Here is a 72089-nt window from a genome sequence, read left to right as displayed (position 1 = left end):
AAACAAAATATTATTACTTGCAACCTAAAATATCCTAACTGAAAGAAGCACCCTTCTCATAAGATTGTTTTGAAGATTACATGACATTTTTCCAATACAAACTCTCTGAGCAATGTCCAACATAGAGAAAAGCTTGATAAAAAGCAGTTATTACATTTTTAAAAATATTAATTTATTTACTTGGCTATGCCAGGTCTTAGTTGCCATGATCTTCATTACAGCATGTGGGTTCTTTAGCTGCTTCACATGAACTGTTGGTGGTGGCATGTGGGATCTAGTCCTCTAACCAGGGATTGAACCTGCGCCCTCTGCGTTGGGAGCCCAGAGTCTTAGTCCCTGGACCACCAGGGAAGTCTCCAAAGCAGCTATTACTTTTATGGTTTAATTGTTTGCCTTTCCCCACATGCTTCTGCTCACTCTGGGTTCAGCCCAGTGAAGCCTGTGAAAGGAGTATTTTATTGGGTCGTGTCTGCCCTTGATCATATGGATATTCTTCTTCTGTCAAACACACAGGTTTTCTTTCTCTCTCTTCCACTCTCTTTAATAAGATCTTTTATGTTTCCTCTTTTAGAAATGAAATTTCCTCCAACTTTTAAACGATAGCTTGGAAAAATCACTTGACTAAGAGTCCCAAGTCATTAGTTTAAGTCCCACTCACACCGTTACTGACAGGACCTTGGGAAAATCTCTCATCTCTAAGCCCCAGTTCCCTCACAGCCAAATGGGGTGATGACTGTTAGTGCAAGTTTTTCCTGAGATAATGGAGGTGAAGCTCTTGGCAAACTTTGAAATCTGTGCAAATTTGAGGAAAAATAATTATATTCACCTTTATTAAATATTACATCGTACTGTTTAACTTTCACAACAATGCTCTCCAGAAGAACTCTTTTTATTCTTATTTTCACAAGAGGCTTAGAAAAGAAAAGTGACTTGATGAGGAAACTATATAGTAATATATATATACAAATACATTATAAATTATATAGTAATATATATATAATATATTATTATTATATTATATTATTATAATATAATACATTACAAATCTTGGGCTTCCTGGTAAAGAATCCACCTGCAATGCGGGAGACCTGGGTTTGATCCCTGGGTTGGGAAGACTCCCTGGAGGAGGACATGGCAACCCACTCCAGTGTTCTTGCCTGGAGAATCCCCATGGACAGAGGAGCCTGGCGGGTTATAGTCCTTGGGGTCGCAAAGAGTTGGACATGAAAGAGTGACTAAGCATAACACACAAATACATTGCAAATTATATAGTAATATATATATATATATATAATGTATATATATATATATGGGCTTCCCTGGTGGCTCAGTGGTAATGAACCCACCTGCCAATGTAGGAGACCTGGGTTCTATCCCTGGGTTGGGAAGATCCCCTAGAGAAGGAAATGGCTACACACTCCAGTGTTCTTGCCTGGGAAATCCCATGGACAGAGGAGTATGATGGGCTGCAGTCCCCTGGGTTGCAAAAAGGGTTGGACACGGCTTAGCAACTAAACAACAACAAACTATATATAAAATGTAGTGTCTGAACAAGATTTTAGGGTGGTTCCTCTCCCAAATCATCACAGACCCTGGAGAGAGGGTGTGAGGGATTTCGAGTGGGATGTCTGTCTGCTTGGATCCAGGGTCTGAGGACTGGTGGCTTTGGAGAGGGAGCTGGCTCCCCAAGTGCTGGGGGCTGACAGCCCATAGGGGATTGAGGTGGTTGCCGTCTGCCATCTCTGAATTCTGCCCGCAAACACTCCTCCTGCTTCTCCCGGGATTGCTATGGAAACCTGGATAGAGCCTTTCTCTCCGTGCTCAGCCTTTGCTGGGTGTTTTCCCTCCTGGCCTCAAAGCTTACAAATCATTCTTTCCTGTGTGCAGATCAGGTGATTCTCCTGGGCCCTGTCTGGGCAGGGTGACTGACAAGTTAATTTGGTCAGACAGTTGCTTGTGCAGTTTTCCCATTGAACTGAGCTCCTTATTTGGGCTCCTGGTGAACTGGGTTTGAGCTGGGACTGGGACCAGGAAGGCTAGGGAGGGGATCCCCAGAGGGCCTTCTTTTTTTCCAGGAGACACTGAGAGAAAGGTGGGAATATAAACCCCCAGGTCTGAAACAGGGAGCTGGAGGTATGCTGAGATGGGGCCGGTGACATCATTCCCATTTTACAGATGACTCCTTGGCATCAGGGAGCTGAGTTGTTTTACCCAAAACCACAAGACTTGAGCGGTAGAACCAGGACTCCACTTGAAGGCTTGGCCACTCTTTCTGCTGCTTAAGTCAAAGGAGAAATGAAAGTGGCCTTTGTCCGATTTGGGTATTTCCCTCCTATGTTGCTAAGGCTAACGTTGCACTTCTGAGGCTGATGTTACCTGAAGAACCAAGTGGGATCTCTTCTCACGAGAACTCGTGACAAATCTGCAAATGACTTGACCCAGGACTCTGGGCTGTCTCCAAATGCAACCTGGGCTTCCCAGGTGGCTCAGTTGTAAAGAATCTGCCAATCAGTGCAGAAGACAGAGGGGATGTAGGTTTGAACCCTGGGTTGGGAAGATCCCTAGAGTAGGATCTTCCTACTCTAGAGTGTAGAGTGGCAACTCACGCCAGTATTCTTGCCTGGAGGATCCCATGGACAGAGGCTGACCACAGTACATCGGGTCACAAAGAGTCGGATACCGCTGAGAACGAATGCTCGAATGCACGAATGAACAAATGCAACCTCGCTAGAAGGCCCTTCCACAACTTCAACTTGCCCATCCAGCTGATGGTGAGCTCACTCCTCAAAAGGTGCTACTGAAGCAGAGAAAAGAGAGCATGTGATTTCTATCTCACTTCTGGCACTTCCTGGCTGTGTGGCCTTGTGCAAGTCACCAAGCCTCTCTGAGCTTCAGCTGCCCTGTTTGTGCAATGCAGAGGACCATTATTGCTCTGCCTTCTTATCAGGGTCATTATGAGGATTTAAAGGGATTGGAAAAGGGAACGAATTTTGTAAGCCCATAGGGCTGTCCAAGCTTCTGTATAGGAGCCACGAAACTCTGAAGTTCCCAGAGTCCCAGGCCCAGAGGCAAGGCTGCTGTTTCAAGGCCAGGTTCTTGGGGTAGGAGAGTGCAGCCTCAGGGTTTGCCATCAATGGCTGTATTAGTGCTTCTTCCTTTAAGGAGGCCTCTGGTCCAAGGGGCCAGCCAGGAATCAGGGATGTGTGTTTGGTGGTGTCTCAGCCGTCAGGCCTGCCGTCTGCTAATGAGCAGGAGAGACTGGTCGCTGTGACACCGAAGAGCCAGCAGACTGTGGTCGCCAAAGGAGGGGGTGGTGATGTACACTGGGGCTGAAACTAAAAGACAACTTGACTTCCTTCTCTGGCCACAGCCAAGCTCGTGTGCTTTTAGTCAGGTAGGACCACAGGTAATAGCAACTTAATGAGCAGGACTAGGTGGTAATGAAGGTGGCTAAGTTTGCAAAGTCAGGTCCCCATCTACTGTGGGCAGAAATGGGAACAGGGATGTGGGACACAGCGCTTACCCACTTCCCCGCCCTGCAAAGCCCTCCTCTTACTTCATACAGGCCTTCAGATCCTGTAGCAAGCTTGGCTAGAGGCCAGGTGCCAGGATCAAGCCTGACTTGAGGCTGGAGATGTCCTGTAGTTCCACTCCTGCTGTGAGCTCTGCATTGATCTTGCCATCAGCTTATCAGACCCTGAAGCTCGGACCAAGTTATGCAAACACACCTCAGCCTCCACCCAGAGACTTAGACCTTCCCCCTTTTCCACCTCTCACCCCAGATGTCCTTGTTTTCCTTTGCAACTCCTGGGGCCATTCCCAGCTCCTTAGGCCCTAAGGAGGCTGGGCGTCCTCTGGGTTGAAACCAGATGTTTCCCTCTGCAGACATAACCATTCTTATCCTTGCTGGCTGCTCTCATCCTTGGACTCCAGTCCCGTGTTGGTACCTGTGGGCTCAGGAGCAGGAAACAAAGTTGCATACACTGAGGGCCTGTTTAGCTCCTGGCCCTTTAAACTTCACAATACACAGATGAAATGAGTTCTAATTATTCCCATTTTACAGAGGAGGAAACTGAGGCTCAGGAAGTCTAAGTATCATGAATGGTGGAGATAAGATCCCAGCCTATATCCATGGAGTTCCAAAGGCTGTGATGGGTTCTGGTAGATTCATCAAACTGCCCGTATTCCCAGGGAGTGGTCTGGTCCCTGTGTGGTGCATTTATTGTCCTGGACGTCTCCCCTTAATGCCTTCTCCTTGAGATGCTGACGTTCAGTGTGTGGCAGCATCAGCCATGGGGATCCATCTCAGGCCAGTTCTGTGACCAAGTTTTAGATGTTCTTTATGGAAGCTTAACCTTGAATCTGTTTTTCTACCCCTCTTAGTCATTCTGTGCAGTCTTAAAGTGAAAGGAAGACTCAGAGACAAAGCATCTAGGAAAGAAAAAGCTGCCTTGTAAAGAAGTTCACCAGAGTCAGAATTCATAAGGAAAAAAACACAACAGGAATTTAAATAAAAAACCCAGGGCAAAGCTACCAAGGTTGCTGAGTTAGAGTGAGTCCTTTCATGGTGGACTAAAGGAGGGCATGGCAACCCACTCCAGTATTCTTGCCTGGAGAATCCCCATGGATAGAAGTGCCTGGTGGGCTATAGTCCATGGGGTCACAAAGAGTCAGACACAACTGAGCAACAAAGCTCACATTCATGGTGGAAGCAGTCATTTGCACCTAAAAGCTCATGATAAATTTTTAGGTATCAACGCTGCAAAAATCAGGGATAAAGTTTTTTTTTTTGTTGTTGTTGTTTGTTTTTGGTTATGTGCTTAGCCTGTTATGGTAAAGGCCTGTGATTTATTTTGTTTGGGGGACCAGAAGTAGATAGTCTCTACTCTTATTTTTGGTTCAATCCAGGCCTGGTCCTCTGAGCCCCCAGACACAGGCAAGAAGGGTTAAGGCCATTCTGGTGTCACCCTGAAGAATTCATGGCAGTTCTTCCAGGTTGCTTGTCTGGTTCTACCCTCATGTGCTAAATGTTACAAATATTAATAATAGTAATCATTAGAGGCCAAGCATGGTGCTAATTGCTTTGGCCTAACCACTCACATTAATTTCCTAACCACTCTAAGAGGTGGGTTTCATCTTAAGGATGAGTAAACCGAGGAACAGGGAGGCTAAATGACTTGCCCGAGATCCCAAACTAATGAGTGTTCATGGAGCCAAGAGTTAAGGTTCTTTTTCTTTTTAAATGATTTATTTATTTATTTCTGGCTGTGCTGGGTCTTTGTGGCTGTGCAGGGCTTTCTCTAGTTGCAGTGAGTGGGGGCTACTTTACTTGGCAGTGCATGGGCTTCTCTTGTTGCTGAGTATGGGCTCTAGGCACAAGGGCCTCAGTTGTGGCTCGTGGCCTCAGTAGCTGCAATTCATGGACTCTAGAGCACAGTCTCAATAGCTGTGGTGCATGGGCTTATTTGCTCCTTGGCATGTGGGATCTTTCTGGACCATGGATAGAACCTGAGTCTCCTGTGGCTCCTGCATTGGAAGGTGGATTCCTTACCACTGAGCTACCAGGGAAGTCCCTGAGGTTCGTTTTGTCTGAAATCAGAATTTGTTCTCTGAACCAGACATGTGCTGCCTCATTCACTGAGTTCAGCTCACTTACTTGGCTGCTGCAGTTCTGCTGCAGTTCCTTGGCCAAAAAGGGGCCCCCTGGTGGCGCGGGGGATGGGATGGAGCAGCACCTAAGGGCCCATCAGCTGTTGATGTCAACTCTCCTGCTCCTGATGGTCTCAGCTTCCAAGCATCCTCTGACTCTTGGTTCCCTGCAGTTAGGATCCAGGCTTTCGATGCCCATGTGCCTCTGGACGGATGGTGCTGCCTGTTTGAATCCTTGGTCCTCTCTGGGCTGCCTTCACCCCTGGCCCCTTCTCAGCACTGAGGTTCTGATTTTGAGATTCTGAGCAGCAGAGTCTCCTGGCTCAACTAGATGGGTTACATGGAAAGATTGCAGGTGGGGAGTCTCTGCATGTTAGCATGTGAAGAATGATACCTTCCCAGAAAGGAAAACATCTCCTGTTTTCTTCCAGTAAATCAAGGCTGGGAGGTGCATTTGTTTAATGGGCTCTCTCCACAGCTAATCCAATTTGGTAAGTGACTTGGGGGTGGGGAAAGATGCTGACCCGACACTTTAGAGAGTGAACTCAGAGTAGGGGGCTTGGGCAACAATCCTGTAGAACTGAAAGCAGGAGAAGGGGCAGAGAATCTACCTGTGGGGCCCCGGGCTCCTGCGCCTCCTGCTGTGATACACATAAACACACACATACACACAGGCACACACACATTTAATATGCTGGTGCTGCGTTGTCTTTACCTTCTGACTCTTCATCTGAATCTCTGCTGCATGTCTTTCTGCCTGTCCATCCTTCCCAGCTGGAACCACAGCTGGAGAGGATCTGGAGGCCAGACCCACATATCATGGTGGACAAGTAATGAGCTTGTTGGGAAGGGTGGGTGTTCAGACCAAAGGAAGAGGAGTATGGTGGAGAGAATAATGGCTTCTCTCACAAATGCTTACATCCAATCCCCGGAACCTGTGTACACAGCAAGACAGACTTTTTAAACGTGATTAAGTTAAGAATCTTGAAATGAGATTACCCTGGATTATCTGGATGGGCCCGATGTAATCACATGAGTCACTGTAAGAGGGAGGCAGGAGGGTGAGACTCAGAAAGAAGATGCAATGAGGGAGCACGTGGCCGAGTGATGTACTTTGAAGACAGAGGAAGGAGGCTGTGAGACACACTCAGAAATAACATTTAGTCTGGGTGCCCGTGGCCAGTCAAGGTACCATGTGACATCAACCATCACAGAGGTCTTGCTTAGATAACAGTCACAGAGTGGGGCTGCAGGGTTGATCCAGACCACAGACACCTTTGACTTGTACTGAGTTTATAAGAACATTTGGACCAACATTTAAAAATCATTAGATTTCACATGTAAATCTTCTTAAAAGCTTAAACCTGATTAAAAAAAAAACTTTTGTTGTGATAGCTTCAAGTGAACAATGGAGGGAGTCAGCCATGCAAATACACGTATCCATTCTCCCCTGTGCCCCCCACCCATCCCGGCTGCCACATAACCCTGAGCAGAGTCCCCTTTGTTCTACAATATGTCCTTCTTGGCTTTCCATTTTAAATAGAGCAGCACATACATCACTTGCAAAGCTCACATTCTGAGTTCTCTGAACATCTGAGATGATCTGGCAGCACTGGACCTGTCCTCTTGCCACTGCAGAGTCTCTGGGCCAATTCTGGCTGGAGGTGGGACATTCCCAGGGGAGGTGGGGCCTAGAGCCATGGACGTGGGGCCACTGTCTTCCCAAATGGGCAGCATGGGCTTTTCAGACCCAGCTTGAGGGAAGTGTCTGAGTCAGCTCCTCACAGCTCCTGGGCTCCAGATATAGTCTGACAAGTGCCGACTGCAGTGGGACTCTTAGCCACATTGATCCGGACGCTAAACTCCTATTAATATAGTCAGAAGAGGCAATTGCTTTCTTGGCAGCCGTGCGGCTGACGGCTGCACAGAACTTACAGTCAGACGGAGGCCCTGGGGCCGCCTGCAGGAGAGGCTGTGGGCCTGAGACTTCTGTGTCTGGCTGTTAAACCTTCTAGCAGGCTCTGCACTGTGACCCTGTCAGCAAGGGCTGAAATGTCAGCTGTCCTGCTGTCGCCCCTGCCCTGGACCTAACCCCCACACCAAAGGGTGCAGGACCCCAGGCGGTGGGCTGAGAGTCTGTCACCTGCCCTCACCTTGGTCCAGACTCCATCCTCATCCCCTGCCACCGTGAGACTCACTTCCTTGGTTTCCTTACTTTTCCAGGGGTCAGCACATTCTGGGCCCCCAGAGTGACCTGGTTTGGATTACTTCCTGACTCTCTCTGCTCAGGCTCTCTCAAATGGACATGATTTTAGGTCTGCTCTCTGGATCTATGCATCTTGACTGGGGCTAAAATCCACCCCTAAAGGAAAACATCCCTGAATATTCATTGGAAGGACTGGTGCTGAAGCTGAAGCTCCATTTCTTTGGCCACCTGATGCGAAGAGCCGACTTACTGGAAAAGACCCTGATGGATGGCATCACTGATTAAATGGACATGAGTCTGAGCAAACTCTGGGAGGTAGTGAAGGACAGGGAAGCCTGCTGTGGTATAGTCCACGGGGTCGCAAAGAGTCAGACATGACTGAGCGACTGAAGAAATGTCATCCCTTTGCTCTGGCTATATGGGCTCTGATACTGGCCGGCACCCATCTCCAGCTCCAGCCGTACCCTCTCCCATCACTGAGGCCTGTCTATTCCACCTTCCTGATATCTCTTGAGTTTGTTCATTTCTCTCATTCTAGTACCACTCCTCCAGTCCAAACTATCACCTTCTCTCACCAGGATGATTACCTGGGCCCCTACCTGGGCTCTCTGCCTAAAGGTTTTGCTCTTTCAACCCATTTTCTAGCAGCAACCAGAGAATTACAGGTGTAAAGAGAACCTGACCATGGTAACTCTGTTCAGAATTCTTCAGTGGATCACCCTAATTTCTGGAGAAAACTGGGATGCTGGGCATGATTGGGTCTCTGTTCCCGCCTCCAGTCTCATGGCTCAATAGCACCAGCCCCACGGTTAAAAATTTGACTTGGGGCAAATTTCTTACCCTCTCTGGGCTTTTGTTTCATGGTACCTAATCCTCAGGGCTGTTGTAAGGATTCCTCTCTCGTTCCTTTGAGGCTTGTGAGGGGCAGGGGCCCAGCTTCTCCATGGGGGATTGCTGGCTGCTCAGCACTGCCCTGGTTTGTCCACACAAGCCCTGAAAGTGGGATCTTTGAATCGAAAAGACCTCCGAGATTCCAGACTTTCTAAAATCCGTCATGAGTCAGGCGCTTGAGCAGGGCAGTGAAACCCATTCTATCCTTGTTAACTAGACAATTGCCTCATGTCACTGATGTGTATTATTATTTCCTCTGCTATAATGCATGTCTTTTAAAAAGAAAATTAGGATCTGTCAAGCATCATTACAGCATGAACCCGGCAAAGGGGCAGCCAATGGTTGCGCATCAAGCATCCATCCCCAAGGAGGCAGTCCCCCAAGGGGAGCAATTGTCTAGGGCCAGGTCATCATAGATGATCTGGAGGACAACTCCTAGCCGAGGTGTCCCTTCTGGGGTGTCTCCCCTCCTCCTCGGTCCCTGGCAGGTGTCCCATTTGTGGAGTGGGAAGGATTTGATACAGTTCTCTGGCTTGAGGAGCAAAATCCACTTCTGAAAGTGCTTGGAGTCCCCTGCCTGCCCCACAACTGCGGTACGTGCATACTAAGTTGCCTCAGTCTTGCCCGACTCTTTGCGATCCCATGGACTGTAGCCCACCAAGCTCCTCTATCCACGGGATTTCCCAGGAAAGAATACTGGAAAGCTTAACTATACCCTCCTTAAGGGGATCTTCCTGACCCAGGGATCGAACCCAAGTCTCTTACGTCTCCTGCACTGGCAAGTGGGCTTTTTACCACTGAGCCACTTGGGAAGCCCCCATAGCTGCAGAAACTTGTGCAAATGAGAAAGATGGAAGAGCAGGTGAGGCACCATGATCGGAATGGCTCCTTCTAGTGGTCCCATCTTTTTGTGCCTGGTGACACTGTGGAGTCATCACTCAATCTTTAAGAGGGAAGCCCATTTCAGAGATGAGGAAACTGAGTCTTGGAAAGAGTCCAGCCTGGAACTGGTGAGTCTGACCCCAAAGCTCCATAGGTGGTGGTGCCTGCTTGCTTTCTGTGGGTCTGTGAGATATGGGTGAAGGAAGGCCAGTGATGCAGGGGGATTTGGCTTTTATCTACATCAGATGGAGCCAGCCTAGGATTCCTGTGGGACTGGCCAGTCACTCAGACACAGTTTTGATTTCTCATGGTGCTGGCTGGTTGCTGGCAGGAGCCACTCTTTCCTTTCGATTCAAAGATCCCACTTTTAGGTCTGAATAGATGTGACATAGGACAGTTCTTTAGTGATGGGTAAAAGAGGTCAGATCAGGACTTCCCTGGTGGTCCAGTGGTTAAGACTCCTCCTTCCAATGCAGGGGGTGTGGGTTCGATCCCTGGTCGGGGCACTAAGGTCATACATGTTGTGAGGTGCAGCCAAAAAGAAGAAAAAAGACGGTAGTTTAGATGCTGTGTCCCCATCGGGTCTCCTAACTGGCCAAGAAATCCCATAAAACCCGACGGTGTGGTCCAGCATGGGCCCCGCCCTGCCCTGTGCTTTTCTTCCCTGCCTCCTCCTTCATCTTCATCTCCCCTTCCTTCCCTCCCTCCTCCCCCTCCGCTTTCCCCCAGACAGCCCATACAGCTTCTCACCAGCCAGCACATGGGACTGGGAGAAAAAGAGAGCCAGCCTCACATGTGAGGAATTAAATGCTGAGCTGTGACAATCCTGCCTGCTTCAGAAAGAGAGGTTTTATGTAGTTTTTGGCATTTACAAATCCTTTGTGAAAAGGTCACCCTGTTCTTGGAATCTTTTATTAATGCTGAAGACTGGCCCCGGAAATGTCATGTCTTTTTACCAAGATATTTACTCAAAAAAGTATGACTAAGCATCTGAAATTCTATCAGGAGCTCAACCCGGACCAGGCTGGGGAATCTGCAGGGGACAAGTGGGTCCTGGGCACTCTGGAACAGTGGGGCGGAGTGGGCCCTCCTCCCCACCCCGAGCCCGAGTGAAGGGAAGGAGGGATGAACAGAGGCCACATACCCACACACACTGTCGTCCAAGCTCCTTAGTATCTCCCGAGAGTCAGAGCTGGAAGGGATCTTGATCTGTGTGTACAGTTCAGCACCCTCATCTTACAGGTGTGGAGACCAAGGCCCAGAGAGAAGAAGGCACCTGTAGACCCCCAGGAAGTTGGGGGGGCAAAGTAGAGACTTAAGACCAGGTGTCCTGACTCCTGGGTCAGTCTCTCTTCCTGACACCGAGCTGTTGTCCAGATTCATCCTCATGCTGAGCCTGGAAAGAGGGAAGAAAGTAAGCTTCTCTCTTCGGGTCCGAGGTGCCAGTTCCTGCATCCAGGGGCCAGGGGAATGCAGTGTGGGGGGAGATATGGGCAAGAATGGCCCTACTGTGTGCCCCACTTCCCCTCCCTGTGATGCACAAGGAGAAGTGCATAGACCAGCAGTCCTCACACATCAGCAGGCATCAGAATCACTGAGGGGGCTTATAAAACTGTGGAGGCCTGGCCCCATGCCCCTAGGTTCTGACTCAGTTGGTCTGGGATGGGACCCGACAACCAGTGCTTCTAAGATATTCCTGCTGCTGCTCAGAAGGACATAGCTTGAATCTGTCAACACCTGCCGCCGTTGTCCACCTGGCATCTGCTCACACTATGTCTTTAGCTGCAGCTGTGCCCACCTGCATTTGGTGTGGGTTTGGTCTGAGAGGATGGATGGGAAGTATCAGTAGGAGTTGGGTGGTTGGGTGGAGTGGAATGCTCCAGATCATGGACCAGGCATGCCCATGTGGCCAATTCTCCCACTCCCTTAGATGACAAGGGATACCTCTTCTAGGATGGGGAGAAGGAGCTTTGCTATGTGGTAGTTACCCAAGCATGCCTGCACCAAGGTGCTGCAGTTAATGGAGAGGTACCAGAGCTGAGAGCCTTCTTGATCTGGAGCTTGGTATCAAAGCTCAAGTTCACGTTCTGCCCCACCTTCTTCTGCTGTGTGACCTTGTGGAGTACTTTACCTATGAAGTCCTGGTCTTCTCATCTGTAAAATGGGATTGAGGAAGATGTCTTCTCCACTACCACTGTGATTGTTTTGGTAGGAGGAGGCAATGGATGTGAAATCCACAGGTAAACAGTAGGCTATGTACATACACTTACTAGTTATTATTATCATTTTAACTTTGAAAGTAAATCAGGTTTTAGGTTTCTTTTATTTTTATCCTTGTGTTTAGAAAACTCAGATTAAAAAAAAATTGGATTATATGAGGCAAAGTCCAAACTTCAGCTGTTACGTCAACTTTGTTCATTTGGAATTACTTTATTTTGGAATGCACAGCAAATGAAAATTGTCTATGTTTATGGTGTACAGCATGATTTTAAACATGTTTTCATTTTTTTGCTGTGCTGTATGGCATGTGAGGTCTTAGTTCCCCTACCAGGGATGGACATTGCACCCCCTGTGTTGGAAGCATGGAGTCCTAACCCCTGGGCCACCAGGGAATTTCCTACAATGTGATGTTTTGATACACATATGTATTGTGAAATGTTTACTACAAGCAAATTAACATATCCATCACCTCACAAAGTTACTGTTTTGGGGAGAGGGTAAAAATGATCAAGATTTACTCTCCTAGCAAATGTCAAGGATACAGTACAGTATTGTGAACTACTATACATTAGATCTCCATAACTCACCCATCCTGCATACCTGAAACTTTGTACCCTTTAACCTACATCTTCCCAATTTTCCTGGTCCCTTAGCTCTTGAAGCCACCATTCTACTCTCTGCTTCTAAGAGTTGAACATTTTTACATTTCATATATAAGTGAAATCAGGCAGCATTTGTCTTGCTGTGTCTGGCTTTTTCAGTTAGCGTGGTAGATTTAGCCATGTTGTCACAAATGTCAAGATTTCCTTCTTTTTTAAGGCCAGACAAATATTCTGTTGTATATGTACACCACATTTTCTTTATTCATTTGTCAATGGACACTTAGGTTGTTTCTGAGTCTTGGCTATTATGCATAACACTATTATGCAGTGAACACAGGAGTATGGCTATCTTTCTGAGAGAGTGGTTTGACATCCTTTGGATGTATACCCAGAAGTGGAATTGCTGGATCATATGGAAGTTCTAGTTTTAGTTCTTAGAGGAACCTTCATACTGTTTTCCATAAAGACTGTACTAATTTATATTCCCACCAACAGGACACAAGGGTTTCCTTTTCTCCCCATCCTGGCCAACCTTGATTTCTTTGTTTTTTTTGATAAAAGCCATTCTAGCAAGTGTCACACCAACTTTAGCCAGGTCTCCAGTTAACATGAAAGATGGGGGCTAATTCATTCTTTTAGGTTTTAGAAATGTTGACATTTGCTGGTTTGGGACAGCACAACCCACATTTCCTCTTCAAGGCTGAATGTTAATATTTCTCATGAATGTTTCATAACCCTCAGAGTTGGACTTTGCAAACCTTGCCGAAATACACAAGACAACTCACTGGCACAGAGTTAACTGCATTTTATGGTGTGCCCGCTGTGTCATGGAGCTTCATGAACAAGATTTCATCTTTGAAGGTAGGCAGCCTTATTCCCACTTTGGCGGTGAGGAAACTGAGGCCTACAGATGTTGTCTCTTGACAAAGGCAGTGATTTAGTAAGTGGCAGAGTCCTTACCTTTTGACTGTACCCTTGGTTTCTCATAAGGGCCATGAAAATACGTTGTAAACCGTGCTGCATTGAACAACAGTAAGGGACTGTTATTACATTATCCCACCATCGATTTTTAGTGCTCAGAGTAATTTTCTTGAGCTTTTTATTTTCCTAGTTGAACAAATATCCAGCCACTTGTGCATATCGACAGCAACAGCACTGCCTACGTGGCCCCTGCAGCGTCCTGCAGTGCTGAGAACACATCCTCAGCCCCCAGTGACCACAGGCAAGGCGGGGACAATGAAAAGAAGGCTTTATGAGTCTTCTCCATCTTTTGTCCATCAGCCTATTGCCTGGGAAAATTTCAAGCTTGTTTCCCAACCCCCCCCCCCCGCCCCCCGCCGCAACTCCAAACCACTTTGTTGCACCAGCATAATTTCTTACGATAACATTAACATATCATTGGAGCTCATTACCTTTGGTGTAATAGTTCCCTATTGAACTGTGTCAGACTAATTATGTCAGTTCCTTTTCATTCCAGTTTAGTGCTTCTCCAGAGAGTCTCAGTGCAGCACCGGTAATAATGATTAAACTGCTGTCTGATGCTCCACTGGACGTCCAAACCAAACAGGGGAAATTTCTTGCCAAAGATGGGACTTGCAGTGGCCCTTGTACTTGACGAAATTTGGTGTTTTAAAAGCCATTATCCGGTGGACATTTCCCTAGGACGGTGGAGGGCTGATAGTGTTTCTTGGGGTTTGGGGGGAAAAAGAGCAAATTAGGGAGAGAAACAGCTCAGCCAGCCACATCAGCGGCTGAGAGGCAACCCAGGAGCATTCTGGTCGTCTCTGAGCCCTTAAGTTCTGATCTGGTATATCTGGATCGAAGATTTGCCACTCAGCTGGCAGAGGTGGGTGCGCGGGAAGAGGCCAGGGTAATGAATCAGGACAAGCCAATATCAAATGCTTAAAGCTCTGTTGCTAGTGTCAGACAAAAGAACCCAGGGAAGATGAATGAAAATGAAGTCACTTTCACCTTCCCTGTCGTCTCAGACAGAGCTCTTTGCTCCAGTCTAGATCGAACGTGCTTTTGTCTTTTTGCATAAAGGGCAGGGAGGCTGTCTCCTGCTCCCAAAAGCGTAGAGACAGAGGTTGATGTTCCTCATAGCTTAATGGGATGTCAACCTGTTCTGAGCACCATTCTTTTCTTTTTTTAAAAAATTTTTATTGAAGTATAGCTGATTTATAATATTGTGTTAATTCCTGTTGTATAGCAAAGTGATTCAGATACACACACACATATATATTCTTTTTCATTATGGTTTATTACACAATATCAAATGTAGTTTACCATGAACTCCTGTTCTTGGTAATTCTTAATGATCCTAACAATAATGACTAGATATCAGCTAAGCAATTACTTTGAGCCAGGAATTGGGTTAAGGGCTTCACGTCTCCTGGCTCGTTTAATCCACAAAATAACCTGATGAGGGACCATGGTGCAAGGAGAATAAGTAACTTGCTTAAGGTCACTTGCCAGAACCCCCATAACTGATCCCCAAGCCTGTTCATTCAGTCAACCCCTATGGCTGGGGGTGACTCCAGCCTTGAGCTGTGTCCCTCAGCTGTGTTTGGAGCATCACCGACAGTCTTGGCTTTCTTGGGGCTGAGAGCTCAAGCTCAACTTCAGTTCAGGGTGATCCGTGCTATAACTGGGCAAAGGCCAAGGGCTGTGAGAACACCTTCATTCCCAAGTATTTATTTGAGTGCCTCTATGTGCCATGCTCTGCTGGGTCCTAGGATGCCAGGGTCTGCAAAGCTGCTACAGACCTTGCTTTCACGGAGACGTCAGTCCAGCTGGGAAAATGTAATCTCTACTTGGCATTTATTAAACTCTTCCTATGGGCCAACCAGGGCTTCCCTGGTGGCTCAGAGGTTAAAGCACCTGCCTGCAATCTGGGAGACCCGGGTTCGATCCCTGGGTCAGGAAGATCCCCTGGAGAAGGAAATGGCAATCTACTCCAGTATTCTTGCCTGGAGAATCCCATGGACGGAGGAGCCTGGTAGGTTACCAGTCCATGGCGTCTCAAAGAGTTGGACACAACTGAGCGACTTCATTTTATGGGCCAACCTCTGAGCTAAGTGCTTTTAAATAAGTCAGTGTATTTAATCCTCATAGTAGCCCTCCGTCACTCCTACAGGTGAGAAAATGAAGCCTTGGAGAGTTCTGCAATTGGTTCAAGGTCACTGCTTTGAACCACCACATTCAACCACAGGCAGACCTGACCTATTCTTGGAGGTTAGTATAATGGGGTATATAAAATTTTTCCCTTGAGGTCACCTTATTCTAAGAGGAAGAGGTCTTTGAGACTCTCAAGCCTCCTATGGGACCTGGGGGCCTGATGCCAGCTGGGCACATTATATCCATATGGACTCTGCTGGCAAATTGGCTAAAGTGGGAAGGAAGACACAGAAGCTCTGGTTCAATACCATGAGAGATAGCAGAGAAACCTGTGATGTCTGTCCAGCAAGGCTTTGGCTCAAGGAGGGGCATACATGCCATGCCCTGTCCCAGTGGGCCATGCGCCATGCCACTGCTGCTCAAGAAACACCAGCTGATGCTCATGGACCTTTGGGGATGTAGGTGCAATGGAAAGCTGTCTCTTTTGATCTTGACATTAGCCAGTGAGGTAAGCATCACTATCAATATTTGTGAACGAGGAAACTGAGGCTGGTGAAGTTAGCAACTTGGCCAAAATCAAAGAACCAGTGAGCGGCAGAGGAAGGATTTGGACTTGGGTCTGACTTCAGAGTTCAAACTATGCCCCGCCCCCACCGTGTTGTCTCACAAAGCAAGGCCTTCATACTTAGTGCTGTGTCCCTTCTCCAGCTGTCTTGACCTTTCCATCCTTCAAATCCAAATGCTGCCATGATTACTCATTCATACCTACTCAAGAGAAATGAAAACAGACATTCACAAAAAGACTTGTATGCACTGTTCACAGCAGTATCATTTATAACACCTAAACGTATGGAAATAACCTCAATGTCCATCAAAGGATAAGCAAAATGTGGTATATCCATATGACAGCACTCCATGATGTTCAAAAGAAATAAAGCATGATACATGCTGCAACATGCATGAATCTCAAACATATTTTGCTGAGTGAAAGAAACCACATAGAAACCCCTACATATTGTATGATACCATGTACATGAAATGTTCAGAACAGGCAAATCTATAGAGTTATAAAGTAGATTATGGTTGTCCAGGGTGTAAGTGGGGTGGGGGACATAAGAGTTTCTGATAATTCACACATTGTGTATCTTTGCCGTGATGGCTACAGTCTAAAATGAGGTTTTGGTGATGGCTGCAGAACTTTGTAAATAGTCAGAGAATGGCACCTTCAGAAAGGCAAATTTTTATGGTATGGAAGTTATATCTTCATAAAGTTTAAAAAATTGAAAGAGAAAAATACCTTGAAACTTCTGGACAAGATGAGCCGAAGGGCCCTTCCAGAGCTCACTGACTGAGCTTCCTGGGGCAAACCTCCTCCCTCCTGACTCCCCAGTCAATGCTCTTCCCACAAAGACAGGCTCCAGACCCTGAGCTGACCTGTTTTCTTTTTCTCCCAGGATCGAAGTGAGCTTTTTGCAGAGTTTCAGTCTCTGGAGGGGTAAAGTCCAACTTCTTATTCACCATCAAAGGCACAGAATCTGGGTCAGCAGAAAATGCACATTTTTTTCCGCAAGGAGTGAGGTCAAGGAGCAGGTGTCAGGCTGGCAAATTAAAAAGGAGGTCAGGAGGGGCTGAGACACACCATCTGCCTCTTGGCTTGGGGCTGAGAAGGAGCTTCTGTTCAGAACCTGTGCAGGTCAAACAGGTGAGTACTTACAGAGAACAGGTGAGAGGGCTGAGCCGGGAGCGGGAGCATTTGCAAACCTGGGGCAGTGGAGGTTACTCCGTAGAGGGGGCTGAGGGCAGCCGAGCCCAGATCCGGGCTGGGCCGCTGAGAGTCGGGTGAGGCTGAGCGGAAGCGGGGCAGGGCTGTCAGAAGGCAGAAGAGGGGAGAGCGACTGATTTTGCCTCGGTTGGTTGAGAAAGACTTTTCTCCCCCTAGAAGAAATTACTCCCCTATCATCCACTCCCTGAAAACTTTTAATGGCAGCATAACTTCCAGAAAGTTGCACAACCCATTAGTGTAGAGCTCCATGGAATGCACACAATGCCTGAGCTCGACCTGCCATAACAAAGAACCACAGCCTGGGCGACTTAAACAACAGACATTGATTTCTCTCTGTCTGGAGGCTGGAAATCTGAGCTCAGTGTGCTAGCCTGGTTGGATGCTGGTGATAGCCTCTTCCTGGCTTGCAGATGGCCACCTTCCCACTGTAGGTGTGTTTTTGGCTGTGCTGGGTACTGGTTGTGGTACACGGGCTCTTTGATCTTTGTTGCAGCGTGCAGGATCTTTAGTTGCGGTACTCAAGCTCTTGGCTGTGGTATTTCTGTTGTCTCATCCACTCAGGCCATTGACTTTATTATGGCAGCTGGGGCAAACTGATACAAATTGCATTCTTATGCTCAGTGCTCACCTTATCTTGCTTAATCCCCATACCAACCCTGCGGAGTAGGAGTAATTATGGCCTCCATGTCACAGACACGGGACTGGGGCTTGGAGGTTAATGACTTCTCCCAGGGGTTAACACAGGGGTGTGCCCAAACTTCTTTCCTTTTTCTGAAGATGTTCAGAGAGGCAGGCTTTGCTGTTATACCCATCTTACAGATGGGGAGACTCAAGCTCAGAGATGTGTCCTAAGTTGCTTAACCAGCAAATTGTAGGACCCAGGACTGAAGTAGGAGGCCTCTGGCTTAAGTGCTGTTGATTGCACTGCATCAGTCTGGATAGGTCAGGTTGAGCTGCAGTAATAACAACAAAATCCAGATCTTAGTGGCTTATGGCAACCAAAGTTCTCTTCTTGCTCATCCTGTATGTTCATCGTGGGTGTCTAGCCATGCTGCTTCTGACCCTTCACCCTGAATCCAGGCTGACTGTGGCCCCTCTTTCCAACATTGCTGGAATTCTGGAGGGTCTCACATTGGCAATTAAATGCTCTAACTCCAAAGTGACAAGGGCTTCTCTGGTGGCTCAGCTGGTAAAGAATCTGCCTGCAATGTGGGAAACCTGTGTTCGATCCCTGGGTTGGGAAGATCCTCTGGAGAAGGGAACGACTACCCACTCCAGTATTCTGGCCTGGAGAATTTCATGGACTATATACTCCATGCGGTTGCAAAGAGCCGGATATGACTGAGCAACTTTCACTTTCCAAAGTGACAGTCACTGTTTTGCTCAGACTCATTGGCCAGAATTAGCCATGTAGCCCTAACCAAGGGCAAGGCCAGGGTGTTCATCCTACATGAACCCAGAAGACAGAGAGGGAGACAAGATTATTGAACAGCATGGAATGAATGAGTGAATGAATGCATACGATTAGAATTCCCATCTGAGTTTAGCAGGTGTTGATGGACCTGAGGGGGCTCCCCAGGGAGCTCAGTGGTAAAGAATTTGCCTGCCAAGCAGGAGACCTGAATTTGATCCCTGGGTTGGGAAGATCCTCTGGAGAAGGAAATGGCTACCAGCTCCAATATTCTTGCCTGGGAAATCCCATGGACAAAGGAGTCTAGTGAGCTACAGTCCATGGGGTTGCAAAGAGTCGGACACAGCTCAGCAATAAACAGGAACAGCGGCAGATGGACCTGAGAAAGAATAGATATATACTTGAAACCAGTCGAGCATTAGGGCACTGGGGGCTCTTTGGGTCCTAAGAATAGGTTTAAAAATTGTGAAAATGTACTGGTGTTCTGTCCCCCTGCATCATTTACAGCCCCCCATGCCTGCATGTTCTTTGTTTCACCAAATTTCTTTGCCATTGACTGAGGGCAGTGGACCCATCCTACCCACACAGGCCCCATTCCGGGGGTGATTGATGACTACTGGACACACACAGACGGACACAGAAGGAAATTTCTGCTTCTTCCACGAGTCTCAGGCAGCTGCGGAGACGGCAATTTTTCATGTGAGCGTTAGCTGGGAGTCTTTCTCAGGCTCCCAAGCATAACTAAGCCCAGACAGGCTCTGTGAGATGAAAAGTAAAGCGTTGTTTTTATGATGCCATGAAAATCCTTCTTTTTCCCCCTAAAAGAGAAACTTATTTATTTCTGTGTGTGTATGGGTTTGCAGTAAGTGTGGAAGGATTAAGCCTTTGAAACTGTCGATTTATACCCATGAGCAATGTGAAGTCTTTGTCTCGGGGAGGAGAGAGACTTCCAAATCAAGAAAGAAAAAGTCAGGCCCCTTCACTACTGCACTCAGTGGCTCCTTCGCTAAAGGGTTACTGAGTACCCATTGACCGGGATCTGGTGTCAGGGGATCCGGCTTCAAGGCTGTGCTGGATCGCTTTTTAGCTGTTTGTGCCCTGGACTTAATGTCTCTGAGCCTATTTCCTTCTGTATAAAGTGGGGTTTCACATGAGGACATAAAGATGAAATGTATTCATTCATTCATTCAAGCCAATATTGAGTGACCACTATGGGCTAGTGCTGTTCTAACTGCTGAGGCTTACTCCAGAGTGGAAGGAAAGTAAAGGACCCCTGGGGGCGTGGGGGGCACAGATTTAAGTGCTATGAAGGAAAATCCAGCAGAGTAGGGGGTAAAGCACGTCAGCGTGCAATGGAGTGGGGGTGTATTGGAGAGTCATGAAAGGCTTCTTGGAAGAGGTAACATGTGAGCAACTGATACAAGGGAGAGAACAGAAATGGGATACAGGGGAAATCACCATTGCAGACAATATTTCTGTACCTGTACTAAGTGTCAGGCAGTGTTCCAAGGGCTTTACCTGGATTCTTCATTAATCCTCTCTGTGCCCTGAGAGATATCATCATTGCACCCTATTTACAGAAGGCAAAACTGAGGCACAGAGTTAAGTGATTTGCTTAGGTCCCAGGGTTTGAACCCAGTGACATGGCTCTGGCAGCCACCATCCTAATCACCACACCACACCCCAGCCAGGGAGCCCAGGCTGGGATGAGCATTAATTTGGGACAAAGTGCTTTGCAGATGCAGAAGCAAATGTGAAAAGCCATTGCTAGTATTTTCTTCAGGACGTGAAGCGAAATCTATCAGTACTCCTGGAACCCGTGGTCTGCTGCCCACTTCTGCCAATTTCCTCAAGAACAAGGGGGCATCGGGGAGACCTATGGCCTCAACTCCCTACATGACTCTCATCAGGCTACAGGAAAATGTAATGTGCTGAGGGGTGGGAAAAACTGACAAACAAAAGGGACAACTGCATTTGCTCTTTGTAAAATATATCCACATGCTGAAAATATGGAAAATGGAGAAAAGAGGAAAAGTTATCCACGTCGTCACCATTTCAACACAAGCACTGTTAATATTTTGGAATATTTCCTTTTATCCCTTTTCAAGAAGGTGAGTGTTTTAGTAGTATGCAGCAGAAAATAAAGAACTCAAACATCTTAGAATATGTAGATGATAATATAATGTTATGTAACAGGAAAATATATGATATTGCACTATCTATTTAACTTCTATATTCTCCAAAGTATCAGCTCTCCCAAACAATTCAGGGCAACATTTACAGCCCTGTGGCAGATCACTAGAGACTGGGTTACAGGTTGGACAGTTCACTCTGGGATTATCTGTCAGCATGATGGCCACTTAACTATGCTGTCACCTGTTCCTACGGTCACCAAGCATTTTGATTGTATACCCCTCTTAGGAAAGAACACTTTAGCATCTACTTTCAATATAGGCCTATTTCTTTATAAATTGTACTACTACCAGTCTGCAGATTAAATATTAGTATGATTGTCGCAATTGATCCTTGAGGGGCACCAACCCTTCTCAAAGTAAAAAATTCAAGTATAACGTTCTAGTCAGTCCTCTGCATCTGTGGTTCTGCATTTTTGGTTCAATAGTACTTACTAATGAAATACAAATCTACATATAAGTGGACCCGCGCAGTTCAAACTCATGCTGTTCAAGGGTCAACTGTACTTGAACGTTAGTATAATATTTTAACATAGTTTAATTTCTTATTTTTATATGAAAGTACAATGTTCTAATATTGTCTTCCCACATTATTTCTTGGGCTGCTCACATCCCTTGATTTAATCCCTGCTCTTCAAATCCAGAGAGTTTTGTAGACAGTCATGGGGTATCCTGTTGCAGGGCAAAAAGATGCTATTATACTTAAGGCTAAAGCCTGAGCCCTGAGAACTCGGGGATTCTGTGTTGGGGTCAATTTTCTTCAAGTCTGAAAGGACAGGGTGACCCCAGCTGACCAGCCAAATCCCCGTAGTAACTGGGATTTGGCTTCAACCTCCCTAGCCCGAGTCTTCTTTTCAAATATAATGGGGCCACAGACTACCATGTAGAGAGTGAATGAGGGCTTTGCTATGCTGGCTGGGAGGGAGCCAGGGTTCCCCTCATGTGCGTAGCTCCCCAGGGTCTCCTCTGTACGTGAGAATATTTGTAAAGTCCTTTACAGATGACAAAGCCCCTGTACAGCCATTATCTGATTTGATTATCACAACACTGACCCTTTTATTTTTTTATTTTTTCTTTTTGAATCAGCCATGGATTTACATGTATTCCCAATCCCGATCCCCCCTCCCACCTCCCTCTCCACCCGATTCCTCTGGGTCTTCCCAGTGCACCAGGCCGGAGCACTTGTCTCATGCATCCCACCTGGGCTGGTGATCTGTTTCACCATAGATAGTATACATGCTGTTCTTTTGAAATATCCCACCCTCACCTTCTCCCACAGAGTTCAAAAGTCTGTTCTGTATTTCTGTGTCTCTTTTTCTGTTTTGCATATAGGGTTATCGTTATCACCTTTCTAAATTCCATATATATGTGTTAGTATGCTGTAATGTTCTTTATCTTTCTGGCTTACTTCACTCTGTATAATGGGCTCCAGCTTCATCCATCTCATTAGAACTGGTTCAAATGAATTCTTTTTAATGGCTGAGTAATATTCCATGGTATATATGTACCACAGCTTCCTTATCCATTCATCTGCTGATGGGCATCTAGGTTGCTTCCATGTCCTGGCTATTATAAACAGTGCTGCTATGAACATTGGGGTGCACGTGTCTCTTTCAGATCTGGTTTCCTCAGTGTGTATGCCCAGAAGTGGGATTGCTGGGTCATATGGCAGTTCTATTTCCAGTTTTTTAAGAGATCTCCACACTGTTTTCCATAGCGGCTGTACTAGTTTGCATTCCCACCAACAGTGTAAGAGGGTTCCCTTTTCTCCACACCCTCTCCAGCATTTATTGTTTGTAGACTTTTGGATAGCAGCCATCCTGACTGGCGTGTAATGGTACCTCATTGTGGTTTTGATTTGCATTTCTCTAATAATGAGTGATGTTGAGCATCTTTTCACGTGTTTGTTAGCCATCTGTATGTCTTCTTTGGAGAAATGTCTGTTTAGTTCTTTGGCCCATTTTTTGATTGGGTCATTTATTTTTCTGGAATTGAGCTGCAGGAGTTGCTTGTATATTTTTGAGATTAATCCTTTGTCTGTTGCTTCATTTGCTATTATTTTCTCCCAATCTGAGGGCTGTCTTTTCACCTTGCTTATAGTTTCCTTTGTAGTGCAAAAGCTTTTAAGTTTCATTAGGTCCCATTTGTTTAGTTTTGCTTTTATTTCCAATATTCTGGGAGGTGGGTCATAGAGGATCTTGCTGTGATTTATGTCGGAGAGTGTTTTGCCTATGTTCTCCTCTAGGAGTTTTATAGTTTCTGGTCTTACATTTAGATCTTTAATCCATTTTGAGTTTATTTTTGTGTATGGTGTTAGAAAGTGTTCTAGTTTCATTCTTTTACAAGTGGTTGACCAGTTTTCCCAGCACCACTTGTTAAAGAGGTTGTCTTTTTTCCATTGTATATCCTTGCCTCCTTTGTCAAAGATAAGGTGTCCATAGGTTCGTGGATTTATCTCTGGGCTTTCTATTCTGTTCCATTGATCTATATTTCTGTCTTTGTGCCAGTACCATACTGTCTTGATGACTGTGGCTTTGTAGTAGAGTCTGAAGTCAGGCAGGTTGATTCCTCCAGTTCCATTCTTCTTTCTCAAGATTATTTTGGCTATTCGAGGTTTTTTGTATTTCCATACAAATTGTGAAATTCTTTGGTCTAGTTCTGTGAAAAATACCATTGGTAGCTTGATAGGGATTGCATTGAATCTATAGACTGCTTTGGGTAGAATAGCCATTTTGACAATATTGATTCTTCCAATCCATGAACACGGTATGTTTCTCCATCTGTTTGTGTCCTCTTTGATTTCTTTCATCAGTGTTTTATAGTTTTCTATGTATAGGTCCTTTGTTTCTTTAGGTAGATATACTCCTAAGTATTTTATTCTTTTTGTTGCAATGGTGAATGGTATTGTTTCCTTAATTTCTCTTTCTGTTTTTTCATTGTTAGTATATAGGAATGCAAGGGATTTCTGTGTGTTAATTTTATATCCTGCAACTTTACTATATTCGTTGATTAGCTCTAGTAATTTTCTGGTAGAGTCTTTAGGGTTTTCTATATAGAGGATCATGTCATCTGCAAACAGTGAGAGTTTTACTTCTTCTTTTCCTATCTGGATTCCTTTTACTTCTTTTTCTGCTCTGATTGCTGTGGCCAGAACTTCCAACACTATGTTGAATAGTAGTGGTGAGAGTGGGCACCCTTGTCTTGTTCCTGATTTCAGGGGAAATGCCTTCAATTTTTCACCATTGAGGGTGATGCTTGCTGTGGGTTTGTCATATATAGCTTTTATTATGTTGAGGTATGTTCCTTCTATTCCTGCTTTTTGGAGAGTTTTAATCATAAATGAGTGTTGAATTTTGTCAAAGGCTTTCTCTGCATCTATTGAGATAATCATATGGTTTTTATCTTTCAATTTGTTAATGTGGTGTATTACATTGATTGATTTGCGGATATTAAAGAATCCTTGCATTCCTGGGATAAAGCCCACTTGGTCATGGTGTATGATTTTTTTAATATGTTGTTGGATTCTGTTTGCTAGAATTTTGTTAAGGATTTTTGCATCTATGTTCATCAGTGATATTGGCCTGTAGTTTTCTTTTTTTGTGGCATCTTTGTCTGGTTTTGGAATTAGGGTGATGGTGGCCTCATAGAATGAGTTTGGAAGCTTACCTTCATCTGCAATTTTCTGGAAGAGTTTGAGTAAGATAGGTGTTAGCTCCTCTCTAAATTTTTGGTAGAATTCAGCTGTGAAGCCATCTGGTCCTGGGCTTTTGTTTGCTGGAAGATTTTTGATGACAGTTTTGATTTCCTTGCTTGTGATGGGTCTGTTAAGATCTTCTATTTCTTCCTGGTTCAGTTTTGGAAAGTTATACTTTTCTAAGAATTTGTCCATTTCATCCAAGTTGTCCATTTTATTGGCATAGAGCTGCTGGTAGTAGTCTCTTATGATCCTTTGTATTTCAGTGTTGTCTGTTGTGATCTCTCCATTTTCATTTCTAATTTTGTTAATTTGGTTTTTCTCTCTTTGCTTCTTAATGAGTCTTGCTAATGGTTTGTCAATTTTGTTTATTTTTTCAAAAAACCAGCTTTTAGCTTTGTTGATTTTTGCTATGGTCTCTTTAGTTTCTTTTGCATTTATTTCTGCCCTGATTTTTAAGATTTCTTTCCTTCTGCTAACTCTGGGGTTCTTCATTTCTTCCTTCTCTAATTGCTTTAGGTGTAGAGTTAGGTTATTTATTTGGTTTTTTTCTTGTTTCTTGATGTAAGCCTGTAATGCTATGAACCTTCCCCTTAGCACTGCTTTTACAGTGTCCCATAGGTTTTGGGTTGTTGTGTTTTCATTTTCATTCATTTCTATACATATTTTGATTTCTTTTTTGATTTCTTCTATGATTTGTTGGTTATTCAGAAACGTGTTATTTAGCCTCCATATGTTTGAAGTTTTAACAATTTTTTTCCTGTAATTGAGATCTAATCTTACTGCACTGTGGTCAGAAAAGATGACTGGAATGATTTCAATTTTTTTGAATTTTCCAAGACCAGATTTATGGCCCAGGATGTGATCTATTCTGGAGAAGGTTCCGTGTGCACTTGAGAAAAAGGTGAAGTGCCTGTCCCCACAGCGCAAGGCCCTCCCTGCCCCGCAGAGCGACGGAACTAGCTACCTGAGTAAGAGTCCACCTCCGCCCGCCTGTGTCAGGGCAGAAATGAGGCTCTGAAGAGACCGGCAAACAGAAGCCAAATAAACAAAGGGAACCGCTTCAGAAGGGACTGGTGCAACAGATTAAAATCCCTCTAGGAAACGCTGACTACACCGGAGGGGCCTGTAGATATCGAGAAGCGTAAGCTGGAACGAGGAGCTATCTGAAACTGAGCCGAACCCACACTGACCGCAACAGCTCCAGAGAAACTCCTAGATATAATTTTACTTTTTTCTCTTTTTTTTTTTTTTTTTTTTAATTTTTTAAAATTTTTAAATTTTTTTCTTTTTTCTTTCTTCTCTTTTATTTTCCTTTAAAATCCCCTATTACTCCCCCATTACTCCTTAACTTTCATTTCCACAGACTTTTACGATTTTTTAATTAGGGGGAAAAAAAAATTTTTTTTTTCTTTTTTCTTTTTTTTTTTCTTTTTCTTTCTTTTTTTTTCTTTTTTTTCTTTCCTTTTTCTCTTCTATTTTCTATTTTTCTTTTTCTCTTATTTCTTTTAAAGTCCTCTAGTACTCCTCTACTACTCCTTAATTTTCATTTTCAATACACTATAACCTTACAAAAAAAAAAAAAAAAGAAGAGAAGCCCTATTTTTAAACCGAAGATTATTCTCTCCCAATCTTGACTCTCTGTTTTCTACCTCAGAACACCTCTATTTCCTCCTTTCCCCTTCTCTTCCCAATCCAATTCTGTGAATCCTTGTAGGTGACTGGGCTACGGAGAACACTCTGGGAACAGACAGCTGCGTAGATCTGTCTCTCTCCTCTTGAGTCCCCCTTTTTCTCCTCCTGTTCATCTCTATCTCCCTCCTCCCTCTCCTCTTCTTCATGTAACTCTGTGAACCTCTCTGGATGTCCCTAACGGGGGAGAATCTTTTAGCCATTAACCTAGAAGTTTTCTTATCAGGGCTGTATAGTTGGAGAAGTCCTGAGACTACAGGAAGAATAAAACTGAAATCCAGAGGCAGGAGACTTAAGCCCAAAACCTGAGAACACCAGAAAACTCCTGACTACATGGAACTTTAAGTAATAAGTGACCGTCCAAAAGCCTCCATACCTACACTGAAACCAACCACCACCCAAGAGCCAATAAGTTTTAGAGCAAGACATACCACGCAAATTCTCCAGCAACGCAGGAACATAGCCCTGAACATCAACATACAGGCTGCCCAAGGACACACCTAACACATAGACCCATCTCAAAACTCATTACTGGGCACTCCATTGCTCTCCAAAGAGAAGAAATCAAGTTCCACGCACCAGAACACTGACACAAGCTCCCCTAACCAGGAAATCTTGACAAGCCAATCGTCTAACCCCACCCACTGGGTTAATCCTCCACAATAAAAAGGAACCACAGACCTCCAGAATACAGAAAGCCCACTCCAGATACAGCAATCTAAACAAGATGAAAAGGCAAAGAAATACCCAACAGGTAAAGGAACTTGAAAAATGCCCACCAAGTCAAACAAAAGAGGAGGAGATAGGGAATCTACCTGAAAAAGAATTTAGAATAATGATAATAAAAATGATCCAAAATCTTGAAAACAAAATGGAGTTACAGATAAATAGCCTGGAAACAAAGATTGAAAAGATTCAAGAACTGTTTAATAAAGACCTAGAAGAAATAAAAAAGAGTCAATTAAAAATGAATAATGCAATGAATGAGATCAAAAACACTTTGGAGGGAACCAAGAGTAGAATAACGGAGGCAGAAGATAGGATAAGTGAGGTAGAAGATAAAATGGTGGAAATAAATGAAGCAGAGAGGAAAAAAGAAAAAAGGATCAAAAGAAATGAGGACAACCTCAGGGACCTCTGGGACACTGTGAAACGCCCCAACATTCGAATCATAGGAGTTCCAGAAGAAGAAGACAAAAAGAAAGGCCATGAGAAAATACTCGAGGAGATAATAGCTGAAAACTTCCCTAAAATGGGGAAGGAAATAGCCACCCAAATCCAAGAAACCCAGAGAGTCCCAAACAGGATAAACCCAAGGCGAAACACCCCAAGACACATATTAATCAAATTAACAAAGATCAAACACAAAGAACAAATATTAAAAGCAGCAAGGGAAAAACAACAAATAACACATAAAGAGATTCCCATAAGGATAACAGCTGATCTATCAATAGAAACCCTCCAGGCCAGAAGGGAATGGCAGGACGTCCTGAAAGTAATGAAAGAGAATAACCTACAACCTAGATTACTGTACCCAGCAAGGATCTCATTCAGATATGAAGGAGAATTCAAAAGCTTTACAGATAAGCAAAAGCTGAGAGAATTCAGCACCACCAAACCAGCTCTTCAACAAATGCTAAAGGATCTTCTCTAGACAGGAAATACAGAAAGGTTGTATAAACGTGAACCCAAAACAACAAAGTAAATGGCAACGGGACCACACCTATCAATAATTACCCTAAATGTAAATGGGTTGAATGCCCCAACCAAAAGACAAAGATTGGCTGAATGGATACAAAAACAAGACCCCTATATATGCTGTCTACAAGAGACCCAGCTCAAAACAAGAGACACATACAGACTAAAAGTGAAGGGCTGGAAAAAAATATTTCATGCAAACGGAGACCAAAAGAAAGCAGGAGTCGCAATACTCATATCAGATAAAATAGACTTTCAAATAAAGGATGTGAAAAGAGACAAAGAAGGACACTACATAATGATCAAAGGATCAATCAAAGAAGAAGATATAACAATTATAAATATATATGCACCCAACATAGGAGCACCGCAATATGTACGGCAAACGCTAACAAGTATGAAAGAGGAAATTAATAGTAACACAATAATAGTGGGAGACTTTAATACCCCACTCACAACTATGGATAGATCAACTAAACAGAAAATTAACAAGGAAACACAAACCTTAAATGACACAATGGACCAGCTAGACCTAATTGATATCTATAGGACATTTCACCCCAAAACAATCAACACTGACCCTTTTAGAGTGAGAACGAGAGTGGGAAAAAAATGAGAGAGAGAAAAATGTAGGAGTGAGTTAAGCTGAAATGCTGAGACTGGTTATTCTTATTTTTATTTTATCTGTTTTTGTTTTTATTAAAAGCCTGGGTCTTTTGGACACAGATATCTCTGTGTCCAGCCAGCAGTCAGGTGGGAGAAGCAGGCCTCTTCATGATCAGACTAGAGACAGCCATGGACTCAGTTTCCAGCAGTGACAACTGGCCCCAGGGGAGCTTGCTGTCCTGACCTTGAACAATGCAGAGGTGCATATCTGAGGTCTGGGTCTTGGCCAAGAGTCGGGGGTGAGGGGCCTTGCCTGGCCTCAGCCAGTTTAGCTATGATTAGCTATAGCCATGGGGAGCTGACCTTGCCTTCTTCTCAGAGGTTATCGAATAATCACTTTCTGAGGCAGGTGTTAATTTTATGCCCATTTTACAGATGAGAAAACTGAGTCTCGGAGAAGTTCACACCTGTTCATAAGCATCATAATCTGGTCTGCTTGACCTCAAAGTTTAACGCCTACACTCTACTCTGTGAAAAAGATTCGTAGAGAAGCACAGCTTACAGGAAAGGATTATGTAAAGTGACTCATTTGCCATCAATCAGACCAAAACAGCAAGAGAAAGAAATACATTTAAAAGCTCTCCAAAATTTGTCATTTGCTTGGGTTTATCCTGATTTACACAGGAATTGAAACAAAGCTTAAAAGATTGTATCCCCCAAAGGGGAAACCATAGTTTGATTATCCAGGGATCCCCCAGAAGCCAAGGACTGTTGTTCCAGGGGAGAAATTTTCAGACTCCCAAATGTGTGTGTGTGGGTGTCATAGCTGAGGAGGTGAAGGGGAGAGAGAGGCAGAGCAGGAGGAGAGAGGGTGGGACCCCCACGTGATCTCCCTGAGGGGCCGACCCCAGACTCCCCCTATCCGTCTCCTCCCAGGCTGCCCAGGGGCCTAGCTAAGTGTTTTAACTGTCGACTCTGAAAAAGGCCATTTCCCGCCAAGACTATAAAATGGAAAAATGGAGAGGCCGTACGCACGGCAAAGAATCAAATGTGCAGAGCCTTCCACGGAATTTATAAATCAGTTACCAGGAGCATTAAAACGCCTCTTGCCGCACTTAATCTCCGGCTTCCTTTCTTCTCTTCTTCCAAATACCAAACACATCGTTCTTTTTTACTGGCTCTGGTGGACTCTTCAATGAAGTCTGTTCCTATTTCAGAATAAATATATGTGTATTCTCTTCTCTGACTCTGCTTGACTGCAAAACAAACAATGATGCATGCTTAGGCCGATTCTCCAGATGAATAGGAGAGCAAGCGGTCTTGCTTGTCTTGGTCTGGGCGCTTTCTGGGAGCAGGAAGCACGGCTGAGCTGAGTGCAGTGCCGCCGGCAGCACCCACATAACTTAGGACACGTAGTCTGGATGGAGTCAAGGCTGGTCTAGTAAAAGACAGGTGCACCGAACTGTACCCCAAGGTGTCCCTTAACAGCTGTATCACTGCAGGGCTCACAGAGGCCCTCCCTGGGCCAGGCACTCTCCTAAGCCCATTACATTTATTGACTCAGTTTAATCTTCACAATAACCCCAGTCCTGTTATGATTCCCATTTATGGAAAAAGAAATGGAGGCACAGAGAAACTAGCTTTCCCAATATTAAAAAATATAATTTTGTTTATTTATGGTCAAGCTGGTTCTTTGTTGCTGCTCATGGGCTTTTCCCAGCTGGGACGAGCGAGGGCTACTCTCTAGCTGTGATGCTTGGTCTTTTCATGGCAGTGGCGTCTCCGGTTGTGGAGAATGGGCTCTAGGGCACACGGGCTTCAGTAGTTGCAGCTCTCCGGCTCTAGAGCACAGGTTCCATAGTTGTGGTGCATGGGCCCAGCTGTTCCGTGGCAAGTGGATCTGCCTGGACCAGGGATCGAAACTGTGCCTCCTGCGTGGCCGGCGGACTCTCCACCACTGAGCCACCAGGAAAGCCCGAGCTTTCCCAGTTTTCTGCAACCAGTAGTTGGTGGTGCTGGGATGTGAATCCAGGCAGCCTGATCCAGCAACAGGGCTCATAAATGCCACCCACATTCTCTGCAGGAGAATTTCCCCCCTTACCATAGTTCAGGGAGTCTTCTGGAATGCTGTTTGGAATGAGAGGACAGAGCTGTGCAAACTACCAGTCTGCTTATTCCCAGGATGTCTGTCTGCTGGGCTGGTGCGCTATGGGCTGTTCCCATAACAGAGGAATCACCACCCTTTAAAACACCTTGATCAAGTCAATACTTTGAAGCTCTGATACTTTGGCCACCTGACGCGAAGAACTGACTCATTGGAAAAGCCCCCGATGTTGGGAAAGATTGAAGGCAGGAGGAGAAGAGGACGACAGAGGATGAGATGGCTGGATGGAATCACCAACTTGGGGCACATGAGTTTGAGCAAGCTCCAGGAGTTGGTGATGGACAGGGAAGCCTGGTGTGCTGCAAGTCCATGGGGTCGCAAAGAGTCAGACATGACTGAGTGACTGAACTGAACTGATCAAGTCATAGATGAGTCTTCTGCCAGGTGGAGGGCAGTTCAAGCATCGTCAGCTGAAGCAGGCCCACCCCAAGCCCCATAGTCCCTGGAAGGCTGCCCTGGGGAGAAGCCTGGGTCTGGGGATCCAGAGGAGAGAGTCTTCCTCCTGAGGCTTTGAGAAAGCTCGGCTGGGAAAAGAGGAGGTGAGGTGGTTTGAACAAAGAGCCTGGGCTGAGGGTACATCTTTAATATGCCTGTGACACATGTGGGGTGATGAAGAGCGGCTTCAGAACCTGGCTACCTGGCAATACCCCAGCTCATGAATGCTGCATCTCTTCCTGAATGTCAGATTGTCTTCCTTGGAAGGCCCACTGCATCTTCTGGTGAACACTGTGTGGGGTCCTTGCCAGACATCCAGACACTGCTGGACTTGGCCACTCACCTTACACACAAGGTCTCTCTCTCCTGTTCCTTCCTGAAATTGGTCCAAGTGGGGCTCTTGATGGCTCCCTTATGGTCCATGCCCACGCACACACCCTCACCCTCACCCACACACCCACCCCAGTGTGTCCAGAGGATCTAGGGGGTAGTCTTGGTCTGGCACCCCCAGTGGGGTTGCTTGACTTCTCTGAGCTTGGTTGAAGTTGGTACCTGGGATCCCCTTAACTCCTAAAGGCAGGGCTGTGAGACCCAGGGTGGCTGTCACCAGGAGCTGGCAGGAACAATTCTGTGTGAGGGGTGTTTGGGTGCTCCATCAGGAGCCCTCGTGACCTCACCTGTAGGGCCTCTTCCTGCCTTGAAATCCCACAGTCCTTAGTGAGAATCTAAGGGGGGATGTAGATTAAAGATGGCAGGTTATTGAGGTGGATGATGACCTGTAACTAAACAGCTGAATTGTAAGGAAAAAAAGGAAAAGAGTCAAGCCTGGAAGCCAGGGTGGTTTCACGGGAAACAAATCACACTGAAGAATTTCCCTGGGAGAATCAGCAGCCCATTCTAGTGTGAAAACATGGAAAATGATCTCACAGTTGGACAACACTTCACAGTTGGGTGGCACCTCCCTTGACTTTGATTTCTCCCCTGCCCCTCTCATAAGAGTCCTGGGAAGTAAGTCTGGGAATCTAACACCTTCAGTTTACAGATGAGAACACTAAGAGAGGAGATGGGATTGGCCCAGACTCGCTCGGCCCAGGGACAAGGTGTAGACTGCAACTCAGCGTTTCCATCTCTGCTTCAGGGCCCTTTCTGCGGTGTGCATCAGGTCTCTTGATTTTAGCAAGATATGCAAAAATTTGCACAATCTCCTGGAGGGCCAATTAGAGAAGTGTCACCAGGGTGATGGCAAGCGTGGTGACTTGAACATCAAGCCCCTTAGCTCTTTAACAACTGAATGTGGGATTCTCTGGAGCACCCCAACACAGCGGTCCTTCCATGGCAAGTGTGCTAGAACCCCAGTCGGCTCCGTTGCCTTGCTCCTGCTCCCAGGTGGAGTTCCAAGTCTTAGATCGTACTTCTCAGCCTGGGGCCTGGTGCTGCATTCCAGATTAGGACAATTTTCTTTCTCACCAACACACAAATCCCTCATCGGGGTGCCCAGTTATTTTCGAGTCCTCTGTGCGCAATCTTATCCCTCATTTCCAGGAACTGCATTGGCACCCGAGGCTCTTGCAAGTAGCAATTTACTAGAACAAAACCAAATCCCTAGTCAGATTCAAAAAGCAATGAAATAAATAGAATTGCATTTTTCATTCGATGTCGGGCCGGTAGAGACACACCCAGGCAGGGGCTCAAAAGTACCTTGTTTGCTGTCCTTTTAAAGAGACACTGCTGGTCAATCAATCAGCCATTTTCATTTAAACCTGGGAGCACAGAGGGAAACAGAGAACAAAAGCCGCTTTTCTCCTTCCAAGAGTCTCTGAGACCAGCTGTTCCTATTTCTTAAATCTGCAGACCCCCTACTCCCATCCTCTGAACCTTTCTCCTACTTCTTTTCCTCAGGAAATTTTCAGCAGGAAAGGAGCATCTGGAAACACAGGTTTCCATGGAAAAGACGGCAGGCTGGGCTTTGTTCTCATCTCCAGCTGATGGAGACATGCCTTTGTGAAGGCGGCAGGGAGCGCTGTCGGGGTCACCAAGTGGTGGAAGCCTTCTCTGCCCTGCAGCACATCCTCTTTTTGTTGCGCTTGTTCCACACACCGGCTTCTCCCAGAGCTGGCTTGATTTTAGCAGGACACGGAGAGCCTATCCTGGGGCTTCTCTGACTTTTCCCTGTGTCTCCAGCCTCTGCTCCATCCCATGCTGCACTGCCTGCTTCTACCTGACCGGGAATGTGATTCAGCTCTGTTCATTTATGGCGCAGTGGTGGCCGGTCAGCAGGACCGAGCTGGCCATTTCCTTGTTAGGGACCCAGAGAAAGGGGAGTGGTGGATGTTGTAGATGTAGGGTCCAAATCTCTCCTTTACAGATGAAGACCCACAGGCCCAGAGAGACCCAGAACTGGCTCAGGTGCACAGTGAGTGAGACACTGGGTCCCCTGGCCCCAAGCTGGGTGGTCTGTCCATTGATACATGGAGCCCAAGATTTGAGTCGGCCCTCCCGAGCCATGTCCTTGGTAGGGGAAGTGGAATGAGATATCTGGCAGGGCTAAGCTCTGTGGCAGAATGATAAATGGCCCCCTTGCATTGCTAGGAAGTGGGTTCTGGGAACAAGGGCAGCCAACGCAGCCATTTATCCACCTCCCAGTCAGCCATGGGCCAGCACTGTGGGGAGTAAAGAGAGGGGAGGCTACGGGCACTCCAATTTGTTACTGGCAGAGACTGCCGTCGGGGGTGGACCAGAGCCTCAGATGTGAGGTCTGTCTGTCCTACAGGTCAGGGCTAGGCCAAGAACATCCTTTTAATTTCAACTGCATTTAAAATCAGAGCTTTAAAATTTATGTTAATGGCAACTCTGAGCCTTGAAAGTTCATGTGTGCGTATATAAGATACATAAAATTTTTTTTAATGGTGTAGGATACAGGCTGTGGTAAGATAAGAATTCTCAGACATAGGTGATGAAAGAATAATTTTTTAGAGGCCATTTGGCAAGTGTCTGTGAAAGCCTTAAGATATTTATACTCTTTGTCTTAGGAATTCGATTTCTGGAAATACATCCTAAGAAAATGATTATAGATGGAGAGGAAGATGTTTATAGCAGCACTAAATTAGTTTCAATCTTAATACTTGGCTATTGAAATACAATGGTAAACTATGGTATATCCATTTGGAAAATTATTACGAATCATTTAAAAATGAGGTAAAGAATTCTAATGATATAAGAAATGCTTATGATACAATGTCTAATGAAGAAAGTAGAGTATTGTAGTCTAAGCCTTGACTGATCTGACTGATTTTTTTTTTTTCTGTTTTGTAATGCAAGTGTCTGACTTAAGCTTTGATTTTGAAGGCATCTATTTAAAGAGGTATCTACTTCAAAGCTTCCCAGGTGGCACTAGTGATAACCTGTCTGCCGATGCAGGAGACTTAAGAGGTGTGGGTTTTATCCCTGGGTTGGGAAGATTCCCCTGGAGGAGGGCATGGCAACCCATTCCAGTATTCTTGCCTGGAGAATCCCATGCACAGAGGAGCCTGGCAGGTTACAGTTCATAGGGTCACAGAGAGTCAGACATGACTGAAGAGATTTGGCATGTGTGGCACTACTTCAAAGCTGACTATGGAGACTAAACACCTGGCCAGTCACACCAGGCCACCTTCCCTCATGGAAGTGCCTCTGTTTTAGAGGTTGTAGTTGATTTCAATAACTAACCATTTGGGACGCTCCTTCTTTTTCTTTTCTCACTTCAAATTCCAATTCTTCTGTTTTAAATTCACCAATAAAGACTGAGCTGTAGGAACCCTAGGCCCCTCCCAGGACCCCAGTAAAGGCAGAACCCCAGACTCGTGACATGTGCGCGCTCTCTCTCCCTCTGTAATCTTGTTCTGTGGCCCCCGGAAGGCTGTGTGATTTCCAGGTCTTACAAGTAATAAACCTTTATGTTTTTTCAAAGCTTCCTGATGGTTATTGCTGAGGAGCATCTTGCAATCATAATAAGAGCCACAAGGGCCTGTCCAGCTGCAGTATTGCTTATTGACAGGATAAGACCACACAACAAACGCATACAACAGGCAATACATATACATATATTCATTTTTTTAAAAAAATTTACCTATTTATTTTTGGCTGCACTGGATCTTTATTGCTGCGCATAGTAGTAGTCAAAGTCGCTCAGTCGTGTTCGATTCTTTGTGACCCTATGGACTATACAGTCATGGAATTTTCCAGGCCAGAATACTGGAGTGGGTAGCCTTTCCCTTCTCCAGGGGATGTTCCCAACCCAGGGATGGAACCCAGGTCTTCCACAGTGCAGGCAGATTCTTTACCGGCTGAGCCACCAGGGAAGCCAAAGAATACTGGAGTGGGTAGGCCATCACTTCTCCAGCAGATTTTCCTGACCCAGGAATCGAACCAGAGTCTCTGAATTGCAGGCGGATTCTTTACCAACCGTCCATTGCTGTGCATGGGCTTTCTCTAGTTGTGGCGAGTGGGGGCGACTCTTCATTGTGGTGCGCAGGCTTCTCGCAGTGGCTTCTCTTGTTGCGAGGCACGGGCTCTAGGGCGCATGGGCTTCAGTAGTTGTGGTGTGCAGGCTTAGTTGGCCCCTAGGCATGTGGCATCTTTCTGGATTAGGGATCAAACCTGTGTTCTCTGCTTTAGAAGGAGGATTCTTAACCACTGGACTACCAGGGAAGTTCAATATATATATATATTTATCTATCATCTATCTTTTCAGTCTTTTTTTTTTCTTTTGGTCATGTAGTGTGGCTTGCAGGATCTTAGTTGCCTAACCAGGAATGAAATCCATGTCCCCTGCGGTGGAAGCACAGAGTCCCACCCACTGGACTGCCAGGGAATTCCCTCTTTCAGTCTTTTTTTAAAATTTCTACATAATCTTAGAAAGATGGGCAAGAAGGAGGCAGGTCCAGTGTCTGCAGCAGCTTTTCTCTGGAAGCGGGGGGATTTGGGATGATTTTAAACACTTTCCTTAATTTTTTTATGCTGGTCTTGTTAGCAGTCCCAAGTTTATATACACAGTGAGGCCAAACAAACTGGAACTTGAGAGTTTGGGGCAGAGAGAGGTTTATTACAGGGCCATGGAGGGAGAGGGGCATGCCTGCCCCTACCCTAAAGTCCCTGAAGAATTTCAGCAAAGCATTTTTAAAATTAGTTTTTATTAGAGGATTGTTGCTTTATAATGTTATGTTAGTTTCTGCTCTACAACACAGTGAATCAGCTGTATGGATATGGATGTATCCTTATGTAACAGATATGGATATCTGTGTGTGCCTGCAGCGTGCTAAGTCGTTTCAGTCATGCCTGACTCTGCGAGACCCTGTGGACTGTAGCCCACCAGGCTCCTCTGTCAATGGAATTCTCTAGGCAAGAACGCTGGAGTGGGTTGCCATGGCACATATATCCCCTCTTTTTTGGATTTCCTTCTCATTTATCCCCCATTTTTTTTTTTTTTTTTTCAGATTTCCTTCTCATTTAGGCCTCTGGGTCAGGCCCCATCTTCTGGGGGCACTCTGGAGTGGATCAGGCCAGGGAATTCAAAGTTAGTTTATACTTCAGGGCACTAAACGTAGTGCCGGCCAGGCATGGGGGACGGCGGGGGGGGGGGGGGGGGGGGAGGGGCGGGGGGGCATGTGATCCTAGCTCAGGGATGGTGCTGGCACCAAATCCTGCCGGTCCTAAGGAGAGGACCTGCATTCTAACAATGGAACTAGAGGAAGCATTCTAGAGATGGAACTGTGAGGAGTAAGCCGGAAACATTCAACTGTCCTTGGGCTGATGTAAAGCATCCTGACCACCTCCCAGGCTGGGAGGATGGCTCCTGGGGAGGGAGTTAACACAGCCATGGGGTGAGGGAGGTGGGAAGCTGAGCCCATGCTTCTCTGGTTTCAAGCCTTTTCCAGCTTGTCTTGGAAAAGCAAATGCATGACTGTTGGCATCCCCTTCCAGTGGGTGGGCTTGGAAGAAGCATTTAGCATCTTATTCTCAAAGCCCTGGAATGTCAATGATAGCGGTCCCTGCCGGGCTGCTGGGGGTTGCCTTCTCCATTCCAGCCACCTAGACTTGGTGTTGCCTGAAGGAGGCTCTAAAAGCCAGGCTTTATTCAGCTTTATTCAGCTGCAAAGTCGGTGGGAGCCTGGGAGGCCGGCTGGGCACGTGCAGAGAGCTGTCTTTGCAGATCCTGGGCCTGTGAGCCGCCTGGCTCTGAGCTGAGCAAGGGGGGCCAGGCCCTGCCTTTCTAAGCCTTCAGATTTCCTACCATCTGCTTAGTCGGACCGCCTGTTTAAATTCTCTACTTGTCTCGCCTTCCACAAAATAATTAGCATCCATTTGTTCCTAGAGCTCGCGTGGTGACATTAGTCATTGTAGGAGCTTTCAGCGCAGCTCACAGAAATTTCCATTTGATGTAAAGTTGAAAATGGCTTTCGTGGGACTCTGCAGGGCCCCCCTCACTTCTGCTCTCTCACCAGCATCTGGCGCCTCCGTTGGTTCCCTCCCACCCGTTTCTTTGTTGCAATCTGAGTGATGATAAGGGGGAGTGGAGGGTGATGGGGTGAGAGGGGACACCATGGGGAAGGAGACTCACTTGGGGAGAACCCATCAGGGTGGGAGGGGGCCTGGGCTTTGGTAAGGGAGCGATTTTTGTGCTGGGCTGTGAAGGAGCTCTGTCCAGCTCAGACACACAATTTGCTGCGGAAAGGCTCTCGGATGTAATATCTGCTGCACAGAACTAAGCAGAGCAACCTGCTTCCCGCCTGAGTGGCTCAAGGTCCTTTGGCTTTTCTTGAAAGCAGTCGCTTTCCCTTTCTGAGAACTCATCTACTCTAGTGTGGGTTAATTGCACACTCCTGGGCCGGTGTCCTGGCTCTCCTACAAGTCATGAACACTGGGCATGTAATTCCCTGAAATCATGCCTCACCCTCTCTAGGCTGCAAAACCCGTTCATCTACATAGTTTTCTTTGATTCTTCAAACGACTTGCTAGGTGGGCATTAAGATCCCATCTGAGACTCAGGGAGGTGGAGGGACCTGCTTTGTGATTCTGGGCCTTTCTTTGCCCATCTGTAAAAAGGCTAGGTTGAGCAACTTGCTCTCCAAGGGGCTGTGCATATTAAGCTTCTCCCAGATGGTGTGCGTTGGGACTGAGGGGTTTCGTCCTGTGCGGGTCCATAAAGTGGACCCTTCACTGGATGGCACTGGTGGGCCCTGGACCATGGCAAGCTGCAAGGTATTGTAGGATGCCTTGGTCTGAGATGTAAGACAGATCTGGCATCAATTTCAGGCTCAGCTCTTTTTTAGCTGTCTGGCCCTGGGTAAGTGGCATCTCTTAGCTGGCTCTCAGTTTCCTTCCCATGCACAATGGGTTTGGGTGGGGGATAGTGTCATGATCCCCTTTTGTCTGCCTCACTCGAGTGTGAGCTTCAAATTGATGTGAGAATGCCGTGTGGACCAGACAGATGTAAAGGTGTGTTTGATTTTTTTGTGGAAACAATACACGCAAATTGTACAAAATTTAAACACTCTGAAAGGATGATGAAAAATAACCTTCACCCTCATCCTGATTCTTAGTTTCGCACTTCTGCTCCCTAGAAACAACCCAGTCTTAATTTCTTGAGTGCTCTTCTTTAGAGATTCTCTACATGTCCAGTCTATAAACATGTATCTCATGAATAGAGGACGTTTAGGATTTTAAGGAATATTTGTTCCTAAATATTTCCTCTCCTCCTTCTCCCACGAGCATACACCCTTGCTCTATTGATGTTGGACTTGGCCATGACTTGCTCAGGCTAGTGGGATATTAGTAGGTGTGACATGAGTAAAGATTCGAAATATGCTTACTTGCTGGAGCTCTCCTTGTGCTCTGCTCTGACCATGACAGAAACATGCCCCAAGTAGATGGCTGGATGGTCCTAGAAGGAGAAACATGTGGATTACAGCTGTTCCTGGCTTTCTGTAGTCCCCCAGTCTGAAGAAGTGCAACTGACTACATATTTTTGAACCTGATAATGAATGCTTATTGTTGTATGTCAATGATTTGAGGGCTTGTTTGTTATGTTGCAATAGCTGTTTGATACAATGTTTGTTGTTGTTCAGTTGCTAAGTCATGTCTGACTCTTTGGGACCCCATAGACTGCAGCATGCCAGGCTTCCCTGTCCTTCACTATCTCCCATAGTTTGCTCAAACTCATGTCCATTGAATCATGTCCATCTCATCCTCTTCCACCCTCTTTTCCTTTTGTCTTCAATCTTTCCCAGAATCAGGGTCTTTTCCAATGAGTCAGCTCTTCCCATCAGGAGGCCAGAATATTGGAGCTTCAGCTTCAGCATCAGTTTTTCTAACGAATATTCAGGGTTGATTTCCTTTAGGATTGACTGGTTTGATCTCCTTGCAGTCCAAGGGACTCTCAAGCATCTTCTCCAGTGTTTATGTACAGTTTAAAAAAAACAAATGGAAGCAATGTTTATATATTCACATGTTATTAAGGATCTTGCTTTCTTCAAATAATAAATGTTGGGAGAAATATGTCTTAGAAATTGTTCTATATTGAGACATGTTCATGTGTTCCATTCTTTGCAATGGCTATATAATATTCCATTGTCCATGGCGGAGCATGTTACTTATTGATGGACATTTAGGTTGTTTCTGGCTTTTCCTGTTACTACAAGTACTGTAATGACTCACAATTATTTGTAGGACAAATACCTAGAAGGAGAAATTACTAGATCAAAGGGTATGTTCAAAGAAGTTTAATCAGTTTCTTCTCCCACAGGCAGTATATGACAGCTGCTGTCTCCCCATGCCGGGGATAATACTGGGAAGATAGCTCTTTACCCCAGCAATAAGCCTTCTGACTTTCCATCGACAGCCCCATGGTCTTCAAGGCTCACCACAAGGTTTCTAAAAAGCAGTGTTTTCCCAAAGTGGTATATGATTTCAGGTGGCACCAGGGAATGATTTTTAAAAGGTGCACAGACCAGACACTCACTAACACTGAATCACGTAGAAAGAAAATTATTCCCTTTTCAAGTCTCTTTCACTCCTCTGATTACATTAAGGATAAAGTCCCACTGGGCTGCTGATGTATTTTAGTCCTAGCCAGCAGTCGCTAATTTCCCTTTTATCAAAAAAGGAAGAGGTCTTGAGCTCCAAGCTTTCAATGGCAGTAATACCTGGCTTTCACTGTATTCATTTTTACCACTTACTTAAAATAGAAGGTCTGTTTATTTAATTTGGTTGCACTGGGTCTGTGTTGCTGTGCAAGGGCTTTTTCTAGTTGCGGTAAGTTGGGGCCGCTCTGCAGTTGCTGTGCACAGCCTTCTCGTTATGTTGGCTCGTCTTGTGGTGGAGCACAGGCTCTAGGATGTGCAGGCTTCAGTACTTGTGGCGCGTGGGCTCAGTAGTTGCGGCTCCTGGGCTCTGGAGCACAGGCTCAATATTTGTGGCACACAGGCTTAGTTGCTCCATGGGATCCTCCTGGACCAGGGATCAAACCTGTGTCTCCTGTTTTGACCGGTGGGTTCTTTCCCACTGAGCCATCAGGGAAGCCCTACTGGTTACTTTTATTGTGACTAATGACTGTCTTTTTTTTTTTTTTCTCACTTTGGGTGATGATGGCATGTTTCCCTTGAAAAGAAAAATTTATTTCATTAGCAAAAGAGCTACTTTTGATGTTATAAAATATATCATATATACAAGAGTTTATGTAACTTACACAGTTTAAGAACAGTAAAACAAAGCCCATGTTTCTAAAACAGTATCTCAAAGCTACCTGGGACACAGGAACTTTTCCATGAGAAGGATGGCCATCGTTCCCCCCTCCTCCCCCAGCCTCCAACACAGGAACCACCCGGGTACCACTGATGCTTCTGCTGTGACAGCTCTGTCTCCTTTGTCAATTGCACCAGCTTCTAATTTTAATAAATGACCAAAGCAAACATTACTGATCACTCTTTTTTTTTTTTATGTACCAAGCCCTATTTTGAGCACTTTACAAAGAGTGTTTCACTTAAGTCTCCCAGCAACCATGAGATGGTAGTAACAAGAGAAAAAAATTCAGTAAAAAAATAACAGTTTGTGGGGGTGAGGGGGAAAAAAAAATAACAGTTTGTGGTCAGATTCTTTTTCTTTCTGTGAAAATGATTTTAGACCTAAGAGTGGTAGGGATAGTATGGAGCCTTCATGATTACCTTTCACCCAACTACATTCACTGCTAACATCTCACACAACCGTAGTACAATGATTGAAAACCAGGAAGTTAACACTGATTGGATGCTATTGACTAATCTTATTCAAATTTTACCAGTCTTCCCAGTAAGATCCTTTTTTTGGGTCCAGGATCTAATTCAGGATCTTATATCACTTTTTTGGTAGTCCTGTCTATCTAATTTCGTTCAATCTGGTATAGTTCCTCGGGTTTTCTGTACCTTTTGTAATCTTAATGCTTTTGCAAGAACTGGCTAGTTATTTTGTTGACTCTCAGTTTGGGTTCATCTAAAGTTTTCTCATGAACACCATGGAAGTGATATATTCCACTGCTCATTGCATTATACCAGGAGTTATCTGTTTGTTTCTGATAGTGTTTTATCTTTCAAAAATATTAAGTAGAGATATTAGTATGTCTACAAACAGAGTTCGTGAAGTTTTGCTTTTAACTGAAGTGTAGTTGACTTATGGGCTTCCTTGGTGGCTCAGTGGTAAAGAATCCGCCTGCCAATGCAAGGGGTGTGGTTTCAATCCCTGGGTTGGGAAGATCGCCTGGAGAAGGAAACAGCAACACACTCTAATATTCTTGCCTGGAGAATCCCATGGACAGAGGAGCCTGGTGGGCTACAGTCTGTGGGGTCACAAAGCATTGGACACAACTTAGTGACTAAACAACAACAACATATTTGACTTACAATGTTGTGTCAGTCTCTGCTGTACAATGATTCAGTTTTACTCATGTATACTTTTAAAAATATTCTTTTCCATTATGGTTTATCCCAGGAGATTGTTCCCTTTGCTATACAGCAGGACCCTGTTGCTTATCCATTCTAAACATAATAGTTTGCATCTATTAATATTAATACCAACCTCAAATTGCATTATACCAGAATATGTGTGTGTGTGTGTGTGTATTAGTTGCTCAGTCATGTCCAACTCTTTGCGACCCCATGGGCTGTAGCCTGTCAGGCTCTTCAGTCCATGGGATTCTTCAGGCAAGGATACTGGAGTGGGTTCTCGTTCCCTTCTCCAGGGGATCTTCCCAATCCAGGGAAGTGAACCTGGACCTCCTGCATTGCAGGCAGATTCTCTACTGTCTGAGCTATGAGGGAAGCCTAGGAGGTATCTGATGTCAATATGTCTTGGGGAGATATGTGTGACTGAGGTTTGGGAAATCCTTCTGTAGGTAGAGTGGCTGTACCCTGGTGGCATTTGTGATGTGGATTCGTGTCTCCATAACAGTTTCCCCCCATCCTGGCCTCTTGCAGAAAGCTGACCATCCTCGGCCCATGTCATAACTCACGGCCCAGCTCTGTAGTGGTCTCTATAGAAACCAGCATCTGCATCCCATCCCCCCTCCCCATCCCCTTGTTTCCTCCATTCTGTCTTGAATGGTGACTGGTCTGAGACTCTACCTAGCTTTGATGCCCATGCTTTTTGAGAAATGCTCCTGCTGGCTCAGATGTATAGTGAGAGACAGCTCTTTGGATCTGATCTTCCCTCGGATGCAGCTTTTTAGGTTAGAAAATAAAGATGTCCCAGGCAGGTGAGAACTGTGACACCCCCGACAGAAGCATCACTGCAGTTTTTCCTTTCAGCCCCCAAAGAGATTTTCCCAACTGATCTTGTTCACCATCTGTTGCCAAATGGTTTGCTTTGTTTGACTTTCCCTTTGTGCTCCGGAAAATGGACTGTGAAATCACAACCTCTCTTCCCTCTGTGATCTGAAGAAATTCTCTCTTTTGGCTTCTTTCCCACTTGGATTCTCCCTGGGGCGCGGGCCTGGGTGGGTACTTCTGGGTTCTTGGATCTGCTGTTGGTTCCTGGGCAGCCTGCATTGGTTCAGGTCTTGGATAATATTGTCCTGAGGAGAAAAGCCAATTACCCAAAGCTATGACTAATTAACTACCACAGAGGGCTGAATTTCAGAAGAAAATACCTGACTCTCCCCAGGGCCTGTTTAATGAGATGACAGCCCCACAGGGTTGCCTTGGACAATTTCAAGGCCTGAAACAGATCCTACTACTCAACTCACGCTGAATCGGGCCCCCAACATCACCTCTGCTTAACTTCCGGCTCATACCCTGTCTGGTTTCATATGCTGTCAAAGCCATCCAAAGAAGATGAGAAATAAGTTAGTCATGATTTTTTTTTTTTTTTTGGTCAATATGAGTCCTTTCTTCATTTCTCTCTCTCTCTTACATGTGAAGTCCTGGTTTAGGCACCAGAAAATGCACAGGAGACTTTGAGGAGTCTCTATCAAGGAGAGGAAGTCAGGGAGGTAAAGTGGGTGCAGTAGAATATGACTGACTGCTCTAGTAGAGTCGTTGATTAACTCAACAACTATTCACTGAGTACTTACTTATATGCGAAGTGGGGCTTCCCTGGTGGCTCAGATGGTAAAGAATCTGCCTATAATGCAGGAGACCCGGGTTCAACCCCTGGGTTGGGAAGATCCCCTGGAGAAGGGAATGGCTACCCACTCCAGTATTCTTGCCTGGAGAATTCCATGGACAGAGGAGCCTGATCTGCTACAGTCCATGGGGCTGCAAAGAGTCGGACATGCCTGAGTGACTAACGCCTCTTTACCATGTGCGGGGCACCGTGGTTGCTGCTGTGGAAACAGCAATGAATGGGCCGTTAAATATGATCCCTGCCTTTTTAGAGCCTGGAGTTTTGTTGGGAATTCCAGATAACATTGAATAAGAATGATGAGGTCTAAGGTAGATGCTTTGGGAGTGAGGTGAAAGAGTCCTAACCCAGTGTGGGGGTGAAGAGTACATCTCCAGGAGGGACTTGGATAGTAGGTAGAAATTATGCAGCTTGAAGAGCCAGAGGTGGATGTGTTGGTGTGTTTTGGGCAGAGGCAATGGGCCACGATGCTTAGAGATAAGAAAGTGTGGTGCATTTGAGAAGCTGTTGGAAGGTCAAATTGGAACCCAGAATTCAAGCAGGAGAGTGGAGAGAGGTGAGGCTGGGGATAGAGGCAAGGAGAGCCTTGTATGCTCAGGGGTTTGACTCTTTCTAAGAGCAATGGGGAGCTATTTCAGGGTCCTATATGAGAGTAATATGTTCCGATATTCATCTTAGAACAGTCAACATGGCTGCTGGCTGGAAAAGCGAAGCAGGAACGATGGGCAGGTGTTGCAGAAGACCTGGGATGAGATGTTGGTGACTGGACTTGAGTGGGATGGAGAGAAGGGAATGCATGGAGAAGAGGTCTTCAGTACCACTCCAAACCTGGGAATAACAGCATGGGAATACACTGAGTCTGAGTCCTGATTGGCTCTATACGTTTTTTTTTTTTTTTAACAGCCACAGATCTCTGTGAAATCAGAATTTACTCTTTGTGGCAAAACCACCGTTATTGTTCATCACACAATGAGTTATAACCAATGGAATGTGAGCAGAATTGATGTAAGCTATTTCCAGGCCTGGTTTAAATGTATCTCACGTAATGCTACAGTGTATACCCAAAAGAGTGATTTTGTAAGATGGAAAGAGCCTGGATCCCTGAGTCCCCACTAGGAGGAGAGACCCAGGGGCAACTTCCTAGTTTGCTTTGGCCGTGACACGAACAAGAAACCAAACTGCATTTTGTTAAGTCACTGAGATTTTTAAACAATTTTATTCAAGTATAGTTTTACAGTGTTGTGTTAGTTTCTGGTGTACAGTGAAGTGATTCAGATATATATATGTATATACAAGCATTCTTATGTGGATATATATAACACATAATATATGTGTGTGTGTGTGTATATATATATATATATATATATATATATATGTGCATTTTCAGATTCTTTCCCATGTAGGTTATTATAAGACATTGTATATAGTTCCTTGTGCTATACAGGAGGACTTTGCTGTCTCTCTATTTTATATATAGTACTGTGTATCTGCTAACCTCAAACTCCTGATTTCTCTCTCCCCACTTCTTCCCCTCTGGTAACCATAAGTTTGTTTTTCTATGTTTGTGAGTCTGTTTCTGTTTCATAAATAAGTTCATTTGTATCATTTTTTAGATTCCTCATATGAATGATATCATATATTTCTCTTTTTCTGTTTGACTTATTTCACTTAGTATGATTATGTCTAGGCCCATTCATATTACTGCAAAGGGCATTATTTCATTCTTTTTTATGACTAATATTTAATTATGTATATATCCATACATATATATGTACCATGTCTTCTTTATGCATTCATCTGTCAGACATTTAGGTTGCTTCCAGATCTTGGCTATTGTAAACAGTGTTGCTATGAACACTGGGGTGCATGTATGTTTTTGAATTAGAGATTTCTGTGGATGCATGCTGAGGAATGGGTTTATGTATCATATGGTAGCTCTGTGTTTAGTTTTTTATGGAACCTCCATATTGTTCTCCATTGTGGCTTCACCAATTTACATTCCCATCAACAGTGTAGGAGGGTTCCCTTTTCTCCACACCCTCTCCTGCATTTGCTATTTATAGACTTTTTGATGATGTCCGTCTGCCTGGTGTGAGGTGATACCTCATTGTAGTTTTGATTTGCATTTCTCTAATAATTAGTGATATTGAGCATTTTTTCATGAGGCCATCCAGATTTTGAAGTTGTTAATTACAGGAGCTGAAGTTAATCACCGGACCATAAACCAGCTGGCTCATAGTTTTCCTATCCCTTCTATGACATTTCAGTAGTTCCCAACTCTCTTCATCCAGGAAAGAAGGAAGTATTTCAGACACAGATGGAGCAGGAAGTATTGGGTGTCACTGAGGTGGGGAATGAAGTAAAAGCAGTCAGACGGATACAGCAATGTGAGGCCCTAACAACCAAGCATCCTACAGACCTGGGAAATCATGCAGTAATAGTGATAAAGATAATAAACTGAAATACCTTAGTGTCAAGGACTGTGCTAATGTTTCTTTAAAAGATTTATTTATTTATTGACTTTATTTATTTATTTTTGCCTGTAATGGGTCTTCATTACTACACTTGGATGTTCTCTAGCTGCAGTGAACAGGGGCTACACTTTGCTGCAGTGCATGGGCTTCTCACTGCAGTGGATTCTCTTGTAGCGGAGCACGGGCTCTAGGGCATGGGCTTCAGTAGTGTGGCACGTGGGCTTAGTTGCCCCGCAGCATGTGGGATCTTCCTGGACCAGGGATCTAACCAGTGTCCCCTGCACTGGCAGGCTGATTCTCAACCACGAGGTCACCAGGGAAGCCCCTGTGCTAATATTTCATTAAATCCACTAGATAGATGTTATTATGATTTTTTTTTTTTCAGATGAGAAAACTGAGGCCTAGAGAGGTTGAGTAACTTTCCCAAAGCCACACAGGATTTGAGGCCAGCCATCCTGACTCAGGAGTCTGTACTCTTAGTCACAACACAAAGACACAACCACAGAGGGCCGGAGATGAGGTCACGCACGCACTCATGACAGAGACAGAGAGAGTTTCGACTGACCTTGTCCCCAGCGTGAATACCATTCCGTTTTCGGGAAAGAGATGGCCTGATTGCAGCGGTGACAAGAACAGAGTGTTACTTTTAACAGAGACTCACTTTAATGAAATTCTCAGCTGGCTCAGGACATTTTGTTTCTCTCTAGATAACTTCCCGATGCTATCATTTTTTTGCATACCCTGTTTATTTCACCTGCTCTGTCTTTCCCTGGCCCATAAAGGTTTGTTTGATGTTCCTTAGTTACAAATGCTCTTTTCCTGAATAACAAATAGGATGCACCCTTCAGAGGAATTTATGATTCCCTTCTTGTTCTTCTAGTTTCCAAATGGGATACTTCCCTAGAAGGGGTTTCTTTCTGTCAAGGCCTGAAATTTCTTAGCAAATGGGTTGTCAGCTGAGAACGTGGGCTTGGTTTTTCAGTTCCTGGGCTTGGTACCCTGCATGGTACCCTGTGTTCTAACCTTGGAGGTCACATAATGTTACGTCTATCATGCTCCATCGGCTGAGGCAGTCCCAAATGTCTACTAGGACCAAGAGGAGGGAATGTTGATCCCATCCCTTGGTGAAGAGGCAAGATTCTAGAAGAGGATGTGGGGCAGCAGACATCATTTGAACCAACTTTGGGAAATACAGCATACATACCATTTTATATGTGAATCCCTTCTCTGTAGCCTAACACATGTCTACATGGCCTCCACACGTCTGATGGGGAGTTTACTGCCCTGAACTGGTTAGGGTTCTTTGACTTTAAGCCACAGAAGCCAATTATGAATAACTTAAGTTACAGAAGATTTACTGGCACGAGGTCATGGGTATTCTTGGCATAAGAAAAGGACCATTGCATCCCCAGAGGCAGAAGAATGGGAATGTCTTGCCTAGGCTCTGCCTGGGGCACAAATGGATCCCAGCTTATGTCTGAGTCTTTTCCTCACTCTGTTTAAAATTGAAGTGATAGGGAGGAAGATCTGAACGACCTTGCTTGTGCCATGGACGTAATCCCTGGCTACTTGTTAAACTCTGAACAAGTTACTTACTGGCTTCCAGCCTCAGTTTCCTCATTTGTAAAGTGCGGACACTAATAGTGGCTATCTCCTAGGACATGTGAAATAAAATAAGATGATGCTTACAAAGTGCTAGGGCATGATAAATCTTCAATGTGAGCTAACAACCACTACTGTTATTAGTGCAACAACTATTATTATTTTGGTTAGCTTGCACAGGATCAGGCACAGAGTCAACGCTCAGTAAATAGTATTGACTGAATGAAGAATGACTGAACAAAGAAATGAATGACTTCTGCTGTAATACATGGCAATAAAGTTTTTTGAAGCATCTTTGAACACTTTTTACAACTAGATCAGAACAAGGAGACTCAACCGACAGCAGTCCCAGTGCACTTAAACATTGGATCCACCCTCCTTGTCACTGATTTCTACCTCTCCCGTCCTCATTCTGAAAAGTAATCTCTGGGATTGCTCCTTGCCCAAGTCCTTCACAGATGCTGCAAACAGTAAACAAAGAAACTCCATCCCGAGGACGTGAATAATATGCCAGCGGGATTTCATTCCACATCAATTCTTGTGTCATATTTGATTAATTTTATATCTAGCTTCATTATGTCTCATCCCTCATTTCAAAGGCGTCCTTCAGATGGGACACTCCAGGAGGCAGAGAGGGGAGACCAAGCAGGGGGCAACCCAATGCAGAGAATTCACAAGTACCCAAAAAGAGGAGTGATGGAGAAATTTAACACTCTCAGAGCCTCCCGGGTGCTCACGGAATGAGCTCATTGCTGGCGCAGCGGCCTCTCCCAGGCTCCAGTCAGGGTGCCCCAGCCACTGCCAGAGCGATGGCCACTTTGCACACTATTAATCAGCAGAGTGGCCGGGAAATGCTGACCCACTTGGCTGTGATAGTCAAGCAGGTGACCGCTCCTGGAGCTGACAGAATCTGGCCTGGGGGCATATGTCTCTGGGTGGGCTCTCTGGGGCTCTGTGATCTCTACTTGGGTGACTGTGCAGCCCGAGGTAACAAATCCAGCTCCTTGGGCAAGAACTTGCTTAAATCGGTCAGGGCAAGATTTAACTCTTTTGGTACATCTGAGTTCTGGGTCCTTCTTTTCAAGAGGGCCAATGACATCCTCCTTCCAATCTCCTCCCCATGTGTCACATCTTATAACTCTGAGGAATCATCTAGCATTTATTTAAGTCAATTCAACAACTGGGTATTGAGTCCTGTGGCAGACAACTCAGGTATTGATGTCAGGTCTGTCCTACCGGTTCACCTCTAATTTCAGCTGCAACTGTCTGGATGTGTGACCAGAGCTGTGACTATGGATGGAGGCTGAGCTTGGATCTTGGCTCCAGACTGCCCTGATCATGGGCATAGACTGAGTTCTCATCCTGGTCACAGGCTGAGCTCTGATCACAAGAGAACATGGTGAGAGGATTGAGGATGGCTCAGCTCAGGCCACCCCCACTTCTATAGTCGCAGGTGGGATCCTTGCCCTCTCGGTGGGATACGAGGAGAGGAAGAATCAGGGTACAGGCCTCGTGCTCACAGCCAAAGATGGTGGCAATTACGGCAGCTTGCATTTTCAAGTTTCTAACTCAGAAAAAGCCACGGCAGTTTCAGGCAGAGCCTAATGAGGTTTTCAGAACTGTGTCTTGTTCCCTTTAGCTTATAGAGGTTATTGTGTTTTGCAGGAAAATTAACTGGCAATTAAATTTCTGAAAAAGTGTTTGAAACTCCTACAAGCTGTGCCTCATTGTTTTGCAAGATTGGGTACACAATGTAATAATTCCATCTGCAAATTAATTTTCTCTCACTCACAGTTTCTGATGTAACGGCAGTGTCATTCATTTAGTTACTCATTCATCCTTTTATTCCGTGCACATTTACTATGTACCTCATATGAACCAGGCAGTCTGGGGGAAGACAGAGGTGGGTCAGACACAGTCTCTGTCCCCCAGGCAGTTCTCTGTCTGGAAGGAAGGCAGAATTTTCTCAGAAATAAAGGTCACAGGAAACAGAATGTGAGCCTTCGTTTCAAAAGATATAGTGCTTTGGACTTCCAGATGGGGGAAGGGCAACTTCTGACTTTGTTTCTGGGGACAAAGAATAGAAATAAAGCTGTTGATAGGAACTATTTTTTTTTAATCTTTTTTAAGAATTGAAGTATAGCTGATGTACAACATTATATAAGTTACAATGTAGTGATTCACAATTTTTAAAGGTTATACTCCAATTATGAGGCTTCCCTGGTGGCTCAGATGGACGAATCTGCCTGCAATGCGGGAGATCTGGATTCGATCTCTGGGTCGGGAAGATCCCCTAGAGAAGGGAATGGCTACCCACTCTAGTATTCTTACCTGGAGAATTCCATGGACAGAGGAGACTGGTGGGTTACAGTCCATGGGAACCCTAGAAGTCAGACACGACTGAGTGACTAACATTTTCACTCCATTTATAGTTATAAAATATTGGTTATATTCCCTGTGTTGTACAATATACCCTTGTAGCTTATTTTATACCTAATAGTTTGCACTTCTTAATTCTCTATCCCTGATTTGCCCTCCCCTCTCCCTCTCCCCACTGGTAACTACGAGCATTTTCTCTATATCTGTGAGTCTCCTTCCTTTTTGTTCTATTCACTAGTTTGTTGTATTTTTTAGATTCCACACATAAGTAACATCATACAGTATTTATCTTTCTCTGTCTGACTCATTTCACTTAGCTTAATATGTTCCAAGTCTATCCATGTTACTGCAGATTTCATTCTTTTTAGTGTCTGAGTAGTATTCCACACTGTGTGTGTGTGTGTGTGTGTGTGTGTGTGTACACACACCACATCTTTATCCATTCATCTGTGGATGGACACCTGGGTTGCTTCCATATCTTGGCAATTGTGAATAGTACTGCAATGATCATTTGAGTGCATGTTATCTTTTCGAATTTGCGTTTTGTTTTTTTGGGTATATGGCCAGGGTGGAATTGCTGGTTCACGTGGTAGTCGCTAACAGTTATTGAACACATGCTGTATGTAAGACCCTGTGGTGGGTATTTTGGCATCTGGGATCTCACTCAATCCTTCAAACAGTCCTGTGAGGTAAGGTTATAACCACCATTTACAGATGGGGAAACTAAGGCTCAGACTGGTTAGATGATTTTCTTGGGACCATGTAGCTAGCAAATGTCGGAGTCTGTACTGGAACTCAGAACTGTCTGATTAAAACGTTTCCCACTAAATATACTACTTCTCTAAGGATGATTTCTTTGCCATGTGGGTAGCTTTCATGTTTTCTTTCAGCACAAATGAAGGAGCTGGGAAGGATCTAGTTGGCAGATATTCTAAGACTGAAAGGACATCAAATGTGCTCTGAAGAAGGAAGCTGCTGAGGTTGGAGGAGAGATGGCTGATCTATAATTTTTTGAGTGTCTGCTCAATTTCTACTTGGTGCTTTCCATACATTTGTTCATTTAGTCCTCACTTCTACTCTATGAGCTGAAGTATTGAAAGTGAAAGTCGGTCAGTCATGTCTGACTCTCTGCCACCCCATGGACTATACAGGAGTGGGCAGCCTTTCCCTTCTCCAGGGGATCTTCCCAACCCAGGGATTGAACCCATGTCTCCCACTTTGCACGCAGATTCTTCACCAGCTGAGCTGTAAAGGCGGTCCAAGAATCAGGAGTGGGTAGCCTATCCTTTCTCTAGAGGATCTTCCTGACCCAGGAATCGAACCAGGGTCTCTGGCTTTGCAGGTGGATTCTTTACCAACTGAGCTATTAGTGAAGGACCACTCTATGAATTAGGCATTGTTATCTGCATTAAAAAAAAAAAGAAAATGGAGCCTTAGAGATATAAGATGAGCTATCTAAGGTCACACAATTAATAGATGGTGGAGCCATGATTCAAGGTTGGGTCTGTCTGACTCTGAAATCTGACTCCTTTTTCAGGCTGCGCTGTGTCTTTGTTGCAGCACCCAGGCTCTTTTGTTGTGGCCTGTGAGCTCAGTAGCTGTGGTGTGTGGGCTCAGTTACCCTATGGCATGAGGGAGCTTAGTTCCCTGAATAGGGATTGAAACTGTGTCCCCTGCATTGGAAGGCAGATTCTTTTTTTTTGTTTTAAGCTTTTTATTTTTGTAATGGGGTATAGCTGACTATCAGTGTTGTGATAGCTTCAGGCGAACAGTGAAGGGACTCAACCGTACACATACACGTATCTTATCTCCTCCAAACCCCCTTCCCACCCAGCCTGTCACAGAACATTGAGCAGAGTTTCCTGTGCTCTATAGTAGGTCCTTGTTGGCTATCCATGTTAACTATAGCGTGTGTACATGTCCATCTCAAACTCTCTAACTATCCCCTCCCCCCATCTGAAGGCAGAGTCTTAACTGCTGAGCCACCTTGGAAACCCCTGAAATCTGACTTTTTTCATCACACCTTGCTGCCTCTTGTGTGATGTGGTGTACAGTCAGCCTGGGGGTGTGATGGGCTGTCACCAGGTACACCATGGAAGTTGTTCTTATGGTTCATTTCTTTGGTTAGGAATAAAGAAGAAGAGATGATGTTCCTGGCTCAAACTCTAATCCTGATTCTATAGCCCTGTCCCTAGTAGGCATCTCAGACCAAGCCAGTTATCTTGTCTACCACTTCCTGCGAGGTGACCTATCCCATGCCAGCTACTAATGCCTAGACATAGATGATATTCTGTCCCACCTGGATTCTTCTTCTGAGCTCCAGATCTGTTTATCTCCCGGACACCACCTTCTACATGACCCAAGAATGTAAACCCAGCCACAGGAATGCAAACTTGGAACACCCAAATGAAATCCCCTTCTCCTTTCATCCTCCATGTTCCCTGTATCAGTGAATGGCACCATCTTGAGAATCTTCATTGCCAATTCTTTTTCTCACTCATCCTACAAAAAGCAGCTTGTATTGTTAGTTGTTGATTGGACTGAGTCTTATCGTTCCTTAAGAGATCTCCTTTTCTCCAATTGCATTCCACTGCCTTGGTTCAGGCATCATCCCTTCTCCCCGATGATCCTATTTCTGTTTATGATCCAAGCAGTCCGTATACTGCAGCCAGAGTGATGGTGTGTGGGGGGACATGGGTTCTGAATTGCTTATGGCACACTTCTTAAACTCTCTGTGTCTCATTTTCCTTGTAAGTGAAATAAAGATAACAGGAACTACTTGGTAAGGTTGTTGTGTGAATTTACAGAATGGTATGTGGGAAGGATGTAGAAAAGGCTCTAACTGATAATAAACACCCAATGACATTAGCTAACATTATTAGTAGGTAATGCTAATGCTATTATTAGTAGGTAGATTTGATGATGCCTACTGTTGCTCACATCTTTTTGTTTGCTTTGATGGTTTCTCATTTCCTCCCGAATGAAGTTTATGCTCCTTATTAAGCCTTTTTTTTTTTTTTTTAATATCAGGACTCTGACTATCTGTCTTGTGTCCTGGTATCTGGAATTCTCCCTGTGTGTGTGCTAAATTGCTTCAGTCATGTTCAACTCTTTGTGACCCCATGGACTGTAGCCCACCAGGCTCCTCTGTCCATGGGATTTTCCAGGTGAGAATACTGGAGTGGGTTGCATGCCCTCCTCCAGGGGATCTTCCAGACCCAGGGATCGAATCGGCATCTCTTACATCTCCTGCATTGGCAGGCAGACTCTTTTACCACTAACGCCACCTGGGACGCCCAAGGCCCTCCCATCTTTCCTCACTTTTAATTCCAGGTAGCTCAGATAGTGAGGAATCTGCCTGCAATATGGGAAACCCGGGTTGGATCCGTGGGTTGGGAAGATCCCCTGGAGGAGGAAACGGCAGTCTACTTCAGTATTCTTGCCTGGAGAATCCCATGGACAGAGGAGCCTGGCAGGCTACAGTCCATGGCGTTGCAAAGACTCAGACGTGACTGAGTGACTAAGAACACAGCAGCACACACATATTGATTGTTTCCAGGCTTCAGCACAGGGAGGGAAGCCAAGATCCCAACAGATTTCCTGAGCTGGGAAGCTGGTCCTGAGAGACCGGGAGATGTGGAGAGGAGAGAGCTGCACAGAGAACTCTGGAGGTCTCCAGGGTCCCACTGACGTACTCAGTTGAGAACTGACCAGAGCCTGCATGTGGGGAAACTACTTGGCATCAGGGAAGCACCATCCAAAGGGTCAGAAGTAACAGTGCCTGGTGCTCACATAGGGCTGAGAAGAATGCCTCTTGCCACCAGCCAGGTTAGAAACCGTGAGATTCGCAAGGGGGTGAGTAGAACCCAAGGAAGGCTCCAGCCCCAGCAGGAGGGAAGAGTGAGCTCTGCTCTGGTCCTGCCTGACAAATCCGAGAAGCAAAACCTGCAAGGATTAAATGTTTGTTTGCAAATAACTTAGAGCACAGCTGCCTCCTAGAACACAGCTCAAGAATATTTACAGAAATATACAAACACCCAGCACTCAACCAGGCAAAATTGACAAAATTGTGTATCCAGTAAAAAGTTATTGGGCATGAGAAGAATTAGGAAAATATGATTCATAATATTGGGTGGCACTAGAGGTAAAGAACTTTTTTGCCAATGCAGGAGACTTAAGAGACGTGAGTTTGATCCCTGGGTCAGGAAGGTCCCTTGGAGAAGGAAATGGCAACCCACTCTAGTATTTTTGCATGGAGAATCCCATGGACAGAGGAGCTGGCGGGCTCCTCTTGGTCCATAGGGTCGCACAGAGTCAGACATGACTAAAGCAACTTAGCATGCATAAAATATTCATATATTTAGGCCAGCCACTATTCACAGACTCTCTGGTATTAAGAGAAACTATTCCTTAGGGAGATTACAAGAAAGAAGTTGCAAAGCTTTTGTCAAAATATTTGGCCGCCAAAACGTTCCTGTTCGCTTAACAGAGACAAATGCATGAATGCCACAGTGCTATCTGTTCTCTGCTTCATGATCCTCCCCCAAAATAACAGCCTCTGTTGACATGTTCTGGCAATCTGAGAATAAAGAAACTTGAGAAATCAATTAGGTAACCAGTTCAATATGGTGGACAATGAATATGGGGTAGCCCCAACCTGCAACCTAGCTTCTGATATAGTTAATTTAACTCTTTTAGTGTTTGTGTTGAGAATGCCTAAGATTTAAAAACAAAAAATTCGTTTGGCTGTGCCGGGTCTTAGTTACGGCATGTAGGAACTTCCCTGTGGCATGTGGGATTTTAGTTCCCCGACTAGGGAGTGAACCTGTGTCCCCTGGAAGGCAGATTCCTAACCATTGGATCACCAGGAAAGTCCTGAAAATGCTGAAAGTTTATTCTCAGCAACTTTCAAGTATAGAATACCATATTATTAACTATAGTCACCATGCTGTACGTTAGCTACTCTGAACTTACTCTAAAAACTGAAAGTTTGTACCCTTTGATCAACATCTCATTTTTCCCCTCCTCCAGTCCCTACAACCACTATTCTACTCTCACTTTCCATAAAATTGGCTTTTAAAAAAATTCCACATATAAGTAAAACCATACAGTGTTTGTCTTTCCCTGTCTGGCTTATTTCACTTAGAATGCCCTTAAGTTCCATTTATGTTGTTGCGGAAAGCAAGATTTTCTTTCTCTTTAACGGCTGAGTAATATTCCACTGTGTGTGTGTGTGTGTGTGTGTGTGTGTGTGTGTGTGTGTGTCTATCAGTTCAGTTCATTCAGTTGCTCAGTTGTGTCCGACTCATTGCAACCCCATGGACTGGAGCACACCAGGTTCCCTGTCCATCACCAACTCCCGGAACTTACTCAAACTCATGTTCATCGAGTCATTGATGCCATCCAACTATCTCATCCTCTGTCGTCCCCTTCTTCTGCTGCCTTCAATCTTTCCCAGCATCAGAGTCTTTTCCAAGGAGTCACTTCTTCACATCAAGTGGCCAAAGTATTAGTTTCAGCTTTAGCATCAGTCTTTCCATTGAATATCCAGGACTGATTTCTTTTAGGGTTGACTAATTTGATCTCCTTGCAGTCCAAGGAGATCATTTTTCTTTATCCATTCATCTGCCAAAGAACATTTACATTATTTTCATATCTTGGCTATTTATGAATAATGTTGCATTGAACATGGGTGTGTAGATATTGTATCAAGATACTGTTTTCATTTCCTTAGGGTATTTGCTCAGGAATAGGTTTGCCAGATCAGATGGTAGTTCTATTTAAAAATTTTTGAGGAACCGATGTACTGTTTCCCATGGTGGCTGCATCAATTTATGTTTCTACCAACTGTGTGCAAAGGTTCCCTTTTCTCTACATCCTCATCAACACTTTCTGTCTCTTTTCCTTTTGTTAATAGCCATTCTAACAGGTGTGAGGTGATATCGCATGGTATTGATTTGCATTTCCCTGATGATTAGTGATGCTGAGCACATTTTCATATACTTTTTGGCCATTTGCATGTCTTCTTTGGAAAAAATATCTACTGCAGCACTCTGCTCATTATAAAACTGGATTTTTTCTTTTTTTGCTATTGAGTTGTATGAGCTCGTATTTATTTTGGATATTAACCTCTTATTGGATATATATGCTGTGCAGTGCTTAGTTGCTCTGTCATGTCCAACTCTTTGCGCTCCCAAGCACTATAACCCACCAGGCTCCTCTGTCCATGGGGATTCTCCAGGCAAGAATACTGGAGTAGGTTCCTATGACCTCCTCCAGGGAATCTTCCCGACCCAGGGATGGAACCCAGGTCTCTCACAATGCAGATGGATTCTTTACTGTCTGAGCTACCACGGAAGCCCATTGAGTATATAATTTACAAATATTTCTCCCATTCTGTAGGTTGCCTTTTCAATTTATTGATTGTTTCCTTTGCTGTGCAGAAGCCCTGGAGTTTGTTTATTTTAGCTTTTAGCTTGTTTATTTTAGTTTTGTTGCCTGTAGTTTTGGTATCTTATGCATGAAATCATTGCCAAGACCAAGGTCAAGGATAGTTTTCCCTGTTTTCTTCTTTTACACAATGCTAATGACTAGTATTAGAAAAATGTAAGTTTAAAAAAAAAAACTCTACTGAGGTATGGTTGATGTGTAAAAGCTGCCATATTTGTACACATTTAATACACACAACTCAATGAGTCTGTGGACGAGGAATACACCCGTGAAATCATCACTAGTATTCAGGCCATAAACATATCAATCACCTCCCAAAGTCTCCTCTCATTCCCTTTATTATTGTTATCGTTTTAAAAATGTAAGTTAAATACTTGTGAGGAAAAGCTGAGAATACCAGTGAGAGAATAAATAAAATATGTAAATTCTAAACCTGGAAGAAAAGTGAAACGAAGCAGATTTTGTCAGTTCAACCAAAGAAAGGAAAAAATAAGAACAAGAAGAAAGTGTGGAAAACACAAAATTATTTGACATGAGTAAGTCTAAGTAACCACAACAATGTGTTAAATTGTCTTATTAAGAGACAGAGATTCACAGAATGAGTAAAAGAAATAAAATCCAGATATATATTATTTGCATGAGAAATTCTTAACAAAGTGATGAAGGAATGTTGAAAATAGACAAAAATATTAGCAAATAAATCTGGAATAGTGATATTAATATCAGGAAGAATGGAATTTAAGGTAAAAAGCTTTATAAGGGGCAAGTTAAAGCACTATTTATAGATAAAAGGAATAATACATCAAAGTATGATCACAAGTATGAACTATTCCATGACAACAACATAGATTTGAAATATTAAAGCAAAACAAGATAGAAACACAAGGAGAAATATACAAAGCCACAATCATATATAAAACTGAAATATGAATGCTAGGAAAAAATGGACAAAATCACATACTTTAGTCATAAGTTGACATAGAAAATAGATAAAAAAATTAAGAAAACAGGAAACGTGAGCAGAAAGTGAAAGTTTTGATTTTGTTAGTTTTGTGCTTAACACAATATAGTTTTCTTTTCAATTATATCACTTGTGATTATAATTTAGATTAAAAATCAATCCAAGTAGGACCACAAAGGAAATGTCAATAAACTCTGAAAGGCAGAAGCAAGCCATTTTTCATACAGGCTGATTTAAACAGGCCATTTCCATATGCAAAATGCAGTAGAATTAAAAAGATAATCAAGCAATCATATATATATATAAAAGCTTTAGAAAACCACATGTGCATTTTGAATTACTCAGGTTAAAGAAGAAATCAGAATGGAAATTAAAATCTCATTATATATTGAGAAAAATAATATTGTGTAACAAAATTTGTGAGTTATGGAAAAAAATAGTGTTCTGAGGAAAATGTGTAACCATATATATGGCTTTTATAAAAATAAAAGAGCTTAAAGTCAAATTAATCTTTTAGTCCAAGAAGCTAGATGAAGCACAAATACAAAATAAGATTCCATTCCTGAGTTTGGGATCTACAAGTACACACTGCTATATTTAAAATGGATAACCAACAAGGACCTACTTACTGTGTAGCACAGGGAACTCTGCTCAATGTTAGGCGGCAGCCTAGAAGGGAGGGAAGTTTGGGGGAGAATGGATACATGTTTGTGTATGGTTGAGTCTCTCTGCTGTCCACCTGAAACCATCCCAACATTGTTAATCAGCTATTGAATTTAATTGAATTGAAAGTCACTCAGCCGTGTCCAAGTCTTTGAGACCCCGTGGACTATACAGTCCATGGAATTCTCCAGGCCAGAATACTGGAGTGGGTAGCCTTTCCCTTCTCCAGGGGATCTTCCCAACCCAGGGATCAAACCCAGGTCTCCCGCATCACAGGCGGATTCTTTACCAACTGAGCTATCAGGGAAGCCCCACACTCCAATCCAGAAAAAAAAGTCAAAAACGACTTCATTCCCTATTAAAAATAATCTCTTCAAACTAGATACAGTAGAAAACTTGCTTTATTAGAAAAAGGATATTTACAAGAGACCTACAAAGTAAGACAATAAATGTTTCTGAGATTCCTAATAAGTCAGGAACAAGACAAGCATGCTGCATACCCCTGCCCCTTCTCAGAGCTGCACCTGAGCTCCTGGTTGAGTGGTCCCCACTCCACGTTGTGGATCAGAAACACATGGGAGTAAAAATAGAATGAAACAGAAAAGAAGGATCTGTATAGTTTGATACTATTGACAAAATTATCAATATTTTTACTATGAAGTTGATACTTAAAAAGTTAACTGGAAATAAATATGGATTCTATGAGCTTACAGAATCTATCTTGAAAGGAAGGTAGGGATCAGAGTCTGTGGTTCGTGGCTGGAAACTGATGCACAGGAGGCGTATGAAACCATGGGGTGCATGGAGGAACTTAAATACACGTAGTCACCAAACATCTGGGTGCATGAGCTAAGTCCTGTGTATGGAGAATTAAGTCTAGTAGCAAGGAACTTCCATGTTGAAAATTTATTAATCATTATTTACTCAACTTTAAAAATTGCTATTGTCTCGCTCTTAGTATTCACAACAGAGCAATACAGTAAATTAAATGCACCTTCAATTATTCAAAGCTGCTCCTCCAGAATTATTATACCTAAATATTGTGTTTTAATGAACTGTACTTAATTTCAAGTGATGGCCTTGGGCTGCATCTTCCTCCCAGGGGTCTGAGACAGTCTGTCTGGTGCTGTCGGCAACACGTGGTTTCAAAAATCCTTCTGCAAACACCTTCCTGCTCTCCCACTAAGCCAGGTTCAGCAACTCTCTTCTTATTTATTGTGTATAGTTCTAGGAGGTGAGGGGGGGAGGGGAGGGGATGCTGCTTGTAATTTCCAAATTGGGAGATCTTTATCCTGGAGAGAATAAAGGAAAGTTTGGAAACAGTGAATGCCAGTCTATGCTCTTAGGCTGCAGAAAACGGAAGCAATAACAGATTCACACCACTTCCCCATCCCACTTCCTTGGTGGCTCAGGCGGTAAAGCATCTGCCCACAATTAGGGAGACCGGGCTTTGATCCCTGGGTTGGGAAGATTCCCTGGAGAAGGGAATGGCAACCCACTCCAGTATTCTTGCCTGGAAAATCCCATGGACAGAGGAGCCTGGTGGGCTACAGTCCATGGGGTCGCAAAGAGTCGGATACGACTGAGCGACTAACACGCTTCTCTCCCCTTTCCAGGTATTAAAATCTGGAGACTTTGAGACCCAAGCTCAGGAATGGGAAGAAAGTAAACAGATAAAATATGGCACAGTTCAAAGTCAGCACACTTTCATTGCCCACCTTGCTGTCTCAGGTACGAGACAAATTCACATCAGACACATTTGGACAGAAAACCTCCCTCCTTCCACTCAGTTAATACTCTATGTGGCCTGAATGGCCCCCTCATTTGTCCATGAAATGGACTTGTTCTCGAAAGTCAGAGCTGTAGCATGCACTGAGGGCCTTGAAGCCTCCCTCATCCTTTCTCTCAGGGTTTCATTCAGGGAAAAAGGATCTCTAGGCCAGGCCAGGAGAGAGGTCATGACCTTTGCCCAGCCTTGGTTCCTGGAGCCCCTCCTGCCCATTTTCTGTTAAGGGCAGTCTAACCATACGGCTATTGTTAGTCAAGGTTACAGTTCAGATACCTTATTTTTTTCACCCCATTCCATGGATCCTCTTCCAGTATACTATTTATTTAATTTTGTTTATTGTTTTCTCTTCCTCTACTAGAATGGAAACTCCTCCTAAGACCAGTATTTTGATCATTTTGTTCACTAATGAACCCCTAGTTGTTTAGTCACTCAGTCATGTCCAACTCTTTTGCGACCCCATGGACTATAGCCCGGCCGGCTCCTCTGTCCATAGAATTCTCCAGACAGGAATACTAGAGTGGGCTGCCATTTCCTTCTTCAAGGGATCTTCCTGACTCAGATGTCGAACCTGTGTCTCCTGCCTTGGCAGGTGGATTGGCAGGCAGATTCTTTACCACGGAGTTACCATGAATGCCCGATGAATCCCTAGTAACTTCCTCATAAAAGCCTGTTGGATAGATGGATTGAATGAATGAAATCTTCCCTGTACTCATGTATCACGGCATGTTCTCCCCACTCAGGCACCCATCCTCCCCTAACCACTGCATTAGCCAGGACAGGTTAGGTCATGTTGCAGGAAAATTAACTCTGAAATCTCAGTCATTTAATACAACTACAGCTTATTTCTTATTGATGCAACATATCCAGCTTTGGTAAGCAGGGGGCAGGGCTGAAAACACACGGTCCCTCAGGGACACAAAGTGATGAAGCTGTGGTCACTGAAGCACCCGAAGAGACACCTGCTGCTGCTGCTAAGTTGCTTCAGTCGTGTCCGACTCTGTGTGACCCCATAGACGGCAGCCCACCAGGCTCCCCCGTCCCTGGGATTCTCCAGGCAAGAACACTGGAGTGGGTTGCCATTTCCTTCTCCAAAGCGTGAAAGTGAAAAGTGAAAGTGAAGTCTCTGAGTCGTGTATGACTCTTAGCGACCCCATGGATTGCAGACTACCAGGCTCCTCCGCCCATGGGATTTTCACCTAGAGGGTCACAAATTGGCTCTTCCATGCTTTTGCCCAGAAAGGGCACAAGTCGCTTCCGCCCATAGTCTATGGAGTAGTCACGAGGGTCCTGCCTCACCGCAAGAAGTGGCTGGGAGGTGTGAGGGGTTGCTGGACGACTGGGGGAGCATCATTGTCTCTGCCCACTCAAGCCTATTCATATTCATTTATATACACTCACACGCACCCACACCCATTCACACCTACCCACGTTCACTCTGACCCAGAGCTGCTCCTACCCACCCGTCCACCAGGCCCAACCACTATACACCCTTGTGCAATGTCTAAGTTATGCCTCGCCTATTCTCCCTGCCCATTATACCCAGCCTACCTCTCATGTCTGTTCATAGCCAAGCATATCTAATCCCCAAGACTATCTAATTCCTCTTGTTTCCTCCAAAACAAATTGCTCTTGGGCACAGGGGCACCTCTTGGGGAGAGCCCTGGATGCCATCTTTTGGGATACAGGGACTCCTTTGTTTTGTTAAAAAATGTTATGGACTCACATGTTAACAGCAATATTTGCAGTAATTTTGTTTTTTCCTATTTTTTCGCTGCATTGTGTGGCATGCGGGATCTTAATTTCCCAATCAGGATTGAACCCTGCAGTGGAAGCGTGGTGTCTTTAACCACTAGACGGCCAGAGAAGTCCTTGTAGTAATTCTTGATTGAACAAACACTTAATGTTAAGAAAAGATGCCTTGAATTCAGGAACTTGGAACCATCTGTATCTGCTAGAGACATGATTGTGCATTGACACATAAGCATACAATTTATCGAGGTTGCAGACAGTGCCTGGAGTATATACAGGTTCAACAGTCCCTTGCAATATGCCACGGTTCTTGAGTTGGAAGCTGCTGAGGCAGAACAGTGCCGATGGGCCGGCTGGCCAGTGAAGCCAACCTCAGGCCGTGAAGCTGATGCCTCGCTCCAAGAGTGGCTGGTGGTTGTTTGCAATCCTCAGTCAGCGGCTGAACTTGAACCACATTGTTGCTCTCTCCTCAAGCACAAGCCCCATTTGCAATATAGACCTCAGCTTGCAGCTAATAGAAACTGATATTTAGAAAGTGATCCATTATCTCCCCTGCTGTGGTCTACTCACCTCCAGCATTTCATTTCACATTTGAAGGCACCTGAAGATGCTAACGTTATCTCAAGAACATTCTGAAAATGAGAAGGATTCATTTAAGGGAGCTCTGCCAGAGCTGAGAAGAGATTCTGGGACATGTGGGTATGAAGTGTCCGGAGAACCAAGCCTGGCTCTCTGGACCCCCATCATCCAGTGCTGATTTCATTACTTCCTCCCACTTCCCCATCCATTCCTCCCTGCATCACCCAGAACACCCATCTCAATAGTCTGAAGGACTTCCAGCCTAGGGTCTGCTTCTGCCAAGGGCAGTGAAGGGTGGTTCTAGAAGCCATAGCTGCTTCTTAGAAGTTCCTGAGAATCCTTAGCCCAAGATTCTTTCATCCTTGGGCTGAATTAAAATTGGTTCAAGAGTGAATTAAAATTGGTTCAAGTCCCTTCTCATGTATGGTGATTCTCGACTCTGCACCCGTCTTCAGAGTTGAGATCTCCTCTTAGACTGTTGTGCACCTCACATGGGGTTTAGTAGGAAGTTGGCTCTTTCTTATGAGCACTGAGGATGGTGGGATGGGTCATGCCCCTGGACAGGGTACCTCAGTGAATGGTGCTTTGGAGGTGAGTGGTCCCCATTCTTCTAAGTTATAGCCAGCTTCCCTGAGCACTACTCTCTGCCCCCAAGTCCCCACATTCACTGCACCAACTAGAGACAGTCCATGTCCTATTGCTCTCTTTTTAAATTTATTAAGAAGTTTTTTTTTTTTTTTCAATGTATTTGACTGTGCTGGGTCTTATTTGCAGCATGTGTAGCTGCAAATTTTAGCTGTAGCATGTGGAATCTAGTTGCCTAACCAGGGATAGAACCCAGGCCCCCTGCATTGGGAGCATGGAGTTCCCTGTCCTGCCTCCGCTGTTGCCAACCGTTTTCCTCTTGTGTTACAATTTCTCCTCCGTGTTCCTTCCTATTTACCAGAAGCTGGCAGTTCCCTCTTCACCTTGGAAATGAAGATCCCTTCTACATCTTTCCTTCTTGTATAAAGTCTTCTCAGTTTCCAGGTTTCTAACAAGTCCCTCCCCAGTTTTCAAATGTGGCTATGTACAACATAGTGCGTACAAGTGTGTTAAGTTGCTTCAGTCACATCTGACTCTTTGCGATGCTATGGACCAAAGCCTGCCAGGCTCCTCTGTCCATGGGGATTCTCCAGGCAAGAACATTGAAGTGGGTTGCCATGCCCTCCTTCAGGGAAACTTCCTGATCCAGGGATCGAACCTGTGTCTCCTGAGGCTCCTGCATTACAGGCTATGTATGCACATGCTTATTTTTATGTTGTATTTATTCTTCTTTTAAACGTCTCAATTGGAATTTATGTTTCAGAGCAGTTTTAGGTTCACAAAATTGGGCAGAAAGCACTGAGGGTTCCCATAGACTCTCTACCCCCATACACACAGCATGTCTGTTTTTATACCATCTACATGATTTCTGTGGATTTGGGGGTGGGGTGGGCAGCAGCCTGGGCTACCATTTTGAGACCAGAGGTGCATTCCAGCATCTCTCTGAACACCTCAAGGATTCTTGGGTGCAGGTGCTAAGCCCCAGCCTCTGCTGAGTTCTTGATCATCCTGAATATTCTGTCCCTTCTCTCAGCTGAATTACCTCTCTGGGGATCACATCACCTCACGGGGAACCCCCCAACTCCTTCACTCCCCGAGAGTGCCACAGCATCAAGGCATGCATGAGGTACAACTCAGGAAAGTGCTGGGATGTTGGGGAAGTTTCTTTCTCAGATTCACACAGTAAAGGACATAACATGGATATTAGGAATCTCTGGGCACAGAAGCCCTGGGCTGTTCCTGAATAATAAGTAACTGCTCTGGTATCCTTGTCGGGCTCCAGGCTCTGTCGCCTTCCTTTCTTATCTCTCTGGCTCCAACCCCCAGGCCCCATTTCCCCTGTAGTTCACACAGAGCCAGTCACCTGACTCTTTATCCAGGTCCGGATCTTCCAGGCTATGCACAGATGGTCTTGTTTTCAAAACCCAGCACCCGTGGAGGTGTGTTTCTGCACAAAGATGCTTCTCCTTCTGAGAAGAACACCTGACCCACTCTCTGTCCATCCTTCTCTTTGCCTGTGATACTTTCATAGGGCTTCCCTGGTGATAATTTCATAGGGCTTCCCTGGTGGTGCAGTGGTAAAGAATCCACCTGCCAATGCAGGAAACACCGGAGATGAGGGTTCAATCCCTGGGTCAGGAACATCCCCTGAAGGAAGAAATGGCAACCCATTCCATTATTCTTGCCTGGAAAATTCCATGGACAGAAGAACCTGGCGGGCTTCAACCCATGGGGTCACAAAGAGTCTCATGTGACTGAGCACACACACATGGGATACTTACAACCTTAGATTCACAGAAGCTGGGGCTGAGTGAAACCTCAGAGTCCATCTGGTTAAGCACCCATTTGATGCTTGATGGACAGACCCGACTTACAACCCTCCCTCCTCCAGGGTGAATGGTGGTCCAACTTATCTTGTTACATGTACAATTTACACATCTTCTCGAGCCTCTATGCTCTAATCTGTAAAAGAGAGACAATAGACTAATATTTGTCACCAGGGTTGTCAGAGGATGGACTGAGGTGTTACCATCCAGTACAGACTTAGAGATGGTTCCATATGCATTATTGCTGTCCTGTATTGGAGCAGATCTGATGGATCAAAGGAAACAGTCTCACATGCTAAGCTGATTTGTCCTTGAACCTGATTGTTTTTAGCCAGACCCCCAAGGAGGATGTCTGCCATGACAAGGCACTCTGGGCTGCCAGAGACAGGAGTGCTCCTTCTTGGAACTTCTGTGAATGACAGTGCCTGTCATTGGGCAGATTTGATTTTTATAAAACTAGAGAATTTCTGGGAGATGAGTGGCAAAAGGAGAGGCAGGGGCTTGGAGGAGCAGCTCTCTGGAAGGTTTGAGGCTGCTGATGTGAGCCTGATGAGATGCAGGCTTGCCTACCAGCTTTGATGGGACTTTAGCTATGTTGGATAATGGGCAGGTGATGAAGGCTGAGCCAGGACAGCACTCCTGTAGGAATCTTTGCGGCCTCATGACTCGACCTTAGAGAGTGGACTCTGCCTGACAAAGGACCTTGGCCACATATAAAGCCGCTATAGTCACAGGCTGAGCCCAAACCTGGCCCTCCCATCAGGCCAGCCACATACTGGCTCTCGCCTCTGGGTGAAAGCTTGTTGTCACTCAGGGTCCCTTCTCACCCCCACCCCCGCCCAGGGGCCTACACCACTGACTGCTGGCGTCAGCACTGGAGCTGGCAGATGGCACACGTCTGCCTCAGAAGGGTTCCCAGTTCTGTTCACAGCTCCCCTAGGATACCATTGATGTTCTCCAGAGGGGCTGTGAAATTCTCAGATAATTCTCAAAATAAAAGTAATTTTAATACACTTTCATTTAAAAATAATAAGTGCTAGACAGAATCAGAAAGTCAGTTGCAGAAGAAAGTCAGGAAATGAAGCCAACCACCATGAACCACCTCCCTAGGGAGAGCAAGCAAGGGTGCTCACAAACACCCTCCGGAGATGTCAGATCCCTAAATTCACCTGTGGGGGAACCCCATACCCCATCACCACTCCTGCAATGTGAGAACCTGAGCCTCAGACTCCTTGAAGGAGGAGCCTGTCCTTTGGCACTGCTAAGATGTGTTTATTGCAGATCAGGGAGGTCCAGGGACCCCAAGACAAACATGCCAAGCTTCTCCCTCCTCCCCTTGACATTTCCCTGAGCTGAGTTTATGGGCTGACATCCCCTCTCTTCTCATGCCCTCATTTCTCCTTATAGCACCTCAGTTTCTCAACCTTCCCCTTCCCTGTCTCTCTACCCTTTTCTTCAGTCTTTTTTCCCCCTCCTTTGAAGTCAGAGAAAAAAGAACTTGAAGCCTGGATAGACAAGTGTGGATAATCTGGTCCAAGCTCACCCTTCTTTCAGAATATTTCCCTCCCCTCCCATCACTGTCTTTTATTCCCATGGTCTTTGACCTTCATCTGTGTGGACTTCCCCCTGTTTCTGACCCTGAGTCTTGTCTCGCCCCTTCTCCCCTCTCCATCTGTGCCCTCCCTTCCTCTCCTACATCTCAGTTCCTATCACGACCCTGTCTCTGTCCCCACATCTCAGAGGCTCTTATGCTTTATCTGCCCCTTGCCCCTGCTGCAAGAAGACAGACCTCCTCTGTCTCTATGCACACGACCCTGGTTCTCTCTATTCTTCTCACTCTGTCTCTCTGTCTCTGTGTCTTTGTCTTGTCCCTGTCTCTCTTTCAGGGACTTTCTTAAGGTCATGGCTTTAGTCCTTGTTTCTTAGTCATTTGGGAGATGCTGAGGAGTGGGCAGCCCCGTGACATCTGACAGGACTTTGGCTTGGTTGGCTGGCTTCATTCTCCCCCATCCTCCCTGCTTCTACTCACTCCAGGATGGAACCTGCACCTCCAGAGGAGCCCTTACAGTTAAGCCCTGGGTCTGAGCTGCTCAGAAGCTGGCAGAAGACAGGCTTCCTTCATCCCTGGGGCATCAGCTCTGAGGTGGTCATTTGTTGGTTTGGGGATTATCTCCTGGCTGCCACTTTTTTGAGTGGGTTACCTGGAGAAAGGCAATGAGATGCTCCTGATCTGATCTGAGGGTGATTCTCAGCTCAGATTTATTTGTATTCTAGTCTCTTGAAATTTGTTGTGGTCTTGGGAGATGGAAGAACACCTGGGTGGGAGAGATAGGGAGAGGTGGGGCAGGAGAGGGATACACACACACACACACACACACACACATATATACACACGTAGAGGCCATTTTTCAAGTGTGTGTCATTTCTCTCTCTTGAGCGCGACGTGACTGCCTTACTATTTCCTTCCACTGACCTTTCTATAGGTTTACCTTCTTGGCTATGCTAATTAATTCAACACTTCTGAAGTGTGCCTACAATATGCCAAGCTATCTAGTGGGTTCTCCCTGGAGGAGGGTATCACAATCCACTCCAGTATTCTTGCCTGGAGAATCCCATAGACAGAGGAGCCTGGCAGGCTATGGTCCATAGGGTCACAAAGTGTCAGACATGACTGAAGCGACTAAGCACGAAAGCATACTGGGTCCTAGGGACAGAGATGAAAAACTCAGTCCTTGCTCTCATGGAGCTGATGGGTTTATAGAAATAGATATTCTGGGTGTAGCAATCATTCATTCCTAAAAGGTCTTCTGCCTTTTCATAAAGACTCACCACTGCATCCAGACCCTCAGTCTCTCTCGGCTGGGCCACTCCATAGGCTGATCTTAGAGGGGTTCTGCCCCCATCCCATGGAGAGAGGGACCATCCTGGAGCTGGCTGCGTATCTGAAGGCACCTGCATTTCGTAGTCCTTACTCTGCCTCTCACTACCCGCAGCTGCACTGACTGACCTGTCAAGCAGGTTTCAGGTCTGAGCCACGGTCTCTAACCTCCCAACCCCAGTCTGACTCCAAACAGAACCTGGTCTGCTTGGCACCCTGGACCTGGTGGTTCCCTCCCACAAACGTCCTCCATCGCTCATGCACGAGTGAAATGGCTACATGCAGTGACCGCGTTGTTTTTTAGAGCATCAACCCAACTCTAGTTCCAAGAGTTTATTCTGATTTCCTTTTACTCAGTCGAGTTCCTAATCTCACCCACCTTGCTACAGTGTCTTGTTCAGTTAACCCAGTCAGTCAGCGCAAGGCCTTCCCCTGGCCAAATAGATTGGCTCTGGGATGGGTATGTGACCCGAATTGGGTCAACAGTCAGTAAAGAATCTGTCTGCAATGCAGGAGACCACCTGTAATACAGTAGACTTGAGTTTGATCCCTGGGTTGGGAAGATGCCCTGGAGAAGGGAATGGCTACCCACTCCAGTGTTCTTGCCTGGGAAATCCCATGGACAAAGGAGCCTGGCGGGCTGCAGTCCATGGGGTCGCAACAGTCAGACATGACTTAGTGACTTCACCACCACCAACGGGATGTAAGGAGAATTTTCCCAGGTGATTACGGGAAAGAAGGTTCCTTACTGGCCTGAGAGATCCATTGAAAGCTAACCCTCCTCTCTCCAGATGGTGGAATACAGAAGATATATCTGGAACTTCTGCAGCCATTTTGCCACCATGAGAGAAGATGACTCGAAAGAAGGCAGAGAGGAGAAAAGAGAGTACCAGATCCCTGATGATATTGTTTAGCCATTGAATCCAACCAGCTCTGAAGTCTGTCTTTCCTCAAGAGCTTCCAAGTCCTGAGTGGATAGATTCTTATATTATTTAGACCAGTTCGAATTGGGCTTCTGAATTTGGAACAAATATTCCTGGCAGGATCAGAGTCTATAGAGATTTCTGCTGACTGGCGCCTCAATCTCTGCTCCCTGCATGACTCTGCTTTGTCCCATCAGAGACGTAAATGAGGTCCTCTCTGCTGACAAGTCTCTGTGGCTGGTGCAGCATTGACCTGCATATGTAGGGGCCTTGGGTCAACTGCACATGGGCTTCAGATTCCATCCATGTCCCTCACAGGCTGTGTAGCCTTTGACAAGTTACCTAACCTCTCAGTGTTGAAATTTTCTTCTCTGTGAAATGGGACCCTGCCCTCCCAAATCAATCTCATTCTTCTCAGGGCTCTTGTGAATGAGGCCATGCATATAAAACCTGGCACACAATTAGGACCACAGCCAGGATTGCCTCCACTTGGTTCTGTTCCTTCCTCTTCACCATACAGCACACTTTCCTGTTACTCAGGCCATAAAGGAGATGCTGGTTCTTCCAGATGTAGGCCTCTCTGACTTAGAATCTCAGAGATTTCCCAAGAGGAAAACAAATCCCCTTTGCCAGAGAAGATGAACAGCTCAGCCATTTGCTAAAACAAATATTAGCTCAGTGTTGTCCAGGGAGAGCAAATGCTCCAAGCGCTGTTTGTGTTTTTGTATCCTTCAAGGAGCTGATGAATATGCCGCTGAGGACAAACATCTGGGGGGAGTGGTGGGAGGAGGGACAGCTGCTTTGGGAGCTCCCACCTCACCTCCTGTTCCTCCTGCAGGCGTCATTTATCTGGGACCTAGGGCATTTTTCCCACCATGCCCTCCTTGTGTCTTAAGGCTGGTCTTCTGGCCACCACAGCCACTCACGCGTGGGGCCTGGAGCTGGCTTCATCTGTCAGACTGGCCGTGCATTCAGATAAATCCTGAGGGTTTTGGGAGGGGGGGATTGAGTCCTTGCTCTTGGTCTTCATGACCCAAATGCCAACCCAGGACTCAGCCACACTGGCACTACTGATGCCATGGGTCTGGCAATGCTTTGTTTTGAGGGCCGGTCTTGTACATTGAAGAATGTTTGACAGCACCCCTGGTCTCTCCCCACTAGACACCTGTAGCTCATCTATCCCAGTTTTGATAACCCAAAATATTGCTAAAGATCCTTTGGGAGAGACCTCGCCTTTGTTTGAGATCCATTGCTCTAGCTGAAAGCAGGGGAGAACTCTGGAGTTAGCCATATCTTCAAGTTCTGATCCTATCACTCACCAACTGTGATGTCTGGCTGGTTAACAACTTCTCTGAGCCTCGATTTGCACACCTGTGAAATGGGAAGCCTCATAGTACCTGTTTCATAGAATGGTTGTGAGAGGATGACATGAGATCATTTCTGGGGAGGTGCCCGGGAGCCAGTCTCCTTGATACACGTTAGCCTGCCCCTGGTAGATTGTAAACGGCACGAGGGCAGAGATCCTCCCTGTATTGTTCACCACTGTGTCTCCAGCACCCTGCACAGGGTCTGGCTGTACAGATGCTGCTCAGGAAATAATTGCTGTTCTGGGGGCTGCTCTGGACCCTGCTGAATTTTTACTTTACTGCTACTCCACCCTCCTGCCTGGCAAATCCCTTTAGCTCGTGGCCTCCCTGGGGGAGGAAACCTTTTCTCCCTCTCATCTGGGTTTTATGTACTTGTCCGAAGCTCACACTTGCCTCCCTTTCCCTCCCAGGACACCCTGAAGGGAGGCTCTAGGAAGGCTGCTTTGGCCCTGGCTCATTCTCACCACCCTCAGTCTGCATGGTACCCAGAATATCTCTCTCCAAATTTGTATTGCTGACTCCCACGACATCCTCTAGATCATGGCTTATTGGCAGAGCAGAGATGATTGACCTATCTTGTGTCCAATGATCAAGTCCTTTCCTGCTCAAATGACCAGTTCTGCCTGCCTTACCAGGTTCCCTGGATGACTGAAACGTAAGTACCCTCGTTGGTGGACTTTCTTTCTTTCTTTTTTTTTTTTTTAATAATTTCCATATCTAAAGGCTGGTTTGAGAAGCATAACTACATTTCCAGAATTATTTCTATCCAAGGAAGAAGGATATTTCACTCCAGTAGTATCTGTCTAGACCTGTACTAGATCTTAGGGGACTTTGGAGGACAAGATAGGCTTCTCCCTGAAGGGACTGACGATTAAGTATGGAAGCCAAGACTAACAAGGTGACAATTAAAGAACATGTGAGCTCTAAACTGATGACAAGAGGTTGTAAGTGGAGATGGAGAAGCCACTCAGGAGACTGGTTTTTCTAATTCTTATTCTCCATCTCCATCACCTCCAGTGCCAACAGTGGGATTTAGGTTTCATCATCTCTGGCCTGGAATGTTTCAACCAGTACCTCTGGTCTTGCTGCTCCCATTTTCTTTGAATGTGCTTCCCTAGAGTTGCCAGGGAGATTTTTCTAAAATGCTAATATGATTATATCACAGCACACCTAGAATCTGTTTAAATTTTATCACGGTGTTATTTGTAATTATGGAACATTGGAAACAATTGGGGAATGGTTAAATAAATGCTGGTAAGGATATGGAAATATTTCATAGCCATGAAAACTCATGTTTTAGAGACTAATTAAAGGTATGAAAAATTACTTGTACCATTACAAGAAAAAAAATCTGGATTCAAAACTACATGGCACAATACAGATTTAGTAACTAGATATGTGTATATAATTACATGGAATCACAAAATTGGAATTATTCGTATCTGGGGAAAATAACAGTGGCTGTTTCTAGTTTGTAAGATAGAGAAGATATTGATTTCTTCTAGACTACAAGTTTTATGAGGTTTAGAAATAGTCTATCTGGCTTGACGTTAATTTCTGATGTCTAGTGGAGTACCTGGTGTACACAGGTACTCAAAATGTTTGTTGAGCGGAATTGAGTGTAGCTTTGTCTTTTTCTTTTTCTCTGGAGTGTAGCTGCTTCACACTGCTGTGTCAGTTTCTGTTATACAGCAAAGTAAATCAGCCACATGTATACATTTATCCTCTCTTTCTGGGGTTTTATAATTTCTAAATTTTGTCCAAAAACACGGGCTTAGATTGCATTTCCCCAGAAGAAGATGCTGAGACAAGGATTTGAGGGCAAGTAATTTGTCTGGGAGGGGGCTTCAGGTTGGTGGGTGGGGAGATAGGACAGAAAGGGAGGGGGGTCAATGGAATCAGTTACTGAGCAGGGTACCAGCATGGGCAATGGTGGTTTGATCCTGTTGGGCAGCTCTGGAGATCATGGAGGACACCCTTTTAAAGTTATGTATCAGG

General features: G+C 45.1%; 1 long non-coding RNA gene across 1 annotated transcript; it reads left to right on the top strand.

Moving 5' to 3' along the window:
• The first annotated feature begins 13224 nt into the window (after positions 1–13224).
• On the top strand, positions 13225–68777 carry LOC122693424. The gene is made up of 4 exons (XR_006340896.1): positions 13225–13311; positions 15587–15684; positions 66958–67066; positions 68593–68777. It is a non-coding gene; the product is annotated as an uncharacterized LOC122693424 (long non-coding RNA).
• The last annotated feature ends 3312 nt before the right edge of the window (positions 68778–72089 follow it).

This window comes from Cervus elaphus, chromosome 5, assembly GCF_910594005.1.
Source record: "Cervus elaphus chromosome 5, mCerEla1.1, whole genome shotgun sequence".
NCBI classification, from domain to species: domain Eukaryota; kingdom Metazoa; phylum Chordata; class Mammalia; order Artiodactyla; family Cervidae; genus Cervus; species Cervus elaphus.
This window is presented reverse-complemented; position numbering and strand designations above follow the sequence as displayed.